Source organism: Cupressus sempervirens, chromosome 5, assembly GCF_028749045.1.
Source record: "Cupressus sempervirens isolate cs-2001-9-10 chromosome 5, ASM2874904v1, whole genome shotgun sequence".
NCBI classification, from domain to species: Eukaryota; Viridiplantae; Streptophyta; class Pinopsida; order Cupressales; family Cupressaceae; genus Cupressus; species Cupressus sempervirens.
This window is the reverse complement of record NC_143122.1, coordinates 1,029,526,245-1,029,598,333: the sequence shown is the minus strand read 5'-3', so window position 1 is coordinate 1,029,598,333 and position 72,089 is coordinate 1,029,526,245. Positions and strand designations below refer to the sequence as shown.

General features: G+C 36.4%; 1 pseudogene; it reads left to right on the top strand.

The window, feature by feature from the left end:
- The first annotated feature begins 46,553 nt into the window (after positions 1-46,553).
- Positions 46,554-70,001, top strand: LOC149559446 (folylpolyglutamate synthase pseudogene; annotated as a pseudogene).
- Positions 70,002-72,089: the final 2,088 nt, after the last annotated feature.

Sequence of the window (72,089 nt, the reverse complement as noted above, 5' to 3'; positions counted from 1 at the left end):
TCAAAATTGTTGTCACCTTGCCAAAGGTTTTCCATTCCTACCATCTTCCAAATCCACCATCCTTACCGAGGTTATCCCTCTGACAGAGCTTTGTCTAGGGTAATCTAGCTTTGTCGCTTGTTATCCCTCATCACCTTGAGCTAAAGGTTGGGATCCACAAGTGGTCAATCTCGTGTTATTCCTAAAGGATCATCAATATATCCTTAAAGTTGACACAATCACCATCAAGCTTACACATAGGAAAACAAAACTTTCATGCTTTGGCAACATATCTTTGAAGTTAGAATCCCCAACCCAATCCTCCTTAGGTTTTTCATATAGCTTTGCCTCAACCTAGGGAATCATTTGCATAGAAAATCCTTCCCCTTTTGCATCCATCAGCATTGTTGCATCTCATCCCTAGGAACATTCTGCATTTTCATGCCACCTGTCACTTGCTTAGCCAAGAAGAAGAATGAAACAATGGAGCCCTATCATTTGGATCAAATAGCATCACTCCCCTTGAGCACTCAACCATCCTTCATCCCAGAGAAAGCTATACCATCACCTACTAACATTGAAGCTTTCATGAACCAACCAGGAAATGTAGTATTAGTGAATGCCATTATAGACAAGAACAAAGAAACAATCATGGTTAACTTTCAAAGGGACAATATAGGAGCCTTTGACTTTGGAAGACCTCCTCCCTTATCAGATCCATCTCACCCATTATTTGGGAAACTACCACCCGTAGGCTCTTATGATCCAAGTCATCCCTTGTATATACCAAAAGAAGAGCCTCAACCCACCCCATATGATCCAACAAACCCAAACATACCAACCTCCACTCAAGTTGAAATCTCCCTTCCGCAAGCCAATCCAGCCACCACCATTCCACCATTGGTCCATACCACTCCATCCCAAACCCCCTTCACCCAAAACACCTCATCATTCACTCCCTTCACTATTGTTGCTTCTGCTCTCCAACCCAACCTTCCAAATTCACCCATCTCCCAAATCAGTGCTAGCATCTTTGGCCAACCTCAACAATATATAACCGGGATGCCACCCATGGGGCCAAGTAATCAACCTTTCATCACCCCCAACTTGTTTACCTCAGCTCAGAGCACAATTCAATCATTTCCACTAGGTCCTTGGAGGTTAGTGCCATCAGCCACAAATCCACAAGCTACTGCCCTCACTCCAAAAAGCTATCAAACCCCACAAGCTACTACCAATGTTCTGCCAAGCTCTCAAGTGACCCAAGCTCCTGCCACCAAGCTATCAAACCCCATTAGTTCCATTTCCAAGCTTTCAATTCCCACCACCTCCACCACCAACTAATCCATTACCTCCTATTACTAACTATTTTTCTTTGCCACTTCTAGGAGGAAATCCACCACCACCAACCACCAATTACTTGGCCTCTTTTGCCATGCAGATACCTTCTCAAATGGGGGCACAACCCACATATATTGGTCAAACTCCTCAAATCTAGAGTCAAGTTCCACAAGCTCCCCGATCCTTTCCCCAAGCTTCACAACCATCTTATACCTTACCTCCAAAAAGAAATCCATTTATCCCACAACTAGCTTATGTTCCTCAATCCCAACCTCAAATCCAATATCAGCAGCAAGCCTCACAACACATGTAGCAATATGTGCGACCTCCACCTTAGCCACCCATAATCCACCATTCAGTTTCCCAAGCCATGTACAATGCCTACCAGCCCATACCTCAAAGCCATCCATATTCCATTGGCCCATCTAGTACATACCTACCTTAGGGCACTCCTACATTGGGGGCACCCTAGCCATCACCCATTAATTCAGAATGGGAAGTCATGAAGACAACTTTGAAGCACATCCAGGAGGGAAATGATCCAAAAACCTTCAAGTTTGAGAATGTGTGTCCTTACCCATTTGATAGAGACATTACAATGACACCATTTCCCAAACACTTTGAGATACCCAAGTTTGACAAATTCAGAGGAAAAGGAGACCCTGTCACACATAGCAAAGAATTTTACATGCACTGCCAAGAAGTGGCATATGGTGACGTCTTCCTCTTTTGTCTCTTTCCCAAAAGCTTGGCCGGACTAGCTCTTGAATGGTTTTATAGAATCCCATATGGCACAATTAAAAACTTTGTTGAATTTTTTGAGGCATTTGTAGCCCAATATGCCCATCTTGTCGAAACAGAACTATTAGTTGTTGATCTTGTTGACACTAAGCAAAAAGGTGGAGAAAGCCTTCCCAAATATCTGCAAAGATGGCAAACCCTTACCACCTGCATATCTTGCACCTTGCCAAAGAACCATTTGGTGAAAATGTTTATTGATAATGCGCATCCTAGCTTGGCTCACCACATGACCATGAATTGTTTGCAGACCTACAACAATATCAAAGAAAAAGGAATGATCCTTGAGCAAGGACTCATTAAAGATGGTGTGGTCAAGATTTACAAGGAGGTCAACCAAAATCAATCACATTCAAATGATAAGTTTAGGTATTGGAACAAAAACAAGCACATTACAATAGATGGGGCCACTGACACCAAACATGTGAATATTGTTGGTCATTCCCAAAATCAGTCCAACCCACCTTATCAACCAAACAATCAACAAGCTATCAACAACCAATAGAAAAATCACTAAAGCTATCAAAGCCACAATCCAAGACCCAACTTTCAAGTGTCTAGCAATCAAGCTAATGCCATCAATGTAGCTAGAGGACAAAAGCCTAAGTTCCAACCTACACCTAGAAACTATACACCCCTTGGTGAGCCATTAGATGTAATTTTTGAGAAATTAACTAAGGAAAACCTCATCAAATTTCCTCCTACCCAGCAAATTGACCCAGGCCAATCCAAAGCTACATGGTACAAAGACAATGAGTACTGCAAATTTCATAGGGTAAAAGATCACACCACCCTCAGATGCATGAAACTGAAAGATTATGTGCAAGACCTCATTGATTGGAAAGAAATCACCGTTGGTTCCCAAACCTCTCCCAATGCAAGCTTACAGATCTATCAAAATGCTTTTCCTCCTCACAACAACCAAAATCCTAGAAAAGAACCTATCCAAAACAACAACAACAATACCAACAACCGCCAACCAAACCAACAGCATGGGAAGAACAATGACCACACTTCATCCTACGTAGATTATGGTAGCCTTATCAGTTGTATATCTAAAAAAGAGCCTTCTGTCAATCTTATCAATATCCAAGGCCCGAACAATGAGTGTACAGTCACCACTTGAAGAGCACGATTGAACATCACAGCCCCATTAGTTCCATTAGCACTATCAACCCCAGCAGTATCATTAGCTCTGTCCAAAAGCCAATACAATATCTTGGAACACCTTTGGAACATGCTAGCCCAAATCTCCATTTTAGACCTCCTTCCCACTAGTCCTGTGTACAAGAACATCCTTGATAGTGCTCTCATAGAATCTCGTATCACTTCAGATATCAACGCTACTAATTTTTGTAATCTTGTTGGACACCTTTCATCCTCATGTGCCCTATCATTCAAACCCACTGACATACCCGTGGTCGAGCCAGATCACACCCTTCCACTTTGCATAGCCATCATGGTATCCAATTTTGCTGTAAAAAGAGTAATGATAGATAATGGATTAGCCTTGAATATTTGTACCCTAAAATTCATAAAAAAAAGATGGGTATACTGAGGTAGATATCATCAGTGAGGTTATCACCATCAAAGCTTATGACAACTTGGAAAGAACCATAGAAGGAACTATTTTGCTGCCAGTCATCCAAGAAACACGCTGCCATGTTATTGATCTAAACCTACCATTCAACATTCTCCTTAGTCACCCATGGATTCATGCCATGAAAGCCATTCCATCCACTTACCATCAGTGCATCAAATTTTCGCATCAAGGCACTGAGGTAACCATCCATGCCAATCTAGAACCCTTTTCTTACTGCAATGTAGTTGAAGCTTCATATGCAAACTATTGCCTTGGAATTGATATCGGCATAGCCATTGCTAGCTCATCCCACACTTATAATGACCTAGAAACCATTGTCGCCTCCACCCTATCCACCGTGAAGATCAATAACAAAGGCTGTGGAGAGTATAGTCTGTTAGATGCATTTGTTGTCAGGGCACTCCCACTTGATCCACATGCCCATGGATGACTAACATATCACAAAGCTAAGGAGATTCCACCTCCTTGATAAAAATAGTTTGGCCCAACGACCTTTGTATCCTCAAAAATCCCTCTTCATGAGGAGCTCAATTCAGATATCAATAATTGGTTACATAAGGATGCACCTCCAAGAAATCAAGCACACCTTGATCACTTTAGCCAGAAGTATCCCCAAGAACATAAGCTCATCACTGATAAATGGAACTATCAAGGTGGTGGTCTAGGACTAAATGAAATAGGCATGCAGTGCCCCATTGAAGCACACAAGTGGGAAACAAAGTCAGGTCTTGGCTTTGGCATACCCACAACTCGGGGCACCAATACGAATGGTCATGCTTTTTTGAACATTCACCGTGACCTTGTCAAAATCGAAGACATTCTTGAGGAAATTGAAAAGAGAGCCTACGATGATATCCCAGACCAAATCTTCCTCGGAGACTTTTTTCTCCAAGAACTATCCATCCATTTCATTGACCTACCACTCGCCCATCCACAACTCATAGATTGGGACCAACCAAGCATCATACACATTGATGAGTTCACATCAGAGGAAGCACTTCTGAGATTCATGGGAGTTGAAACACCTCACAAGAAAACAAAGCCAGACTCAGCATATATCTACAAGTTGGATCCAAAAGCATATTTTGGAGAAAATCCCCAATCTAGTTTTGATACACCCAAAATTGGAACTAAGATGAATCTGAGACTAGCTAAGGTAGAGAAGAGAGTCCCTCAAAAGGAAAATCTAGAGTCAGAAGTAGAACATGAGGATTTAGCATTGCCTCCTCAAGATAATCGACCAGAGGTATCTTCTATTCTAATTGAGGATACTAGAGAAGTCAACATCAGTTCTTCAGAGATCCCTAGACTTGTTCACATTGCTGCATCCCTGTCACAAGACCAAGCTAACCTCCCCTTTGAGGTCTTAAGAGAGAGAATTGGCTGATTTGAATGGTCATATCAAGACATGCCAGGACTTGATCCAAAGCTTGTAGTTCATCATCTTGTAGTTGATCCAAAGATCAAGCCCGTTAGACAAAAGCTTAGAAAAATGCACCCCAAGGTGGCATTACTAGTCAAAGCTAAATTAGAAAGAATGTTAGCTGCTAAGGTTAGCTAACCTATCGACTACTCAGAGTGGATCTCCAACATGGTCCCCATCACTAAGCCTTCCAGTGACAACAAAATCTACACTAATTTCAGAGATATTAACAAAGCTTGTCCAAAAGATGATTTGCCCTTACCCAACATAGATATGATTGTATACCTTATAGCTGGACATGAAATTATGTCTCGCATGGATGGATTTTTTGGGTATAATCAAATCAAGATTATAGAAGAGGATCCCTTGGGGAACCTTTTGCTACAACATGATGCCTTTTGGCCTAAAGAATGCTGGGGCTACCTATCAAAGAGCTATGACAACCATTTTCCATAATCTTATTCATAGCATTTTGGACGATTATGTGGATGATATCTTGGTTAAATCTCACACCTTCATGGATCATCTTGTTGACCTAGAGAAAGTCTTTGATAAGTTAGCCAAATATCATCTCATGCTGAATTCCAAGAAGTGTGTCTTTGGGGTCACATCTGGCAAGCTTCTAGGCTTTATAGTTTCTAAAAGAGGTATAGAGATTGACCTCAAGAAGGTCAAGACTATCTCAGACATCCCTCCTCCCAAGACACTGCGATAGCTTCACACTCTTCAAGGAAAGCTTCAATCTATTCGACACTTCATCTCCCAATTGGCAAATAAGTGTACACCATTTGCACATTTACTGAAGAAGGATGAAAACTTCAAGTGGGATCCTTTATGTCAATGAAACTTCAATCATCTCAAGTAGTATCTCATCAATCCCCCTATCTTGGTTCCACTAGTTCCTGGTCATCCCTTGATCTTGTACATATCAGCAATGCCTACTACTCTAGGGGCACTTCTAGCATAGCTCAATGACTACGGTAGAGAAAGAGCCATCTACTACATCAGTAGAACCCTAGTTGGTTATGAACTCAATTATACTCCTATGGAAAAAGCTTGTTTGGCAGTTGTTTTCTCAACTCAAAAGCTTCGCCACTACATGCTAAGTCATACCATCCAACTAGTCTCCAAGATCGACCCTCTCAAGTATATGCTCTCTAGAACAACACTTACAGGCCATTTGGCCAAATGGGTTATGTTCCTTAGCGAATTTGACATCTAGTATGTGGACAAAAAGGAAATCAAAGGACAAGCTATAGTAGATCACCTAGTTGATGTGCCTCTAGTAGATACATATCCTTTCATCATAGAATTTTTAGATGAGCATATCTATCTAATTGAAGAAGAGCCCCCATGGAAACTTTATTTTGATGGCTCATATACATCTCATGGATCAGGGGCAAGAATATTGTTGGTCACACCTTGAGGAGATTACATTGTAGAAGCCTTCAAGCTACAATTCCCTAGCACCAACAATATAGTTGAATATGAGGCTCTCGTAGCAGGATTAAAGATAGCTGCAGAATGGAACATCACTAAGTTACAAATATTTGGCAATTCTCAACTCATCATCAAACAAGCCCTAAATGAATATCAAACCAAAGATGAGAAGCTATTACCCTACAAAGAGCTAGTTGATTAGCTAACCCATTATTTCACAAAGCATCAATTTACACAAGTGCCTCAAATGCAGAACAAAGAAGAAGACACTATGGCTACTATCGGCTCACTCTTGGAAATTCCCCAAGTAGCTACACAGTATGAGTTTTTAGTTGAGCAGCTCCTCACACCCACCTATGTGAATGAGGATTCAAACCATGTTTGTATCTTGGTTGGTCCCCAATCCCCTTGGTACCATGAGATTCACGCTTACCTTAACGATGGTATCATACCCCCTCACCTCACACGAACCCAATGCCAAAACCTCATCCAAAAATGATCCCGCTATGTTATCATAGAAAATACCCTATATCGTCAAGGTTATCATGATACTCTATCTTAATTTTTAGATGAAAATGAGGGTGTGATGGTCTTAAAAGAATCGTGATGGTCTTAAAAGAAGTACACTCCAGACTTTGTAGTGCCCACACGAGTGGTATTTTCCTAGCATGACAAATCCCTAGAGCAGGCTACTATTGGCCTGCCATTGAAGAAGACTCCTATGACTTTGTTAGAAAGTGTCTCCCATGTCAGCAGTACGCAAATCTCATGCATGCTCTAACACAAGATCTATAGCCTATTGCACCACCTTGGCCTTTCACTTGTTGGGGCCTTGATCTAGTTGGAACTATCACACCTCTCTCATCTGATGGACATAAATGGATAGTAACAGCTATAGACTATTTCACTAAGTGGGCGAAAGTAGTCCTGCTAGTCTCAGCTACAGGAGTTCAGGTTTCCAAGTTCATCTTGTACCACATTGTTTGCCGCTTTGGCATCCCATCCACCATCTTCATCGACCACAGAGGTAACTTTGAAAATCTCAACATGGAAGAACTATGCACTTCCCTCTGCATCCATCACCACTTTTCTAGCCCATATTTCCCACAAGGTAACGGCCAAGCAAAGGTAACTAACAAAACCCTCCTCAAAATCCTAAAGAAAGTTGTCAATGATTCTGGCCGTGATTGACACCTACAAATAAATCTAGCCCTATGGGCCTATCGAACCTCCTTTCATACATCCATAGGAACAACTCCATACTCCCTAGTTTATGATGCTAAAGTTGTACTACCTATAGAGGTTGAACTTCCCTCCTTGCGCATATCTTTGCGAGGGCAAATATCAGATGAAGAATACAGACTAGCTCGGCTCACCCAACTAGATCTCTTGGATGAGAAGTGACAACAAGCCTATGATCATCTCACGGTCTATCAAACTTGTCTCAAAAGGAATTTCAAAAAGAAGGTACTTCCATGACACTTTCAGCTGGGGGACATGGTCCTCAACGAAAACATGAAAGTCCAAGCCGATTGAGAAAAGAAAGGCAAGTTTGAACCTACATGGCTTGATCCTTATGTTGTCACTTCTTCCTTTGGCTTTGGAGCTTATCAGCTATCTACACTGGAAGGAGAACTCTTGAATGATCCTACTAACATCATTCATCTCAAGAAGTTCTATGCTTGAAGATCCTTGGTATACCCAGCTTTTGAAAAATACAAAAAAATAGTAAAGAGAAATAAGCGTCCAATGGTAAAAACTAGGCAATTCAAGCGCCTTGGATAGGTACCTTGGTGAAAACCTGGTAATTCAGGCACCTTGTGTACTAAGACTAATCCTTTCTCTATCACTACCCTATCCCTCATCCATCCACTCACAATCTAATAAAACACCTACTTGTTCCCTTGGTGTCCCGACCAAATATCCAAAATCTAGTGGAGCTTGTAAATACCTCGTGTACAGCTTGTAAATCTTGTACCTTAGCTTGTAAATCATGTAACAAAGCTTGTAACATACCTTGTAAATCTTGTATCATAGTTTTTATATCCAAATCTTGTCTAAAACTTGTACCATATTCCATCTTGTAAATACTCTTGTATCCTAGTTTGTACCCTATCACATGCACACACAAATCCTACTTCACTTAAGCTTTTCAAAAAACCCTCAAAATTATCCAACTATCCATCTATTAAACATTGCAAACATCCAACATACTCTAAAACATTTCCATCTCACCAACCCAAAACATGAACAACCTTCTACATTTGTACCATATCTTGGTCTGTCAGCTTGTACATCCTCTTTAGCATAGTACCATTGAATCTATCTAGCTTTCATGTCAGTTCATCCTTGATCAACATCTTGCACACATCACACAACTCTTGGTTAGCTATTCCAATGCATCCTTTAGCTAGATCTCCTATCACCAGAGTGTCATCCTTCGTAGTTTAGCTTTCCAAGTGCATCACTAATCCAAACCCATCAGCTTAGGTGCTCTCTGATAGATCCTTGTAGGATATAGCTTTCCTCATGTCTGATCTTGGTCCATTAGTACCTCATCCCACCCATCTCATTGGCAAACAATTCTCTTTTGGATTTTTTCTTTCTTTTGATTTGGAATCTTCCCTTTTGGGTCTTGAAGTATCTTTTCCAAATAATCTTTTTCTTCCCTCCTGAAGGTCGCCACAATCTTCCATATCATGGTATACTGCGAATGGGGCAATCTAGGTGTAAGGTCTTGATCAAGTCTTTTGTTTGTTTTTCTTTTCTGCTTGTGGGTTACCCAGTGTCAGTTCCATGTTGCTCCCTCTGGGAATCATGTGTGATGCTGGGGCAATCCTTACATTTTTGTTTTGAGTTAGTCTGTCAGTTCTTTGGATAGTTGGTGACATGGCCTTGATGTTCTTGGTAACCTTGGCAATTAACCAATAGTCCTATAGCAAATCTAGTGCTCAACTATATGGTAGTACTTCTCTTTTAAGTATCCCCCCACTCAAAAGGCTTCAATGGATTCCCTTCATCTCCGTTATCCCCCATCCATATCCAACATATGTCTCTCCTACCCCAGCTTATGCATTCTTTTACATCAATACATCAAGACTTTTACATCAATACATTCTTTCAATGGGTCCACTTTTTTTTTACATCTTCAAAGGCTATCACTTTAGTGATTGGATCTTCTACTATTCTAAATTGTCGATATATGTAGCTATCAGGTTTACCAATGATGTGTTAGGCTTTGATTCCTACAAATCTACCTCAACTCTATCATTTCCACTTGCATCATCATGTACTATCAAGGTGATAGTTATACCTAGTTTTATTTTTGTAAAATTATCCATCTGGCTTGCAATACTTTCCATTTGAGATGGTTTCCCTTCTTTTCCATCTTCTTTCCTTTGATCTATCAAAGCTACATCAATGATTTATATTTCATCTTGATCCATCTTATCACTATCACTTTCAACTTCTTCCCACTGCTCATCAAAAGTAATATCTGCCATCCACTTGTTAAAAAGTGTGTCATCTGGCTAGTTAAATTGCAAAATATCATTTTTCTTCTTGATCACATATTGAGCCTCTTTATCAATATTAACAAAGTCTGGTTCTAAAGAATCAAAGAATAATTGGACCTGCACCAATTCTTCTATTGTGGTTGCCCACCATGCATGTCATGTTTCATTAATGACATTATTCATTCTTAAACAAAATAAATCATCTAATTCTTTGCCCCATTCATATTTATTCTTTAATTTATTCTTCTTATCTAAAGCAAGTGGGAATAAATAAAATTTCTTACTTTTGTACTTATCCAAGTAGCTAACAATTCTTCTTTATAACTCAACTCTCTTATCATCAAATTATGGAAGATCTTTAGCAAGATCATAAGTTATTTCAATGTGTTCATGTGAAGATCTTATAACAGAATAACACAACAATGTAACCTCTTTGCTTCTCTTGCTCCACTTATTGACAATGGGTTTCAAAGACTCATCACTTGCTTTTATTTCCTCCCATATATTTATTACCTTTTACAATTGATCATAGAATAATGGCCATTCAATTTTGTCAACCAAATACATGAGAGCCTTTCTCATATTATCTTCATACTACACATTCAACTCTACATGTAATGCCCATAGTTTACTTTTCTCTTCTTCAAAATCTTTAGCTGTATAGTACTGTGGCCTTTGTGGTGAATTGTGAATCTCAATAAGGGGAGTGGATTTAAAAGGCTCTAATGGTGGGCGAGGGTATGTGATCTTTGGTTTCGAAGACTATCCTCTCATTTTATTTTCAAGTTCAATTCTTTTTTGAACTTCTTTATTATAAGGCTCCAAAACTTTCTCATACTTAGCCTGTAACTCCAACCTTTCCTTCTCATCTCATTATGTAGTGGCCAAAGCTAAGTGAGATGTACCAACATTTAAATGTACAACTTCCATAGGGGTAGTATCCACCACTCTCATTACAATTATATTTCCCATTAGTCGAGTGTCATCTGACTGTGATGAGATAGTCTTGGATCCTTTCCTTAAAGACCAAATGACTAAGGTAGCCTTGTGTTCACTGAAGGTGGCACCTTTTATGTCTTTCTTATTTTGGTCCTGCATGTTTAATTTATTAGAAATAAAATTGAAAACTAGAGCATCTATTATATCTCAATTGGGTAGTGTTATAATATTAGATGCTTTAATCATTGATCTCCCCTCTTTAGGGGTTATATTTTGAAATTTTTGCATCATTTATTCTTTTATTTGATTTTGCATGGCTATCTCCTCCATTTATGGATGCTTTGTTCTTAACTAATTACTTTTCCCTCATATTTTCCAATATTTGCTCTCTATACAAATTCGTAGAAGGCTCTTATTCTAACAAAACTATCATTAGAGAAAAATTCATGACCAGCTTGTTCAATTATAGGATCTAGCTCTTTTCCTCTATATTATGCTACTATCAATTCAAGGCTTGGCATTGGAGGTTCTTGAGGATTTCCCTCTTCTAGTTCTGCATGAGTAATAAATACTCCCCCTTAGGACCCCATCTATTCAACTTTCTCTCCAATGAGTTGCTCCTCTCCAATCTGTAAAGGGGACTAGGTAGGCGAATCTTCCTCAATGTGAGGACCTTGTTCTTTCACTATTTTTTGCCTCTTGGGGAAGGGCTCATCAGGTCTCTCTTCCAAGACAACACTAGTCAATTCTATTATTTGATTTCCTTTGTCCATAGCGGTCTTCTTATATCTTGGTCTTTTTTGGACAATTAATTATCCTGCTCTTGTAGACACCTAAAATCCGTTAGAAAATAAAGTATTTTTATTTTTTGAAAAGTCCCTGATGACATCATCATTAATAAATTAATTAATTATTTTATTTATTTATTTATTTTTGTACCATTAAATCCCTTTATCTTAATTAAAAATATTTAATTAAGAAATCCCTCACAAAAATGTTTAAATCTTATTTAAACATTATTTCCTTATTTATTAATTATTTAATTAATAAATTGACCAAAAATCTCAAAATAAATAATTTATTTATTTTTTGCCCAAAACTTGGCCAATTTCCTTAAGACCACTAACCCCTTCCAAAATATTCTAATCCTTATTTAATTTTAATTAAAGGCTAATCCCATCATTTCCTTACCCTAATCCCAACTCAAAATATTTAATTAAGATTAAATATTAATCTTGATATTTATTAAAAATGTTTTAATGAATATCTCCTTAACCCAAACCTTTAAGATAAATAAACTTTATTTATCCTCATCCTAGGAAGTTCTAGACTCTTCTATAAGGTCTTCATCCTCATCCTAAGCCTATCTCTAATCCTTCATTTAGCCTAATCCACCCCATCCACCCATACTAACCAAGCTTAGCCACTAACTCACCCACCCTCATTAAATGCCATCCACTTTCCCATCTCCAACATCGCTAATCTAATCCTACCCTTAATCATTTGCACAATCCTAAACAAGCTTAAGACTTTCCTAAGCCAAGCCAAAGTCTTCCCTCAAAATATCCCAACCACCAAGGCATAAATGCTCTTACAAAGCTATAAGAGACTCTTACAAACCCATTCATTTCTCTTAGAAGCCATTGTGAAGGGTCTTTATGAAGATATTATCCCTTGATCCTCCTTTGTTGACTCATCCTTGCCCTTTCGTCCATCCTCTCACCCTATGACATGTGTCACTCCCTGATTGGCTATAAGGAAGCACAATCCATGTGCTCTCCTCTCATGAAATTGGAGCCCTCCATGAGCTTTTCCCCATCCTTGCATCTTAGGCCTCAAACACTCAAGCCCTTAGCCTATAAATTGAATCCCCTCCCAAGCAATTTTAACACAATCCTTAAGCTAAAGTTACCATGCCATTTTGAGAACAAACTCCATAGCTTTTGCATACATCCACACCCAAATTCCAAGAATCCATTGAAGCTAGCTTGAGTACCTTGAGCATACATCCTAAATCTATCAAATAGACTCATCCCCAAAACAAGAAAGGCCTCATTGAGAGAACCTCTATATGGTTCATATTCTCAATTGAGGGCTTGTCTTAGTCTCCCTTATATGTTATAGTAGTTTAATGTGTAAATGCTTTTGTTTTCATTAAATTAGTGTTTTTAGCATATTAGATTAGTGTATATAGCTCCAACATTGGGAGTGAATGCCAACCTTCTCATAACCTCCCTAGCTTTATCAAGATAGGCATTAATGAAGAATTGTTTCTTCTCATTCATTGTTTCCATTATCTCAAGAAAAGTTATCATGAGTTTATTTATTTTATTTGCCTCTATTTTTGCATTATCAAAAGGCTCATAATCCTTGTCAAAACAATGAATAAATTGAAAACTCTTGAAAAAAACCCTCCATTTCTCCTTTTTGGTCTCTTGTTCCTGCAAAGAGAACTCATTCCTTATTATATCCTTAGGGTAATAAGGATCATTTTTTATGGAACCAATTTTAGCTCTGAATCTAAAAACTAAATCATAGAATCCCTCAGTATCAAAAAAATGATGAGATACAACCATCTTATACTGGTCTAGTAATTTGTATAAAAAAAACCAACCACCCTTTGTGACTACAAAACGGCAGATTATAGTACAAGTTGGGAAAATTGAGCCTCTTTTTCCTTTTATCAAATAGTTTTCCTCCAATGCTCCTAGCTGCCACAATATCTTAGTCATCCCCACTTTTAAAGGCACCTAGTTGGGCAATACATGAGGGGTCCCTTTGAAACCATAAAATCTAAATGCAGTTGAAATAGAGTATGGTATAATATCTCCCCAGTTATGTGATACTTTTAGAATAGTAGGATTATCCATGGGCCTGATAAAATTTACTAGTGCCTTAGGAACTTTGGGATTGTCACTTAATAAGAGGTATCTTAACCTTGAGGAAAAGTATGTATCAAACCTAACAAAACTAGCATTCTCTATATCCTTTTTGAGAACCATTTTTTGAAAAGACAAAGCCCTATTTGAGAAGTTTTGGCATCCCTAACCCAGTTCCCCTTATCAGACCATCCATCAACAATTTTGAGTCTAGGGTTCAGAGTGGTTAATTTCTTCACTTGAGTATATTCATTTGTGGACTCAGGCAACAATTCAAGGAGGTCATCATTTATGTTTCTAGACAAATAATCAACCTAAGTAGAGAAAACTTTCTTTGGAGGTATGGTGATTAAAATTTTAGAATACTAGAAAGCTTAATATATAATGGACTGAGAAACTTACTTTCTCTTCACTGTCCTATAATTGTAATTCTATGACACACCGTTATTACTTCAATTTCTTCACATTTTAGTCACCAAGCACAAATTCTCAATAACTCTAAGATCTTTGGAAGCTTGAATATTTGTTTGTATATGAAGGAAAAAGAAAGATTTCTACAAAATACTATGTTCTTGGTTCACACAAGGAGCTTTCAATCTTCATAAATGAGCTATAAGGAGAATACAGTGGCACCACCTTCTATTTTTAAAAATACGCTATTGATTTCAAAAAATTTGACAATCTAGGAATAAAAACAAAAGCTGGCTCATTTTCTACTTGCCAAGCTAGAAGTCAATACAATAAAATTTCTTCATTTAAGCCTTTCTTTTACTATAGACAACTTGGACCAGACCCACTAGCACTTATGGACATGTGTCACCTTCTCACTATGTTGCCATGCATAAATAGTGAGCAATTTCCATATGTGACATAACGACTACTTTTGATTCATTATAATTTGACGATGTGCATTTAATCACTCTTTTAACATGACTATTTTGGGTCCCTCCATCTCTTCCTCTAGTTTTCATGTCACATGGAATAAACATCATGCATCTCTTGATGGCAACTTGGTGACAGTCATTGATGAAACTTTGATCTAATAGTCCCAAGTCTTCATCATTCTTGTTCTTGAGTGCTTTTCCATGTCATATTTGATGTGGCAACACTTTGACATGCTGGAAAACCATATATAATATTTTAATCCTTTTTATAACATGATAAAATTAAGGTTCACCGTGTCTTGTCTTTTCTAGTAAGGTACTATGTTTCTATCGATATAAAACATTGGTTTTCTAGTGGTGACATAGAAATCACCACATTCTTTAAAAAATCTAGCACAAGAAAATTACACATGTTCTTAATTATTGCCAATGCATCACAATGATTATGTGTTGAGTAAATAACTTTTGGGACCCATCGTTGAATATAACTATTGATACATTCCATCTTTTTGGGTAAGGTACTATGTTTCTACTAGTAGGATTCCTTGACTTTTTGGTCGTGACATAGCCACCTCCTTAATGCATTAAGAAATTTTAGTGCCAAGAAATATTGCATGTTTTTGCCACTATTACTGCAATCAATGCTTCTGACAATGCATCACAAGCATATAACCTCATAAAAAAATAGAAAAACCTTATGGAACCTATCCATTTGTTAGTCTCATGCTTTTTTATTTTCACGAAAAGGTGCTATGTCATTATCGGTAGGATTCATCCATTTTTTGGTCATGACATAGTGAAGACCGGTGACAGAAAATAGAGTGCCTTCAAACTTGTCCATTTCTCTGATACTGACATTTCTAACATCAGTTTGACCATCAAGAACTTTAAAATAATTACAAACTAGCACCCACTTTCTATTTCCCATCATCATCTTTATGTTTCGTGATGGTTGCCATGTCGCATATGATAAAAAACTTGCAACTTCACTATGTGACATGATGACCACCGTATATCTAGAAGAGACTTGACGGTAGGAAATTTTTTGGGAAGAGGAGACTAAAAAGAAAGAATTTTAAAAAGGTCTCTTGAAAGAATATTCCACTTTCAAATTTGATTCACAAGCTAAAACCTTTTTGAAACTAGAAACATATGACCTAACAAGTCTACTTGAGGCACAAAAATTAAAAGGGTTTCACCTATTTTTGTTTAAATGATATTTTGCACAAACCAAACCCTATACTATAGGAAAACAAACTTATTTGATTTTTTATTTGCAAAAAATTAGACCGCCATGACCTTTTGTAATTCCAATACCCCTTCAGTTTAGCTTTTAAGAGATGGTTGGAATCTTCAACTAGAAATATTGTGAAGTGCATAGAAGCTGCATATTGAAGAGAAGAACAAGCATCATTACATCCATATTAAGCTCCTTTGTCCCATTTTGTGAGATCCTCCTTCTTGACTTATTGTTAATGTCATATGTGGTGACTACATGTGTAATCTTAAGAAATAGCATGATGTCAAATTTTGAAAACTCAGCAATGGATGAGAGGGGTTAAATGTGGATCAGGGGGATTTATTGAAGTGTCTTCTTATACCAACTACAAAGAAAGAGGATGCCACTATGTAGCTAGTGTAGAGGCTTTCTTATACTAACTATGTTTTGATCACCTTGCATTTATTCATCATTAGGAAAGGGGATCTAAACTTTTTTCAAGCTGTACATTTGGAGAAGATTTTGGTGAGTTAGATGTTGATGCAAAATAAAGATGATGGTGGGGGGCTTTTGAAAAACCAATTAGAAGCTCCATGACATGAAGGAGAAGTTTTGCGTGAGAGAGGGAGGTGTCAAACAACTTTAAAATATGCAATTGACTGTCTCTATTATTGGAGTAGGTAGATTCAGTAGAGCAATCTAGATGAAGAGCTACAGCCCACAATAGGAGGGTGCATTGTAAGAAGCATTAGAGGTAGAGCTCTTGTAAAGCGAGTAGATCATGGCAGGAAAAAGCCTCCAATTCCATCAATGCCACATAGAGCCATTATTTGGAATCCACTTTGAGGTAGCATGAAGAAATCCATTGTATATCTGATGTCAATGATCACACTTCTCCATTACCTTTAGTGTAAAGACCAATACATGTTGATTCTTCAAGAGAAGCCCCTAGATCTCACATGAATTAACACCATTGGGAACCATTTTATTTCAATACAGTTAATCTCGCATCGCTTAGATGAGTAAAAAATCTCTTGTTTATAATCTTCAATACTCAATACTTGACTTGTCTTAAATGATAATTTCTTTTGGAAGCCCAAGCCTCATGCAAGGGGCCCCACCATAGACTACTGACATAATTTTGATAGGTAGTGAAAAGTGAAAACTAGAGTCAAAAAGATGATGTTAGAAAATGGATAGATGTTGCCAAGGCATGTCTTCACACTAATAACTATGCAGTTAGCAAAAATAGTCCTAAACATTTGAAAATTATCATTTTGTGGTTTTATAGTTGTTAATTGTGGTTGAGGCTTAGAGGTTCTAACAATGCACAATTGTTTTACTCACTAGTTTTCCTGGGTTAAGGTGTAACCCTGGGTTAAGACCATGATGGAGTGAGAAAATGCACATGGCGAGACAGAATGAGTCAAAAAATGAGGAGCTACCATGTGGTAGTCAACTTGGAGGGTTGACCCAAATGGAAAAAGGGCAAAAAAATTTAAATTAATATTTTCTCATTTTATTTCTAAAATTTGAATGCTCAAAGCCTATGATTGAAAAATATGGAAAATTTAAGCATTAAAACTTTTTCTATAGTTTTCAACTATAGAGATCTTTAAATTTTTCATTTTAATGCTTTGAACTTGCAATGGGGGCCTGATTTTCAAACACATGCTAGAGGGACAATTTTTGTCAAAAATATGTAGTGTAGTATACTGTTGGAACTAATGACTTTTACAAATCTACATTTAGAATTTACATAGGTATTTAGTGGTACATTCTATAGGAAGATTTGTGTTCTAGGTCATTCTCATAAAAATGGGTAGAATTCATTATTGAACATCAAAATTAGTTGGAAGGCGGACACAAAAGTTTGTTGAAGCCAGAATTTGGAGAAAATGATTATTAAAGCTCTATCTTGCCTCTAGAAGTCATTTAATGACTATTTTTTCCCTTGCTTTGATTTCAGATCTGGCATTAAAATTTGTTACACTTTTAAATCATTCTAAAGATATTTTCAAAGCTTTCCCTAGCAGCAATGAAAAGATATGATGTGCAATTACAAAGAGAGAGTAGAGAGATGTTTTGCATCTACAGATGGAGATTTTCCAAGTGGACAAATGGCAGCATCTAATCTAATTTGGGATTTCTTCCTTTGTATTTAGTCTCTTCTTTCTTCTTGCTTAAGGGTTGGCAATTTTTATTGTGAAACCAATTGGTTCTAGTTTTTCTATGAGATCACATTGTTGGATCCAAAACTACAATTCCACTATCATTCTTCAACTTTTCTCTTATAATGAACAAGTAATAGAATATAGATAGTTTAGATTGGTTAGGTAGTTTTATGTTTCAATTTCATGCATCCTTTATGTATTTTCTTCAAGGAAATAAATAAAGTGCAACAAGTTAATCATCTATCTAAATTTTGTCTCTTGTTCATGCTATTTGTGATCTTCTGTGATATATGTAAAAGGTACATATTGTCCAGTTGCAATTTGTTTTAGATTGTAAATGTTGATATTGTTTGCCTATGATTCAAGGAGTCATGTAAATTCTTATTTTATCATCATAGGGTTACAGATCTCATGAATGGATAGGTCAAGTATGAGATTCATAAAGATGCAAATGTCAAATTCGCAAGGTGAATAGATAGATCAGGAAGGCCTAATGTATGAGATATATCAATGAATTTTAGGGATGTGTGTTAGGGGTTTATGGGATTGCCAAATACGTAAGGCACTAATCAGCTATAGGATCAAAGTGTTATGTTTTTCATGCCATGGTTATGTTGAAATCAACATCATTAATCAAATATCTTTTCCCTTTAATGTTGAAGGAATTAAAAAGTGTTACCCTCGCTTGACTTATCAAGTCATTAGGTCATGTTATTAGGTATCTCATATCTGAGATCTCTGTATAAGTGTTATAATATTAAGGGTTTTATCTATTTTTTAAGATTTAACTGCATGTTTTAACACTAGTACCATATAAGTGAATCTGAGGTCCACCCTCCTAGGTTTTGCAAAGCTTGAAGAAGAAGAAGGGTTTAGCCTTATAGTTGGTCTAGTGTCTAAAATAATATGTTGTAGATGTGAAGTAGCTGCCCCTAGATGTATCTTGTTCTCATCGGGGTAATTTGAAACTTTGAACATTTCAAGACACCAATGAAATGGTGATTCTGCTGGGGAGATGATGGAAAATAAACCTTGTTAAAAGGACAAGAATCTCTTGTGTGAATTGAATATTTTAGTCCTATTTTTTATAATGGTTTTTCCATTCCAAGTCACCAACAAAATGGAAATTTTTTTGGGGAGTCTATGAAGAAATTCATTGTCCAAAGTTTTGGAATCTACAATATAAATTGCATTTTTAGAATCTGTATGATAGACAAACGTTGAGAATTTGAAAAAGATTCAATACAACATGAATAATTTGTTACATTAGCAAGGCCATGAATGTTTTCCATTTCTTTTCTAAAGATTCATGTCTCCTAGTAATGTTTCATCCATTTGCAGTAGTAGCTTTGAGGTTGAATGTAAATTGTATTATTAAGAGATTTCACCTCCAATCAATTAAGCCAAATTTTTCTTTCAAAGTGTTGTTGTAAAATTAGAGTCAAGAAAAAACAAAAGGTGTGTGTTCTATTTTTGCATCTAAAAGTTTGGTTCAGATTTTTCAAGTGAAAAATTATGTATTCTTTTTCACATGTGTGAGTGGTAACTCTAAATCTCTATACCAATTGTTTCCTATTTGATTTCGTTGCAATATTTTGAAGGACTTTCAAGTTGTATGGCAAAATTTTAAGCTTTTGATAGTTTCTTGAAAGAGAAGTATAAATTCTTGATATGATTTGAGGTGTTGTTGGATCTTTGATCATAAGAAATAGAAGTGTTAAAACATAAATCAAAGAAATGATTTATTTATCCTCTTGCAAGGAGGTGACAACTCTACAAAGTTTTATCAATGGTGTGAAGGATTTTAAGTTTGTACCTATGCCAAATCAGAAAATTGATTTTGCATACATCAACACTCAAGGTATTTTCCACTTTTATGAGATTTCCTTTCCATGAAAGTAAGTTCCACAAAAGCTTCTCTGTCAAGTGGTATTTTCAGCACTAACTAGGATAATTATATGATGCATCTCAACATACTTTGTGAAAGATAAATTTAGTAGATGTGTTTACATTTTTGAGTATGTTAGGGGTTGAAATTGGTAGAAGAATTTTTATATCTACTACAAGTAATAAGTTCTGAAAGTGAATTTGGTGAATGTATTGTAGGTTTGTTAGAAATGGAAGATTTCTTTTCACCTAGTATGTAGTCCATGGATAAGAATTTTAGAATTATCTTTGCTAAAAGGTATTTTCCATTACTCTTACATCCAATTCATAGTTTCCCAAACACTCTATTGTATGATCTTAGAAAGCATTTGCCTAATTTTAGTGGGAACCATGAAAATTCAATTAGTCATCATGTTCAGATGTTTAGTGACTTGATTGATGATTTTGAGATTGCTCATGAAGACCTGCATATGAAGTTCTTTTTTCAAACTTTAAAATGTGATGCTATGGATTGGTTTTCCTTTCTATCAGCATGTTCTATTTCATCTTGGGATGAATTACATGTAGCTTTCATGAAGAAGTTCAGGGAAAGAGTAAGCATCTCTAATTCTTTTGAGAAGTTATTGAAGATCCACCTTAGGAATGATGAATTATTTCCTAAATTTAATATCAGATTTGCAAGAGTTTTAAATGCAATTCTTGAAAGTTGTAATTTGGTTAATCAAGTGTGTTTAGTTGTTTATCTAGATGCATTTGATAAAAATATGAGCTATTGATTGAGAGATAAAGAGCCCAAGATTTTGCATTAGACATTCATGATAGCTATAGAGATTGAGAACAAGATAAAGTATGGCTTAAATAAGAGTAATTTCCCTAGAAGTGTTTTCCAGAAAGATGAAGCTAAAAGGAGAAATCAATGTCATGAAAAGTGTTCAATTTCAAATCAATGTTTTGTAAGGATGAAAAAGCTGAAAGTTATGTTTCAAGTGATAAAAGGAAAAGTTGTTGATCTGATATGTTATGAAGAAGCATCATGTGAAAACAATGATGAGAGTGGTTACTGAAGTCAAGAGGAGGACAATGATAACACATTTTCATCTTGAAATGAATCTAGTGCAAATTGGAAAGAAGAAAGCAATGATAGAAGTGAATACTCCTATGCGAGTAAAGGTATGAGTTTTTTTTCTAAATCTGAAAATGAAGTTCCATCTTAGAATTATACAAATCAGCTTGAGGTTGAAAATTTTGAAAAAGAATTGTCCACACAATATGAGGGTAAGGAGATCATTTATAAGGACAAATTACCTAGTTGTGTAGATGAATGTCATAAGGATGCACACAATAGTAATCAATAGTATATAAGTGATTCTAAGATTAATGCATCAACACCTATTGATAAGTTAAAAGATTATTGGTTTTCAAGACATATGAATCATCTTAATGAAGAAAATGTAAGTAACATTGATTTATATTCCACGTAATTCATTGGTGAAGTGAATGATAGGTCTGTTAGTATGAATGTTGATGCTATGGGGGAATATTGCTGAACATTGATAGGATGTATTTAAAAATGTGTTTTTCATTGATGACAACATACTAATAAGTTTGTAAAAGACTAAAAAAGTAGCAGAGAGTGATTTTTGTATTGAGAGCATTATATTACTTATCTAGTGATGCACAATTACTAACACATACTATATTGTGTATTTGTTATAAAGGTAAGTGTGTAGAACCTAAATTGATAGTGTACAAAAGATATGGTTGATCTACAAAGAACCATATAGAAATAGAGTACTAGGAAAGTAGTTCCTATTGCATGATTGCTATAGTTCATTATACTTGTAGTGAAGGGTTGTATAGTGAACTAGAGATAGTTTATGACTGTTGATGATATTAGAGAGTATGCATGTATGAAAGTCAAATGTGTAAAAGTTTGTGTATAACTATGAGCTTAAAGCATTAATTAAATGTGTATTTCATTTAACTAATGTGTGGAAAGATGACTCAAGGATTTATTCTTAAGCATGGAATAAAGGAAAGATGTTTTCCTTATTTTACATATAGAGGAGTAGAGAAGACTTGCAAATTACTAAGTAGCAAAGCAATAAAAAAGCAAAGTGATCCACCTATGTGTGTAAGTGACCTTAAGGGTTATTGTTATTGAGTTCAGAGTTCTAGATTAGATTACATGATCTGAAGGTGAAGGAGTCCAATGTATTGGATAGAGGAAGAAGTGAAAACTTGTTACACATCTATTATTCTAATAGGAATAGTACCAAGGTCAATTGGATAGTGGGTTTGTTGATCTAATCCTGAAGCTATTTGGATAGTGGGTTTAGTTGCATTCTACAACTCCTAATATGGTTGGAATATCCTAATAGGGATTGGCAGTCTCCTAACATGGACTCTTTTTACTAAATGTTGTAATAAAATCCTAATAGGGTCCACCCTCTAACAAGGAATATTAATATTAGTACATCATTTTGTGGGCAACATTCCCATTGGGGTTTTCCCTCTAATCAAGGGTTTCCCTAGTCAACATATTTGGTGTAATTATTTATGAGCATCTCTTTATGGTTTTTTACTTTGGTTGAATGGTCAAGATTGTTTAAGAGGATAAAAAATTTAAACTATCATATAACTAATTCACCCATCCCCCCCCTCTCAGTTATATTGATGGACTATTGTTTCTAACAATTGGTATCAAAGCATCAAGTCCTTGAAGAAAATTTTTAACAACTTTGGGAGATCCATGATGGACATGTTGAGAAAGGAAATTCCAAGATTTGATGGCACAAATTATGAAAGTTGGAAGCATAAAATGAAGACTCGTCTTTTGTGCATGGGTCCAAGATATTGGCTTGTAACCAAGGCATCTAAAAATATTTCAAAAGAAGACAATCTAGAAAGTTGTATCGAGGAACAAAGAAGAGAATTTATGTGCAATATAAGGGCAAGAAAAGAAATATTGTTAGCTCTACCTAAAAGTGAGAATAGCCAGGTAAAATAACTCAAAACACTTCATGAAATTTGGAAAACCTTAGAAGCTAATTGTGAGGGTGATACACATGCAAAAAGAGTTGGATTACAAAATTTGTATTTTGCATTCCAAGATGCTAAAATGATGGAAGATGAATCTGTAAGAAGCTATATTGGTAGAATATCTGAGATTGTTGCAGGAATCACATCTCTTGGTGGAAAGAAATTTGATGATGAAGTAATATGGAAGATCTTGAAAAGTCTAACACCACCTTTCAAGACAATAACATAGATGATTTAGGTGATGATACCTTATACTACTAATTTCACCAAAGAAACATTGCTTGGTAGATTGGACGCTAAAGACTTCAATCTAGAACAATTTGGGGAATTAGCAAAAGTTGAGATAGCATTTAGTGCATTTAATATTAAACTTGGTCTAGCAAGGAACACAAAAGTGCAAAGAGACATTGCTAGTAGCAACAAGGCTATTGAGGAAAAGATCCAGGGAGGAGTGGCTCTTCTTATGGAAAGAGAAAAAGATGGTAAGAATATATTTAAATGTTGGACATGTAATGAATATGGTCATTATGCATCTAAGTGTCCTAAAAGAGAAAGGAATTATAAGGAAAGATTCAAATCTAGAAGACCTACAAATTGTTTATATGCTAATTGTAATACCCCAAAATTGGCTCATTGCCGTTATACCAATTCTAGTCTATTTCTGATAATTCCAAAGTCCTATTCTAATAGGCAATTCTCATTCTACTATTCGCTACTTGACTTAATTGTCAGATGTAGAAAAAACCCTAATTTGCATTCATCATATTTCTTATTTAATTCCTATAGTACGAACTCATATTAGTTGCATTAAACCTACTTGATTAATATTTAATTTAATTATTAAGTATTTATACTTTAATTAAATTAAATTATATCCTAAGGCTAATATACTATGGAATTAAATTTATTTAATTTAATAAATACGCCTATCTTAATTAATTAAATTTAATTATTTAATTAAATGAGAAAGGTATTTCTAATTAATTAAAAGAAATTATTTAATTAAATAGAGTACTTACTTCTAAATAATTAAACAAAGTTATTTAATTAAATGGGAAGACATTCCTAATTAATTAAATAAAGTTATTTAATTAAACAAAAGTGTCTCTAATTAATTAAAGATTATTTAATTAAATAGAAAAAGTAATTATGAGAGCATATTTCATTTTATTAAATTAAATATCTCAACAAAATCTCTCTTCAGTTCAAAAAAGGGGAATTTCCAGTTCACTATTGATCAAAAATGAGTTAACACAGTTAACTCCTTTTTCTACTCAAATTAAAATAGTTAACTCCTTATTTATCTCAAATTAAGTCTGTTAACTCCCTTTAACTTAGGGATCTCCCTTTATGACTGAAACTCATCTTCAATCCTGACCGTTGATCGAATCGATCTCAACCGTTGATGGATTCCAGGAAACTCTATTTAAGAGACCCTCATCTCTTCATTTGGGGGAGGATGAATTTATTTGCTATCAAATTGCTGTTGAAATTCATGCTCATATTTACTTCCATTTCTTGCACACATTCTCATTTTTAGTTTAATCTCATTTTAGTTTAATCATGCATATGCTTAATCTAGTTTGCTTCATTTGTTCTTAGATTACATTGCATCTTTCATTTTCTTAGATTAATCTGTATACTCATTCTTAGCTTAATTCCATTGTCAAATCCTTCGTTCTTAGAGGGTCTAGTTTCCTACACCTCGATTCTGAGGATATTAATAGACAAAATCCCTTTAGATAGAAGGCAACAGGTCGCTTTGCAGGGCAAATTTCGGATGTACAATTCAATGTTCATTCTGTGATGAATCCGCAAATAAGGACCGTGTTAAGTGTGTGTGTTAGTATAGGCCGCATCTTCATGCATACATTTCTGGCACCCACCGTGGGGCTTAGAAAATCAATTTTTCTGGCCTCTTTTTGTATTTTTTTAATCATTTTTTTTTTCTCTGTCCGCACTGTTCTGTACAGGTTCGAATCTTCGCGTGAAATTGTTCATTTTTGCGCGAGGATATAGAATCTTCGCGTGAAGATTCTTTTTGCATCATGCGAGAAAGTTCTTCGGTGCATGAATCTTCGCACGAGACTTTATTTTTTTGCACGAGCTAAATTTAATCTCATGCGAGCCGGATTTGATTTCACGCGGGCCGTAAAACTTCTTCGCGCAGACTGTCAGGAATTTCGCGCGAAACTCTGCTGACAGAGGCAAATTTTTTTTGCATTGATTTGCGTATTTTTTTGATTTTTCTGTTGTCTGTTAGTAGTTTCTAGTGTTTCTGTGTTTTGTCTTGTTTTTTTTTAACAGCATAGTAGCGGTTTCAGGAATAATGGGAAAAGCATGCTAAAGTTGTCAGGAACAGGTAAGAATCTATTAAGTGCGTTGCGAGGATCACCAAGTAATCTTCATCAGCTAATAACATTTCATTTGGATCTAAAACAAACATCTTTCGTGTTGAGCTTCTGTGTTTCCTTCTGTACTTCCATTTTACAACACATGTATAAACTCATACTAGGGTGTAATCTCTGTTAGTATTCATTTAGCAGGCTTAGTCTTTAGTGATAGATCTGATTAACTATCTTGGGTTATTGGACTCGCTAATCCGCCGGCCCCTCGTTCCACCCTGTGGTTGCAAGCTTAGCGCCACGTTAAATAGGGGAGGGGTCTACAGGACATAAGCATTGAAGGGTCCACAAGGCAACCCTTTTGTGCTTTTTAGAACTCACTAATTTCTGAGTTGTGGACTCATTTTGGCTTGTATGAGGGGTTAAATGTTTCACATCTTTGGACTCACCTCACATTAGTTAAAGTGTTAAGTGTACCACCTTGGGCTTTTTGATTACTTTTAGATAGATTTTCTTTCAAGAATTAACATCTATACACACATAGTAATTAAGCCCCCATGAACACTATTCGTGGATCTTGAGGGAGTGGGTTCCTAGTGAAACTCCTCTCTAAGATGGATTCCTTATGGGTGGGGAGGATACTTTGAGCATCTCATAGATAGATGAATCTTTGACTTGTTGATTAAGGCATCCTTTCTCCAGAGAGGTTGATAGATCACAGGAAGATGATATCATAGATCTTTAAGGGATAATCTTAGTCTAGCATGTCAGATTAATCTGTTTGCTTTGATTGAGCTAAAGGTGAAAAGGTGTCAGAACCTTGAATCTGGAAGCTAAGTCCCCTTGTGGTATACTATTGTGAGTTGGTCACCTTTAGAGAGGGTTAACTGTAGCAGACAATCCCTCTACAGGGAAAACTGTAATGACGGAACCTCAAGCGGTAATAGCCATTTTCGCCATGGTAGTGACAACCACTATATAAATGTCCTTGTGGAAGAAATCTCCACGGGTGTGGTTCACTATGGGTTGTCAGATCTCCCTAGCAGCTCTTGAAGATTAAGTTCTCAGACTGTGTCAAAACCTCGGTGCGCCGGGATTGGAGGTCACCCCTATGAGCCATAAAAGTTGCAGAGTCAAACCATTATTAAATGCCTTAGAGAAGCCAACTTTTATTTTTCTAAGGAACATGTGCGATGATTGCAAAACTCTTTGAAAATGTACACAAATAGCTCTCTTATGGATTAAACACAAACTAAGTCACTTGATTGTTTGTGTGCAAGGTTGCTTTTGCCCTTGCTCATTGTTTTCGGGCGTGCTTGAAATCACTTGCTTGCTGTTCTACATGCCTGTTTATCTGCCTGGTTATTGGATCGATCAAAATTTTTGTCAAAATTAGTCGCTGTTGCGAAACTGTTCTATCCGTTCGCGTGAAATTATTTTGGTTTCGTGAGAAATCATTTTTCTCTCATGTGAAATCATTTGGATCTCGCACGAAGCCATTTTTCCCTCGTGCAAAATTAAAACTCTATTGCGCATCTTCGCGCGATACAGAAACATTCTCACGCAAAATTAAAAACTATTACTGATCTTCACGCGAGACATAAACATCTTCGCGCGGACCGTAAAATTTCTTCGCGTGACCCGTAAAGGTTTTTCGCGCGAATTTTTTTATCGGCATTTACAATCTGGGTCTGTTTTAGCTATCTGCAGCCTGCACGCTATCCTTTTTTGCGTCCATTTATCGCTCTTTGTTTGCAAACAGTCCTGTAACTGCGACACTTTGCTTAATTGAAAACTTGTGTCTTATACCTTGACTAGTCTCGTCTCATACATCTTCGTCTTAATGCTTGCCATACTTTGTGTTGCAGTGGTCATAATCTCTGGCTATTTTAGCCTTTAAATCAGACCATTTGTGCCTTAGTGAACATCATTCTTGTTACTATCTTGTCCTTTTTGAGACTCAGTCTTAGTATAGTCCTTGTCTAGGTTTTAGCTTCGTGTCCTTGCCTATGACTGTCACAACCAGAAGTGGCAACGTGTTTTATCCTAATAACATTAGATGTGGTCGTGCTAGGGGTCATAATCGTAGTAGAGGTAGCTTACCTTTTGCTACGCAATCCATATCTAGTTTGGCTAGTGAGGCATCTTCACGGTCTTCCTCACCTGTAAGGTCATCTCAAGATCAACGAACATTTCCCAATTTGCAACAAATTGGGAATCTTTTTTACCAAAAGGATACTGAGATAGGTAGGAGTCCTGCATTTTCAAACACAATGTATGACCCTTTCTCCATGAACCCTTTTCAAACACAACATACAAAAACTGAACAAGTTCCTATAGTGCCTAATCGTGAACCTGAACGAGGTAGCCATAGTTGCTATCAAGAACAACCTAGGGATGACAAGGAGAAAGAGAAAGAAAATGACACTGATGAAGAAAAAGAAGAGGTGGAAATCCTTCTTGAACACATAGCAAGATGTCGACGAGACAAAAACTTTCAGAAGGTCTTGGGAATCCTAATCAACGAAGAGAAAGAAAAGTACTTTCTCAAACTCGCCCAAGAGGGAGCTAAACTGCCCACACATTTTGATGTGGAGACCATTATCACACATGAAGAAGAAACTGAGACCACTAAACTCCAAAAAAAACTAAAAATTATGCAAGACCAATTGGCTCAGATGATGCATGAGAAAGAGAAACCTAAAAAGACATACACATTGGACACTCTTTGTTCATTTCCATTTGACAAAAGTATAAACATGCCGCCTTTCCCAAGAGGTGTAGAACTACCCAAATATGACAAGTACTTTGGTACTACTGATCCCCAAGATCACTTGCAAGAATTTGGTGTTTTATCTATGGAGTTTATACACAATCAAAAATACCTCATGCATTTATTCCCTAGAAGCCTAGGTGGTCAAGCTTTGGAGTGGTTTTCAGATTTACCTCCTGGCATCAAGACATTTGACGAAATTGCTAATTCATTTGTTCAGCAATATTCTCATAACATTCAACACCCTGTAAATATTCGAGATCTATGCAACCTTAAACAGAAGGTGGGTGAGCCTTTTCTCACTTTCCTCCAATGGTGGAAACAGCTTTATACCAAGTACTCCCGTAAAATCCCAGAAACGGAGAAGCTCGACATTTTCACCGATAACCTTTTACCTGATTTTGGGTATAGAGTCCAACTACAAGGTTCACGTACCTTTGAAGACATGATTACATAGGCTATTCGTATCAAAGAATTTATGGTCAAGAAGGGTGATCTCACTCTTCAGAGAGACTCAAAACAAGGTTCCACTTCCAACAAGGATAAAATAAAACATGTCAACAAGAATCGAGAAATTGTACATGATGGGGTTGTTGATAATGTCACACCAAAACCTGCTAAAGTAGCATTTAATCTCACGGACTGCTTCAAAGCGGCCAAAAGTGCTGAGAAGCCTCCTCCTGACAATAAAATGTCTAGGAATAAATCAAGAAACTCATGGGCAACACGACCCAAGCGAGAGTATACACCTTTAGGAGAACCTTTGGATATGGTTTACAAAACATTGCTACAACACAAGCTTATCTCACCAATGGATAACCCTCATCCCTATGATCCACAACCACGTCCACCATGGTGGAATGAGACCTCATTTTGTGAGTATCACCAAAACAAGGGTCATAAAACCATCAACTGTATAAACTTACATCATAAAGTCCAAGACATGATTAATGCTGGTGAACTTGTGGTAGATGGACATAACAAAAACTTGGACCACAAGGCGTTCAAAGAGCCTTTCCCACCTTATGAAAAAGGAGAGACTTCGAAACCTGAACCCTACAATAAGGTCAACTATATGTATTCTAATGATGACAATGTCATTCACATGGTTGAACCTGTAGATTTTGAATACTGCAACGTTATTACCATAAAGGGGAAACAAGATAACGATAAACCAAAGACACCATTTGTCTTGAGAGGCCCTACTTTCAATAACATGGATAATACGTCTTCGCAACACTGTGCTATTGTTGTTACTCGCTCTCATGTGAAATTGGTGCTCAAGGGTCCTACATCTCCTACTTCTAATCTCGAACAACACAAGGACAAAGCCCTTGCTAGTCCATCCGATAAAGGTGTAAAACACACGACGAACTTGACTGTAACTGTTGGAAATATTCAAGATATGACAAGTTACTGAGAGGGGAGGGGTGAATCAGTAACTTTTAAAATTTCAAACAATAAAACTGCATACTGATATATTCACCATTCATCCAAGTAACCTACTATAAGCATGAAACAAAATCATTTGCAACACTTGAACACACAGATTTGGTGACCCAGAAACCTTCCAAATAGAAAGTAAATTTGGGGTGGGGATGAAACCCACAAAGCTTCGTTACTGCAGTATGAAGTTGGCCGGTTAAGGCTTACAATGACCACTTTTGGTGATCTGCCCTGTTAGGAGCACAAAGGATTACTAGATCCACCTTGTTAGAGGATTTACAAACATACAATAAAGTATGCACTCTGTTAGGAGATTTACAAAAGACTGTTAAGTCTACCTTGTTAAAGGATTTACAAAAACTGATTCACCTGTTAGAATGAAATAGTGGATCTGATTACAACTGATTGCTGATAAGATCCGCTATGCTCTGATTCACCTTAATGTGATAGATAAAACTTTTCTGCTCCAAAACTTGACCTTGCTGAATACCTTCACAACTCATCACACATACTTTCACACGCATGTATTTCTTTCACACTTTCGCATTTTCATTCATTACCATTACATTTGAATGATACAATACATTGCATATATATACCATCCAAATAAATAATACATGCAAGGTCGGCCAAAACAACAAGTGCAAATCTCTATACAAAGTCGGCCCAAGGTAAAAACTTGGGTTCACTGAACTGACTCGGTGTCCTTCTGATACTCGGCATCCACTGCGTTACTCGGCATCGTCATGCACTTGGTAGAAGTGAAGGCACGGTCCATACTAAACACTTCGAGTAGTTCTGAACTCGGTAACCACTGGAGACTCGGTAGAAGAGATGTCACTCGGTGAACACTTCTATCTGAACTGTAGCTCGGTGATCAAAGGAAACACTCGATAGAACCTTGTGACTTGGTGATAGTTAGTTTCCTTGATAATCGTCTGAGCTTGGTAAAATTAATTTCCTTGATAACCTCAAGAGCTCGGTTATCACAAAGTTCTCGATCAATACTAAGTACATCTTCACTCGGTCAAAACTGATTCCTTTCTTTACCTCGAACACTCGGTAAACACTGGCTGCTTTGTTCACCTCGATCACTCGGTAAACACTGAGAACTAGGTAAAGCTTGGCTTACAAAGGAATGTCCGGTGAGAGCTCGGTAAGCATTCAGAATCCAATAAGTGTTGTAACTAATGACAAAAATGTATCATAATGCCAACAATCTCCCCCTTTGGCATTAGTGACAAAAACACTTATGAGACAAAATTTATCTGACATGCTGATGACTGATTCTGAATATACATAGCTTCGTTATATACAACTCCCCCATAGAATGTACATACAGTATTTACATGAGCTGTATATCTCTTCCTTTGTACAATTTCTCTGAAAACACTTATTCACCCATAGTATACATATCCAACAATAATCTCCCCCTTTTTGACAATAATGCCAAAGAATAAAATAATATATATACTTATATAGAAACACCAAAATGAGAGATGAACTCTGAATGTACCTGAAGAATAAGCTGGAGAGTCTTATCCCAATTCTCTTGCAAAATTTTGCAGGTGGAAAGAGCTACTTGAACTTCAGCCGAAAGTTCAATCGCATGGTCTGCAATGGAGAAGTTATTATCATGGATTAATGTCTTTGAATGTGCAATGTGCTTCTGCATTGAATCCATGATGGGAAGGATCATGTTTTGGATATCTATCAATGTAGATCGGATCCTTGCCTCTTCTCTCAATAGCTCTGCCTACTTCTCTAACTAAAATTTGATCCTGAGGTGATGAGATGAGCTTGAACTGGGGTCAAGCTTCAAGTTCTGTGCGCTCACCTTCAGATCCTCATCAATTTTATTTAGTTTCTCTCTTATTCCCTTAGTGTACTCGGTAACATCACAAAGCTTAGCAAAAAGAGATGTTACATTATTAAAAGAATTTTCCATATCTGCCAAAATTGAGGTTAATGCAACCTGATTTATTGCAGTGTTCTGGGCAATGCGCCCCAACACCTTATTACCAAATTTCTTTGTTGCACGCTCAATCAGCTTTTCTTGTCCGGAGGCATCTTCATTGAATTTATTAACTGCCTCTTCCAATTGAATCAAAATGTGTTGAGAAGTATCAACATCAACACCTATAGCCTCAGTAATTATGTTCCGGGCATCCTCAATTATCCTGTATTCCTTATCCCTTTCCGATCTTAACTGCATCCGAGTAGCCTTTTTCTCAATAAGTTGACTAGCATACCTCATTTCTTCAATGGTAGCATTATCAAAGTCAATCTTTGGAATTACTATCTCTGTGTCCAAGTCAATGTCTTTAGGAATTTCCTTTCCGGTGATCATAAGTCTTAATGGTTGCTTTTGTTTGACTTCTGAGATGATTGGTTTGACCTTTGGAATAGACACAACAGTAGAGACAGAAGGACTAGCTGTAAAAATTGAGATGCTTGAGGGTTGAGTGCCAATAGGAGTATGTACAGGGTCAAAAATTTGAGTACTGGCCAAAAATGGTGATACACTCGGTAATATAGTATCTAAGCTCACTGTGCCTGAAGTAGATGGCGACAAAATTGTAGAACAAATTGGAGTAGTCAAAATTGGAGAACTCACAGCAATACCAACTGATGATGATGGAGTCGAGGAGGCCAACTCGGTAGATGAAGAGGGGTGCAGCTCGGTAGATGAAGAGGGATGCAGCTCGGTAGATGAAGTGGTAGTCACTTCCACTGATGATACCTGGAGCTAAGATATGACAGGTGTAGATGGTAAATCTAGTGTAGATGAACCTGCTGAAGCTGACTCCAACCTTGATGATGTCACAGGTTTAGCTGGGGAGTGAGGAAGGGATGCAATAACTGCTGTTGCAATTTTTACCGGATCATCCTCCTTATCTTCCTCTTCAGCTTCTTCCTCTTTGTCTTCTTCCTCTTTCTCTTCCATCATTGCATGCAACTCTCCTGGTGTAACTGTGATGGATGGAGCGCTATCTGATTCATCACTGCTGCTGCTGCTGTCATCATCCTTTATTTCTACTGGGTCTACACTGGGCTTATGTAGATGATAGATGTTTTTCCACATGTTTGTAGCATCATTTACAACATGCTCTATATCTTTGATCAAAATCAAAAAAGTGTGGAATCTGATCATCATTTTACCTTCATAGGTTTTCAATTCAGATTTTACCTCTACTCTAGTGAGACTAGGCCGAAGATTCTTCAGGGATTGCTCATATATATCTTTTACCATCTTGGTGGCTAACTCCCATCTTGACTATACTCTCTCCAGTAGTTCTTTAGAGATATGAGGAGCAATCTGGTCCAGGGAGTATTTCCATTTTCCCATTTTGTTAAGTACCAGTTCCTCAATCTGCATTTTCTCTGCATCAGTCCTTGTCTCAAATTTCAATGCCTTGAAATTTGTGATGCCAGCTCCTTCTTCCAATGATTTGAGCCTTTGCTCAAATGTAGGTGAAGGCTTGACCAATACAGGTTCCTGAATACCTTTTCTTGTCCTCCGAGTAAATACTGCAGTAGGCTACTTCTTGGGCTTGGTAATGATTACTTTGCCTTTCTTCTTTGTCGGTTGCTCTTCTTCTAATTCTTCTTCTCCTTCTTCTTCTTCTTCACTTTCTTTATCTTCACCTTTTCCCTCAGTGAGCATAAGAGGACCTATTGTAGTTTTTAGTTTGGCCACTTTCCTCTTACCTTTGCTGATGGCCAGTGGAATTTTGATTTCCAGTTCAATTCTGGCCTTTGCTTCATCATAAGTACCAAAAATCCATTGCCTTGGGTCTACTGGCTCATTTACTAGTGCTTCAATGATATCCCTTGTTTCATCAATATTTACCTCATATGGAAGAGGTTTCACCCATGCAACTTGAGGTCTAACTGCCTGTATGTACACCTTGTCATAGTCAACCATAAAACATACGTCATCTTTATATTCTTCAACAAGCCTAGGAGGAATTCTGAATCGGTTATTCATCCTCTCCTTAAAGTCTTCAAAATAGTTATCCATGATACTATCAAAATTTTCTCCCATCTCTGCTATAAACTCTTTAATCTGATACAAAATTGGGACATCTTTTCTCCATTCTACGGTTCCCTTTGATGGAAAGAATTTTTGTACATAAAATAGTAAACATATTAACAGAGATCCAAATTTATAGGGGTTATTCTTTTATGTCCTTATACTATCCATGTTCTTGTTTAACTGCTTCAACATTACTTCTGACAGATCAAACTCAAGATTCTTCTTTACAATTTTCAGGGCCAAATCCACAGCTTCACACGGTACACTATTTAACCTGCTGGAACTATATAACTTATATGCAATAATATGTATGCCAAATCTTAGTTTCGGATCTATTACAGTGTTAACCTTCAAACCTCTACCATCCCACTCAGCTAGGGTTTGCCTCTGTAACTCATCCTGTCCTAGGGTTTTGGTGGTTTTGGCTTTGCTGAGCATCGGGAGACCCGTGATTTTGTGAATCATCTTCTTGGTTATCAAAATGGGTTGTTCCAACCACAAATGACCATTATGCACTCGACTCAAGATATACCTAATCCATTTGGTTTGGAAGTTTCTAGGCATATGCGCGATGTGAGTCAAACCTTTAGTTTCCAAATGCTTATGCTCAATTTTGAGAGAACCATTTACACATAACTCCGCTAGGGCATTATCCATGTCCAATGTCCCCTTGAATAGCACACTTAAAATGAGTGTGAATGTCGTTCACAAGGAGTACCTTGGGTGGAATCTGTGATTGAGCTCCATTGGGATTGAGCGATTCAGCGATGGCAGGAACGAGCTTGAACGTAGGTGCCTTCCATTCTATTCCCTTCACAAGCATTTTGGAACCCTTCTTCGCCTTGCTACTGCTGGTGCTTGCGGATGCCATTGCTGCTCGGTGAGTGAAAAGGTTTTGTAAGAATACTTCACTGGAAAATCTCTTCAAATCACTTGAACTCGCTTGAAAGCCCTTTTTTTTCTGTGTAAATCTCGAATTCGCGATAAAAAATGAGGTTGAAATCTGCCCTTTTGATGAAAAATTTTCCATTAATGTTTAGTACAGAGGTAGCTGCAATCGACAGACTCTCATCCACTAGCTCGGCTGCAACTCAGTGACCAAAAGAAAATAGGTTAAACCAACCTTAACTCGGTAAGAGAAGGATCAACCATGCTCGGTAAGTGCAACTTGGTGAAAGAAGCCTTATTGCACCTGACTGAGCTCGGTAAGGTCATGTACTGACCATGATCCTGATGTATCTGAAATACTGATTTGATCATATTTTCATTCTAGGACTGCTTAGGATATTGCTTTGTAGATATAGTCCTGGTCTTATCCTGATGAGTCTTAATTGGAAATGGTAGAGTCACTCACTTCTTGAGTGATCATTCCATCACTTGAATTATCTGGCTCGGTAGACTTAGGAATCCATTGTTGCTTCATTTGCTTCCGAATATTGTCTACTTTGATTTTCTTCTCATCCTCGACTTTCTTTATGTTCATGCAGTTTTTAGATATATGACCAAGTTCTGTACATGTATAACATCTTACAGTGGTATCCCTTTTTCTTAGGTGATGCCTTGCACAGTTTATGCTAGTATGACCATATTCTCCACAATAATGACATCTGCACCAAGTGTTGTAGTCCCAACCAAATATTGCTTTGACAAGTTGTTCAGCTGGATTAAATGATTTGGATTTGCATTGTGATGCCTTATGACCTTGCTTTTGGCATTTGTGACATTTACCTTCAAATTTCGGTTTCTCTTTGCATTCATTGGCTTTGTGTCCATGCTAATTGCAATTGTAGCACTTTCCATTAAATTTGCCTTTTCCATTGTGGCTACAAGTAGGTCTTTGATTCTTTTGAGTACCCTGTTTGGAGGATTCACCTTCTTCCTTGTATCCAAGGCCTGCTTTACCATTTTGTTTATGAAAGTTTTCTTCATTTTGCAGATTCAATTGATCCATGTCCTTTTGAGATTTTACCATTCTCTCATTGACTTGTTTTTCAGAGATTAGATCACTTTGTAAGCTTGCATTGATTTTCCTTTCAGTAATTAAGTCATTTCTCAAATTCTCATTCTCAGATCTTAGATTCATAATTTCTTCATTTGCATTAGATAATTGAGTTACAAGATTTTCAAGCTGAGAGGATTGATTATTCCTTACCTCTAAGTCTTCAGCTACCTTGTTCCTTTGCTCCAAGATTTCACATAGCCTGATAGACTGGATTTCTTGTTCCCTTTTGAGCTTTCTTACTTCTTCCTGCAGAGATCCATTCTTTTATAAAAGTTCTTTGATTGCTTTGTCAGCTTCATCTGAACTACTTGATGGTGAGAGATCTTCAATCTTTTCTTCAACATACTGATGGTCATTCATTTTCCTTGCAAGTTCTTTTCTTCTTTTCAAGGATTGTGAAAGATGCTCTTTTGCTTCATTGAGTTGAGCCATGACCATTTTCAAATCTAGCTTTTCATTCTCAATAGTTTTGTCAAGTCTGAATATCTCCATTGTCCTTGATCTTTGCTCAAGATGTGAAACTTTTATCTTGAGAACCTTATTGCTCTGATACCAATTGTTGGAAATATTCAAGATATGACAAGTTACTGAGAGGGGAGGGGTGAATCAGTAACTTTTAAAATTTCAAACAATAAAACTGCATACTGATATATTCACCATTCATCCAAGTAACCTATTGTAAGCATGAAAAAAAATCATTTGCAACACTTGAACACACAGATTTGGTGACCCAGAAACCTTCCAAATAGAAAGTAAAACTGGGGTGGGGATGAAACCCACAAAGCTTCGTTACTGCAATATGAAGTTGGCCAGTTAAGGTTTACAATGACCACTTCTGGTGATCTACCCTGTTAGGAGCACAAAGGATTGCTAGATCCACCTTGTTAGAGGATTTACAAACATACAATAAAGTATGCACTCTGTTAGGAGATTTACAAAAGACTGTTAAGTCTACCTTGTTAAAAGATTTACAAAAACTGATTCACCTGTTAGAATGAAATAGTGGATCTGATTACAACTGATTGCTGATAAGATCCTCTATGCTTTGATTCACCTTGATGTGATAGATAAAACTTTTCTGCTCCAAAACTTGACCTTGCTGAATACCTTCACAACTCAACGCACATACTTTCGCACGCATGTATTTCTTTCACACTTTCACATTTTCATTCATTACCATTACATTTGAATGATACAATACATTGCATATATATACCATCCAAATAAATAATACATGCAAGGTTGGCCAAAACAACAAGTGAAAATCTCTATACAAAGTTGGCCCAAGGTAAAAACTCGGGTTCACTGAACTGACTCAGTGTCCTTCTGATACTCGGTGTCCACTGCGTTACTCGGCATCGTCATGCACTCGGTAGAAGTGAAGGCACGATCCATACTAAACACTTCGAGTAGTTCTGAACTCAGTAACCACTGGAGACTCGGTAGAAGAGATGTCACTCGATGAACACTTCTATCTAAACTGTAGCTCGGTGATCAAAGGAAACACTTGATAGAACCTTGTGACTCGGTGATAGTTAGTTTCCTTGATAACCGTCTGAGCTCGGTAAAATTAATTTCCTTGATAACCTCAGGAGCTCGATTATCATGAAGTTCTCAGTCAATAATAAGTACATCTTCACTCGATCAAAATTGATTCCTTTCTTTACCTCGAATACTTGGTAAACACTGGCTGCTTTGTTCACCTCGATCACTCAGTAAACACTGAGAACTAGGTAAAGCTTGGCTTACAAAGGAATGCCCGGTGAGAGCTCAATAAGCATTTAGAATCCAATAAGTGTTGTAACTAATGACAAAAATGTATCATAAAGTTATAGTGTTCTAGATCAATTGAAATGAACCAATGCTCACATTTCTATATTTTTTGCTGCTTAAAATCTCGCTTGCTCATAAGCAAATTTTGGACAGAGCCCTCACTGAGACAAATGTTCCTTAGGATCTTGATCTTGAATGATTTCAATCCATGGTAGGTCACCTTACCTCACCTCATCTTATGATCTTCTCTGAGGAGGATGACAACTCACTGAATCACCCACACAATCAGCCTCTATACATTGAGGTTATGATCCACCAAACATGTGTTTGTCAGGTACTCATTGACAATGGCGCTGGCCTAAATATTGTTTCTGCAACTCTACTTAGACAATTGAGTTATTTTGAGGACTCTATCGATCCTCGACAAAAGATCACTATTAAAGCATACGATGAAGTAGAACGAAAGTCACTAGGTCTTGTGACTTTACCAATTCATGTTGGTCCTGTTGAAAGGGATGTCACCTGTTAGGTGCTCGACATTCCCTTAGCCTACAACATTCTATTAGGATGGCCATGGATACATGAGATGCGTGCTGTACCATCCACATACCACCATTGCATTAAATTCCCATTTCATGGCTCTGAAGTTACTATTCCAGCAACTACTAGCTACACTTGCAATATGCTCAAAGCTGCTGAATCTTTCATCCCTGCTAACTGTGAGTCTAATGATTGTCACAACAATAAGCTGAAACAAATTGAGCAGTCATTTAAATTGAAAGAAACTGGTATGGGAGAGTATCACATGGAACCAGTGTTATCATTAACATCAATTCCAGAATCCCCTCGACATTTTGGGAGACCCTCACTAGCAAAGAAGCCATTCGTATTGACACCTCATTCCAAGTTTAATGGTTCTTTTGTCAAAGCTATAGTTCCCTTAGAAGATGAAAGCAAAAATAGAGCCATTGCTGCATGGCTTTACAAAGAAGAGTCTCCAGTAGACCTAACAGAACAAGTTTGAGAAATCACTCCTAAGAAGTATGGACCTGGTGTTAAGCTTATGAAGCATTTTGGCTACAAGGGAACTAGCCCTATTGGGTGCAATAACAATGGTTTAATAGATCCTATCAAAGCAACAGCTCGAAGCAATAGTGACACAACTGGCCTAGGGTTCAAGAAGGTCCCTTTCCATTTGGGATCCAATAAATTCATACCTGTACCTGAGAGTTCATCTGAAAATGAGTCACAATCTGAATCAAGTACTCAAAATGAAGAATTTGATGATGAGGATTCTTACCCTCATCCTATTCCTTATGATCTTGCTAAATTCTTTTCTGAGCCAGATGACTTTGTTGCACGTGTTAGCACTCTGGATGATACTAGTGATTCTTCTGAGGACAATACTAAGCAACTCAAATATCATTCAGAAAAGGGAGAATCTAGTTAGTCATGTCATGTTGAGTATTTGTGTAAGAATCTAGAGGCTGAAGGAGAGTATGTCCCTATCACTGTTGCGGAGTTCTATAGTCTCTCACCATGTAGCACCGATTCTCATGAATATGAATTTGACAATCTTTCAGAAGTGACTACTGATAAAGACATTGACCAAGTGCATGTCTATGAAAATCAAATCGAAGTGAGTGAAATGTCTAGGGATAGGTCACAAGGGTCTGGTCCAACTAGTGTCTTAGATTCATCAATTACTAATGTTCGTACTCTGAGATGTTTGAATACACCTATGGGTGAGGTCGCCGTTGTAGACACCTAAATTTGATTACACTACTTTGGTAATCTAATTTAGCCATCTCTAAAGGCATCATTAATTAAATTCTTATTTAATTAATCCTTTGTCATCCCCTAGTTGATTAATTTAATTAATCATCTATAGTCCTAATTGATAAATCAAATAATATATTATTTATCAATTAAATCCTTTTCTCCTATCTAATTCCAAAAATCCCCATTTATTAAATAAATCTATTTGATAAATGAAATCCTCAAATTCAAAAAAACCCTAACCTATCTCTAATCCTCCATTTAGCCTAATCCACCCCATCCACCCATACTAACCAAGCTTAGCCACTAACTCACCCACCCTCATTAATGCCATCCACTTGCACATCTCTAACATCCCTAATCTAATCCTAAACCCAAGCCTAATCCACCCCCTAATGTTTTCACATTCCTTAAACAAGTTTAAGACTTTCCTAATCCAAACCAAAGTCTCCCCTCAAAAAAACCCAACCACTAAGTCATGAGTGCTCTTACAAAACATAAAGACTCTTACAAGCCCACTCATGACTCTTACACCCATCTTCCACACTCTTCCCTCTTCCACACTCATTCCTCTTACATCCCTCTTACATACTCAACCCCACTCATCATGCCCTTAACCAACCCTTAACCCTACCCTCTCACACTCATCCTCCTTGTGACAAGTGTCACCTTCCCATTGGTGCTAAACAAGCACAATCCATGTGCTCCCCTTTGAGTGCATATTAGCCCTCCTTAAGCCTTCATCCATCCTTGCATATAAGCCCTCCATCCCTCTACCCCTTAGCCTATAAATTGAATCCCATCCCAAGCCATTTCATCAACAATCTTTGAGCTAAAGTTACCATGCTATTTTGAAAACCAAAGCCATCAACCATAGCCTTATAATGCCAAATTGAGAGCTCACAAAGCTACCAATTTGCCATTACCCATCTCCATTGAAGCAACTTTTGAGCATCTTGAGCATACATCCACAGCAAAAAGGACACATCTACAGAATCAAGAAAGCATGGAGTGTTTTCTCTCGTGAGGTTTGCACTTCTTATTTTCTTTCTTAGTCTAAGCATATATGTGAATTTAGTTTTTGGTTTGTGAATGTTTACTTTATTTGTTAATGTTCTTTGCATACTGATTCTGGTTCTACAGCCATAGGTCTCGAATTGTTGGTCCACGCATTTTAAAACTATACTATGAACGCAATTGAACTAGCCACTACTCTCTCACTTGCACATCCTGAGCTTATAGACTGGAACCCCAATGCATCTAACGAAGTCCCCATGTTCTAGAATGACTATACTCTTGCCTGTTACCTAAACGCTATGGAACCTATAATGTCTTCCACCAATGAGCAGAGCATCAACATGACTGAGGCTGACATCAAATATCTTAGTCACATAATTAAAAAGAAAAATTGCAAGAGGTCCGATGGTGAAAACCACATGGTGGCAGTGTCAGATCCAAAAATAGTAAAAACAAAAGACATATCCAAGGGTGAAAACCTCTCAGAGGCACCTGCAGATGAGATATTTGATGTCCTTCCCAGTCACTTTTAGGAGAGATCATCAGTGTTAATAGAGCCAACACAGCCGATTAACCTAGGCACAGAAGAACATCCTCATGTGATACATTTGGCTAAGTCATTGTCAACTGAAGAAAAGGAACAATTCATTGCCTTTTTCAAGGGAAAGAAAATAAATTTTCCCTGGACATATTCTGACATGCCAGGATTGGATCCTGATCTTATTATGCACCACTTGTCCATAATTCCAGGCATAAAACTAGTTAAACAGAAGCTCTGCAAAATGCATCCTCATTTTGCATTGCTAGTCAAAGCTGAATTGGAGAAACTTCTGAAGGCTGGTTTCATTCGTGCAATTGATTATGCTGAATGGATATCCAATATTGTCCCTATGTCCAAGCATGATAAGTCTATGAGACTTTGTATAGATTTTCGTGATCTTAACTTGGCATGTCCTAAAGATGACTTCCCACTCCCTAATATTGATATGATTGTGGACATGATAGCTGGTTATGAAATGTACTCACTTATGGATGGTTTTTCTAGATACAATCAGATAAAAATTGCACCAAAAGATCAAAAGAAAATAGCCTTCACATGTGCATGGGGAACCTTTTGTTGGAATGTAATGCCATTTGGTTTAAAGAATGCTGGAGCTACATATCAGCGAGCTGTTACTACAATCTTCCATGAAATGATGCATAGAACTATAGAGGACTATGTTGATGATACTTTGGTCAAAAGTGCTAAATGCAATACCCATTTGCATGATTTGGGACCAATCCTAGATCGTATGGAAAAGTTTAGTCTTTGGCTCAATCCTAAGAAGTGTGCATTTGGTGTCACATCAGGAAAACTATTAGGATATATTGTTTCTGCAAAGGGAATTGAAGTAGATCCCGAAAAAGTACAAGAAATAATGGACATGCCACCACCTCGAAACATCAGTCAGATGAGAGGACTACAAGGAAGGCTTCAATCTATTCGTAGATTTATTTCACAATTGGTGGATAAATCACAACCCTTCACAAAGACTTTACATAAGGGTGTGAAATTCAATTAGAGCTAGGATTGTGAGCAAAGCTTAACACGGATTAAACACTATCTTGTCAATCCACCAATCTTGATGCCTCCTATGCATGGGAAACCTTTGCTTTTATACATTTCAGCTACTGAAACATCTTTGGGAATCCTGTTGGCTCAGGAAGACAATGATAACAAAGAAAGAGCTATTGATTACTTGAGCCAAACATTGGTCTCTTATGAGAAAAACTATAGTATTATTGAGAAATCTTGCTTGGCAGTTGTCTTTGCTTCCCAAAAATTGAGACACTACATGCTTGCCCACACTACACAGCTTGTGGCTAAAATAGATCCCTTAAAGTATTTACTCAGTAAGGCAGCTCTCACAGGAAGATTGGCTAAATGGGTCATGATACTAAGTGAGTTCAACATCAAATATGTTGAACGCAAAGCTATAAAGGGACAGGCAATTGCAGACCAGCTAGCTGAGGCACCCATACCGAGTCTCCTACCAATAAACATTGATTTTCCAGATGAGTCAATTCTAACACTCACTCACCATACATGGGTTATGTTCTTCGATGGATCCTTCACACAACAAGGATCAGGTGCTGGATTGCTTTTCATCACACCACAGAAATAATCATTGCCCAAAGCATACAAGATTTTGTTTCCTTGTACAAACAACATTGTTGAATATGAAGCTTTGATCAATGGTATGAAAATTGCAGCTGAATGGAGAGTAGATCAATTGGATATCTTCGATAACTCCCAGCTTGTCATCAACCAAGTAAATGATGTGTATCAAACAAAGGATAAAAAACTAATTCCTTATAAGCACATGGTTGATGACTTGACAAAATATTTTGCACACATCACCTTCCAATAGGTTCCACGTGCAGATAATAAAGCGCCTAATGCCATGGCCAATCTGGCTTCCCTTCTACAAATGCCAGAAAATCATCTCCGACACAAGTTCTTGGTGGAAGCATTACACTACCCAGCCTATGACACACCTGATTCCAAGATGATCTGTTCTATTATAGGACAAGAATCATCCCGCTACCATCACATCTATTCCTACCTTCATAATCAAACCATTCTGGAAGGTCTGACCCAGAATGAGAAACGTTACCTAATCCATAATGCTTTACATTATGTCATTATTGCTGACGATCTATATAGGAGAGGTCTTGATGGAACACTCCTTAGGTGTTTAGAACCCAACGAGTCCAAATGTGCACTAATTGACGTTCACAAAGGCATTTGTGGATCTCATTCCAATGGCCTAAGACTAGCTCTTAAACTCCTTCGTGCTAGATACTATTGGCCTAAAATGGAGCAAGAAGCTATTAAATATGCTAGGTCCTGTAAACAGTGTCAACTACATGGGAATCTCATTCACGCTCCAGCTAGAGAGTTGATTCCCTTTACTTCAACATGGCCATTTCAACAATGGGCCTTTGACTTGGTAGGACAGATTCACCCAACCTCTTCTAATGGACATAAGTTCATTATCACCGCTATAGATTATTTCACGAAATGGGTAGAGGCAGTCCCTCTCACGATTGCTGATGGAAAAACTGTAGCACTTTTTATCACAAACTACATCATCTGTATATATGGTACACCATCCTCAATCATTACTAATAATGGAGGACAATTCAAAAATAAAGACCTTAAGGAACTGTGCAAGAAATTTGAAATTACACAACATTGGTCTTCTATTTATTACCCCCAGGGTAATGGGCAAGCTGAGGCATCAAATAAGGCAATTCTCAAAATTCTTCATCGCACAATCAGTAAGTCAGGGTGAGATTGGCATCTCCAGATCAATCCAGCCCTGTGGGCATATAGAAAAAGCATTAGAACTCCAACGGGCACAACTCCTTTTGTGTTGGTATATGGGGCAGATGCTGTGCTCCCGATAGAGATTGAGATTCCTACCTTGAGAATCTCTATGAAAGGCCTTATCACAGATGATGACTGTAGGATAGCCCAGCTTCAAGAACTTGTGTTGCTGGATGAACGACGACAAGTGGCCTGTGATCATCTATGAGCATATCAACAAAGAATGGCGCGAAGCTACAATAGTAGGATTTGACCACGTGACTTCCAGCTGGGTGATCTTGTCCTAAGAGAGAATCCTAAGAATCAACAACAACGAATGAAAAAGGGAAAGTTTGAACCAAACTGGCTAGGTCCTTACATCATTACTGCAGTATATGGATCTAGTGCCTATCAACTTTCTACAACTAAAGGAGAAGTGCTTAAAGAGCCTATGAACACTCTCCACCTGAAGCGGTTTTTCAGTTGATTCAATCTTAGCAAGCTCTCTGTACATATCTAAATGTCCTGAAATAAATCCTAAAAATTAGAAAAAGTCCTTAAAAAAAAAAAAAAAAAAAATCCAATAAGGTGAAAACCTGGTAAACAAGCACCTCTTGTTAGTCACTTTCATGCTTTTTCTTTCCTGCTTGTCCTACTCATGTATCCATGGACTGAGTTTTGTCATAGGTCGAGTGCATTCCCCTCCAGTGTCACTCTTTTCGAGAGTTTCCTCATAGAATCTCCTTCGTGACAGTCACCAGTTGTTCTGACTGCATCTGCCTACTATCACCAGTGTCACTCTTTTCGAGATTTTCCTCATAGAATCTCCTTCGTGACAGTCACGAGTTGTTCTGACTGCGTCTGCCTACTGTCACCAGTGTCACTCTTTTCAAGATTTTCCTCATAGAATCTCCTTCGTGATAGTCACCAGTTGTTCTGACTACGTCTGCCTACTGTCACCAGTGTCACTCTTTTTGAGATGTTCCTCATAGAATCTCCTTCGTGGCAGTCACCAGTTGTTTTGACTGCGTCGGCCTACTGTTGTCACCCTACTGAAGAGATTTCTTTCTTACATATTCTGGACATGGACACTTGACATCATCCCGAAAACATTAATCTCAATGATATACTTGTTTGTATCTTCTGAGCATTTTCTCTTATTGCTTTGTTTTTCTTTATCATATCTCCTCAAGCAACATCGATGATGTCATCTTCGAATAGAGAAGTAATGACTGGGGGCATGATCTTTTCATATGTTTTCTGTTTGCGGATTAGTTCCAATACGTTGATACATTCCTATAAGAGGGGTGTCCACTATAAGAACCTCCATTCTGTATTGGATGGCCGTGTGTACCTCGACTCCTTTTATACAGATATGTCAATGATATTGGTTCTTCTCCTTGTTTGTTGGAGTGAACTCTTCATGCTATAGTACATACCGATACTCGTCCTATTAAGTGAATGTATGGGTCACTGCGAGTATATTTAGCACACTTTTGTCTTAGGTTACGGATGCAAGGGTCGTTGCGAACAGCATGAATATTGAATACTTTGCATAAGAGGAATCTCCCATGTGTTTGGTGTGCCTGTCATACAAGCAACATTCAGGTCATCCTAGCATTCATGCTTTGATGCTTATGTTAACTTGTTACATTAAAAGGGACAAATGTTCTGGTCATTCTGGCTTCTTGTGCCTCGAATGCTTACATTTAACCCTAACATTCCAATAACGTATGTTACATTCATATTTTCATGATTGCAATGTCAGTGGAAGTTGTGTAACATACGAGCTTTGTTTTATATCCAATGATGATAAAACATCGAGGCTTGGTGACCAGACCTAAGGCTGCATTTATCATAGTTTTGCATACTTCATTGGTATTAGCATGCAATTTGATGATAATCCTATTCATACTCCACATGCATCAGATTCCTCCATGGTTGCACAAGCGTTTGGTTCATCGATTCTCATTCCTAGATGGAATACTTGTGATTGTCAAATAAAAAATGCACAAAACTATGTCAGATGTCAGTTCATACATATACGTTCTATCTAAACATACATCTCATGAACATCAAAGCAAAACAAAATAGACAATGACATGTACACAGGAATACTCGGCTCAAAATCTCGTATATGTATATATCAAAGAATGGGTTAGTACAAATAAAATGGGCGCTACTCGAGCGCAATTGATCAAAAATGATACATTTGGTGCTGGCACACCAATCGATACATAGCCAGAGATCAAAATAAAAGTCAAGCATAGAGCATCTAACTCTGTCCCAAACCCTCACCTCCAAGAGGAGCAGGAGGGACAGGGGCAACAGGTGGTGGAGGCGGTGGTGGCATATCTGGCCTGACAGGAGGTCGTGCACCTCCAGACTCTTGTGCGTACTGAGAGAATCGCTGCACCTGCAATGTCTCATCAGGTACTGCACTAGTGTATGCAACATAATAATATGCAGCTCAAGCAGACTGGAAGCAGATCTTATCCTATGCCAACTCTAGCCTCCGCTCTGCAGCCTCCGCGCACTCTCTCTAGCGATTTGTCTCTCTCTGTCTCTCTACTAGCTGCGCATCCCTGACTGCTACTGCAATCTGCAACTCTCCCAACTGTCGGTAGGCTGCACAAAATCACTCTCGATACTGCCATACCATGTCCTGTACTCCACCTACAGGCTAATCCAGCATATCCTCATCGACCATCTCTGGTGCATGCTGTGGTGGAGGTGCCTACTGCGGTGGAGGTGCCTTCCGCTCTAGGACCTCCTACTAAAGAACCTGCTCCTCTGTCCTCTGCCTCCTCCGCCGACTGTGTCCTGTTCCACTACCCCCAGTACCTGGGTCTGTTCCCATCTGCCGTGGGGGAATAGGCATCTGCTGTACCTAGTTTTGGACCTATGGTGGCACCTGTGGCTATGCCTGCTGCTGTTGTGATCCCTGTCCCTGGCCCTGTACCTACCCTGCCATCCCTAATGGATCTATGAAGCGTGGGAATGGATGGCTCATCAAAAATGCCTAATATGTAGGTGTCATCCCAGTATCTACTACCTCTGGCAGGTAGTCCCACTGAACTGCAACCAAACTATGAATATCTATCATGGATCGTCCTGGATCCATCCATGGAGGTCATCCCCGCTCTATATCCTTCTGTACCCTAGCATAGGTATAGTACTCAACCACAATGTCCTATGGTCTACCATACTGTCACCACACTCGAGAGATGACAAATCTCTCTATAACAGATGTCATCCTTCCTGCCAGCGGTCGAGAACTAAACATCCAGGGCAGCTCTCTCGGGGCATCATCCCAATCCTTTGTCTCTCTCCAGGGTTGCCATATAACGGACACCAGGTCATCGAGATGTGCCCACCAATGCTCAGTCTTACCCAGGTGAGCTTAGGTAATATGCCCTCGATATCTACAAATGTAGGGCTCCATGGGCTCCTGAGAATCCCCAAAAATTGGTCTACATACAAGGAGATGCTCCCAGGCCCAGATCTGTAATACATAAACACCTACTTCCATGGTCTTCTTCTTGTGGAAGATGACCTCATGCATCTCATGAAAAACATGGGCCAACATACACTGACCCCACCCAAAGATCTCAGGTGCCTCAACCATCCTACAGAGCATGACACCCCCATCCACACTCCAACCCATGCTATCCCCTGTCAGGACATAGGAAGCAGCTTAAGAAAATACCCAACATAGATGCCAACCTGCGTGTAGGTCCATAAGTATGCATCAGATCATCCCAGTTGATGGCCCTGCCCCTCGGTAGCTCTCTCTCAAAAATAATAGATAGTGCCTCTGTCCCTAATCGAGGCACTGCATCATATACAACCCGGGCACCGTGAAAGGGAATCCTCAAGATTGTCCATATGTCCTCTGGTGTGATAGTCATCTCACCCATTGGCAAATGAAATGTGTTCATCTCCGAATGGAAATGCTCTACCAATGCAGTCAGTAAATCGTAATTCACCATCACGGCTGGAATCTGGCATAGTAAAGACAAACCCAATCGAGCAATGTGTGCCCGATCTGCGTCATCCAAACTCTGTAATAACTCTCCATAAGGCGGATAATGAGATCTAAATGATACGTCTCTGAATACCTCTTGCACGCAAAACAAGAAAAATGATAAACAAACAATTAGTATCAAGACAAATCGAAGCATCAAAACAAAATACAATGCGATTTCTAAATGCAAAAATTACAAAAATGGCACAGAATTTTGCACGAGATTGCTAAAATCTCGCGCGAATACATATGGTTTTGCGCAAAATAGTTCTCTCCTCATGCAAAGAAACTCTCCTTCGTGTGAAAATAGATCTCCTCGCACGAAGATAGATCATCTCGCGTGAGAAAAGAGGTTCTCACGCGAAACAAGATTTGCCACGCGCGAAGAATCTACATCTTTGCACAAAGCCAAAATTGCCTCACGCGAAGATATTCTGACCGCGCGCGAAGAAACAGCACATCCTGTTTCTTCGCACGAAGAAAGAATATCTTCATGCAAGAAGAGATCGGTCTCGCGCGAAGAAAGAATTGTACATCCTAAAACATGCTAAAAATGTGCATAAATGATCTTGAAAAATGTGTAATCAAAAGTACGAAGATGGGAGATCGATGACTCACCGGTGGTTCATAGTTTGCTGGCTAGCTATGTCGTCTAGAGTGCTCAAAATGATGATATCTCAAGTTCACTGCCATGTCTATATCAGAGCTCAAAATCACTAAAAGACAAAAGCACAAATGAATTGAAAATGACCCTTCAAGCCATTATATAGGTGTTGACCAAATTTTTAAAAGTGCTCGGATTTGCGCAAAAATCACACCCTTGGCTAATTGGACCATTTTGGATCCATTTTCAGGATCAAATTCGAGATTTGACACACCCAAAAGCCTTAAAAATGCATTTTAAAATTTTAGGGACCAATGTGATCGAACGCTTGTACAGTCAATCTTTCTGATACTTTATAATTCTTGGAATCTTTTCAACTTTACATTCTCCATATTTTCAAAATTTATTTTGAAAATAGTCAACTGAAGTCAACTTTACTGCTTCAAATCATATTTCTGGTGTGTCATCTTTTGATTTTTCTCCTGAGGGGGCATGATGATTACATCATCAAATACTTATTGCTCAGGGCATTTAGTTCCCATCTTATGTCCTAGTCACTTGGGGCATCTCGTCACTTGGGGCATCTCATCACTTGGGGCTTTTTGTTCCCTTGTATCTGACATTGCTGCCATCTATCTTATCTTTTCATCAATTGATCAACCTTATAAAAACTCTTCTTAGAGTTCAATGGATAGGTATTGGGACAGTCTAAACCTTGACTCTTGAGGATCAAACCTCGTTCTGGGGATGATTCTATGACTCTAATGAGACCTTGTTATCTTTTATCAATTTCGGGTATCTAGGTGTTCTATCTGGATCCTTGAAGGTTAAGCTTTGTTCTAGAGATAACTTTCTAAATGCTATTAATTTTGGGTATCTAGGTGTTCTATCTAGATCCTTGAAGGTTAAGCTTCATTCTGGAGATAACTTTCTAAATGCTATTAATTTCGGGTATCTAGGTGTTTTATCTGGATCCTTGAAGGTTAAGCTTCATCTTGGAGATAATCTTCTAAATACTATCAATTTCAGGTATCTAGGTGTTCTATCTGGATCCTTAAAGGTTAAACTTCGTTATGAAGAAACTTTTTAAATACTTATCAATTTTAGGTATCTAGACATTCTGTCTAGATCCTTAAAGATTACGCTTCGTTCTGAAGATAGTCTTTTAAATGCTATCGATCTTAGGAATCTAAGTGCTCTGCTTGAATTCCTTAGGATTAAGCTCTGCTCTAGAGAAGGTCCTTAAAAAGCTTATCAATTGGTCTCTGTGTCATCACTTTCAGAACCAATCTCATGTTCACATCATGCTTTCTGATTATCTTTGAATTGAATGTGTTGCTCGCACATTCATTCAAAGAGGGGCAAAATGTAATACCCCAAAATTGGCTCATTGCCGTTATACCAATTCTAGTCTATTTCTGATAATTCCAAAGTCCTATTCTAATAGGCAATTCTCATTCTGCTATTCGCTACTTGACTTAATTGTCAGATGTAGAAAAAACCCTAATCCGCATTCATCATATTTCTTATTTAATTCCTATAGTACGTACTCATATTAGTTGCATTAAACCTACTTGATTAATAGTTAATTTAATTATTAAGTATTTATACTTTAATTAAATTAAATTATATCCTAAGGCTAATATACTATGGAATTAAATTTATTTAATTTAATAAATACGCCTATCTTAATTAATTAAATGTAATTATTTAATTAAATGAGAAAAGTATTTCTAATTAATTAAAAGAAATTATTTAATTAAATAGAGTACTTACTTCTAAATAATTAAACAAAGTTATTTAATTAAATGGGAAGACATTCCTAATTAATTAAATAAAGTTATTTAATTAAACAAAAGTGTCTCTAATTAATTAAAGATTATTTAATTAAATAGACAAAGTAATTATGAGAGCATATTTCATTTTATTAAATTAAATATCTCAACAAAATCTCTCTTCAGTTCAAAAAAGGGGAATTTCCAGTTCACTATTGATAAAAAATGAGTTAACACAGTTAACTCCTTTTTCTACTCAAATTAAAACAGTTAACTCCTTATTTATCTCAAATTAAGTCTGTTAACTCCCTTTAACTTAGGGATCTCCCTTTATGACTGAAACTCATCTTCAATCCTGACCGTTGATCTGAATCGATCTCAACCATTGATGGATTCCAGGAAACTCTATTTAAGAGACCCTCATCTCTTCATTTGGGGGAGGATGAATTAATTTGCTATCGAATTGCTATTGAAATTCATGCTCATATTTACTTCCATTTCTTGCACACATTCTCATTTTTAGTTTAATCTCATTTTAGTTTAATCATGCATATGCTTAATCTAGTTTTCTTCATTTGTTCTTAGATTACATTGCATCTTTCATTTTATTAGATTAATCTGTATACTCATTCTTAGCTTAATTCCATTGTCAAATCCTTCATTCTTAGAGGGTCTGGTTGCCTACACCTCGATTCTGAGGATATTAACAGGCAAAATCCCTTTAGATAGAAGGCAATAGGTCGCTTTGCAGGGAAAATTTTGGATGTACAATTCAATGTTCATTCCGCGATGAATCCACAAATAAGGACCGTGTTGAAGTTTGTGTGTTAGTATAGGCCACATTTTCACGCATACACTAGTGAAGAAGAAGAAGAAGAATCTGATCAAAACAAAAGTTAAGATGATTTAGGATTCATAGCTATAAAGGAGGATGATCTTGATAGAGAAATCCAAGAAGAAAGCATGCTGATTTCACAAGTTGAAAGGAAAGATTGTTTCATTGATAGTGGTTGTCCAGATCACATGACTCTTAATATGAGCAAATTTGTCATATTCAGAAGTCATGATGGAGGAATTCTTAGAGTAGGGAATAGTATAGCCTATCACATTACAAGAATTGGATCTATGACACTTGATGGTAAAACAAATATTGATGCTATTTATTTTGTTGATAGACTAAAACATAACTTGTTAAGTGTTAGACAACTTATGGACAAAGGTTGCCAGTTACAATTTGGTATATGACACATGCATCATCAAGGGTAAGGAAGGAAAATTGCTTGGGACTGGCACAAGAACTAGAGGTAATGTATTTTAGTTAAACACAATTGAAATTACATGTTTAGTAGCTAAAGTTAACAATAGTTGGTTATGGCACAGAAGATTTTGTCACATAAACTTTGATAACATTGTGAAAGCTAGTAATACTCTTGCTATGAGAATCACTAAGCCAACTAACATTATTTGTAAGTAATGTATCTTGGCTAAGTAAAAGAAAGTTTGATTTCCTAGCAAGCAATTTGGTACTACACAAAAGCTAGAATTGGTTCATACAAATTTGAGTGGTCCTACAAGAGCAAGAGGATTCCATGGGGAGAGGTATTTTTTATGATTTTTGTTGATGATTTTAGCAGAATGTGTTGGTTGTGGATTGGTTTTGACAATTCAGTGTCAATACACTTAAGAAATTTTCTTAGTTAATGCCGAGTATAATATAGATGCCAAGTCACAATATGTACTGAGCCAAAAATTCAATAACTGTTGATTCATTTAGATGTTGAGAAAACAATAATGTCAATTCCTTCAACTATTGAGTGACTAATAGATGTCGAACCAGTATATGTGCTAAGTAAACTATAGGTGCCGAGCAAGACAAAATTTCTATATGTGTCAAGCATTAGTAATTGGTAAGTGTCGAGGAACACAAAATAATCATAAGAGTTTGTGCCCTCACAAACCAAGATGTAAACCATTTTTTGGCCAACATATGATGAACCTCAAAGGATTAAAAGATAATATTGAATCTATTTGATTCCCTATAAAATCAAGATGCAACCAATTAGAAAAATGGAAAGAATTGAGCAAGAAAGATGGATGAATCTCAATCATAGATTCATACCTAACCCTAACACATGAAAGCTTTTTAAGGACTTTGAAACCCCATAATTCAATGAATGCATGAGAGAGTATGCAAGAAGAGAATGCATGGAAGGGGAGAATGCTAGTGAATTTTGAAGGAAGTGAAAGGGGTAAAAAGACATAGAAGAAGGATAGAATTGTAGTATCACTTAATAGAATAGAGTATCAACATTTCAAACAAAATCATATCAGACCAATGAGGATTAGATCAGAATGGACTAAAAATTGATCTAAAATTAGTAATTGAGGATTGTATGTTAGTAGGTCAACACATTCTAATGTACTTTCTAGCCATTGTATTAGGAGAATGTAAATCCTATGAAGACAGATTTTTTCAATAACCATTTTGTAAATCCTTTAATAGGGTGACATTCCAAGTGAATATTTTGTAAATCCTTTAGATAGGTAGACCATTAATAGGGTGTTGGATCCTTTAATAGGGTAGGCCTCTCATAGGGTAGACCATTGATGATGGTCAAACTTTGTAACCTTGACAAGTTACATATTGCTATAGTGATGAGTTGTAGGTGTCATCCCCAGCCTAGTTTTACCTTCTCATTTTGGAGGGTTTTTGGGAGATCAAATATTGTATTGTATAGTTTCATGCATGCCTTTACTTTCATATTAATTAGAAATTTTCATGCATGTATTGATTTCAGTTAAAAAATTTATAGCCTAAAGTTTGGTACTTCTAAATTCACCCCCTTCCCCTGTCAGAAATATTCTTCCCACTTGTAAATTCCAACAATTGGTATTAGAGCCAAGTTCTTACAAGGAGAAGCCTTATGGCTTGAAGAAAAGATCTAGCAATGGAAGTCTACAAGCTTGAAATGACTATAGAAAATTAAGAGATTGAAATACATATTATTCTACATTCTCTAGAAGAAGCTAGGGAAGAATTGAGGAAATCCCTAAAGAGAAGAAAAGAAATTTCCATAGTTGAGAATGATACATAGTACAAAGAGATTGACACCACAAAAGTGTTTGCCAATAGAGATTCTAAGGAGTTTGATGAAGTAATTGTAGACCTAATAGAGAAAAATAGAACTCAAGAAGAAGAGATTAGAACTCTCAAGATTGAACAAGAATCACAAGCCATGATGCTTTTTGAAGTGACTAAATAGAAGAATAGAGATATTGAAGATAAATCCATGATAGAAGATGGCAAGATAAACCTTTCCAATAGGCTAGAGGAAAAGTTAGTTGATCTTGCAATAGTTTCCAACATGCAGCTAGACACCCTAAACCAAATGATGAATGCCCATCAAAAGTTGAATGTCAAGGACAGTGAAATCTCCACACTAAAAATGCAAAATGAACAATTAAAAAATAACATAAGAAGAGAAAAATAAATTGTAGAAAGATTCAACAAACCTAATGAATCCATCAAGTACTTTGAACAGCTACTAAAGTTAGCAAGATCTAGAAATAACACTTTGGGACTAGGATACACTAGCATCAAAGAAGGAGAGTCATCTAAGACTATAGAGGAAAGAAACAACATAGGCAAGAACACAAAACCAACTTGTCATTTTTGTGGTAAAAAGGGACATACCTCTAATGTGTGTAGGAGAAAGAACACCAATTAGAATGCCAAACCTAAAAACATGGGTCACTATCACAAGTGCAATAAGCAAGGTCATCAGACACATAACTGCAGGACTAGAACCATCGGGATACCAAGATTTGAAGGTCACTGGTACAATTGCAAGAAGTGTGGACATAGAACCTTTGAATTCAAATCCAAGCCTATGTGGACACCAAACCAACTAGCAAAGATAAATAGTCATGGACATCACTACAATTGGGACTAAAACACTAGGTAGAGTTGTCAGTACTGTCAAGAATATGGACACTTTCCTAAGAACTGGATAAGAGCACACTTTAGTGGCAACTAAAATAGGTGCTTGAGTCAAACCACTTGTTTCAACTACCAAAAGACTAGATACATTAGCAAGTATTTCCCAACTATGTCAAAGGCACCCAACTCTAAGTTCAACAAAGGAAAAGGAAAAGTTGATATTGGACACATCAGAGGAGAAATGAATAGAACATGGAAAATAAAAGTTGAAAGCAACACATCTAATGGAGGGATCACTTCAACTAAAAGATCAAGTGGTCACACTTCATCAAACTAAGAAAAAGAAGGTATGTGGGACTAATATTTAAATATTTTATCATACATCAGTTCCAAGACTAAATCAACACTAAAAAGGATAGATCAGCATGAATAAAGATGCAAAGTGAAATCTTCAAATTTTTTACATTGTTGTCAAATAAGGAAAGATGCCTTCAGATGTCGAGTAAAATTCTAAGTATATAAAAAGTTGTCTTCCAAAGTCAGTAGAAGCTAAGTTAGTAGTGGATGCCAAGTAAATGGAAATTCCTATTGAAGCTAAGTAAGGGAAACTCCAATGTATGCCAAGTGTTGGAAAATAAATGGAAGCTGAGTGAAACAGAATTGCATAAGGAGCCGAGTGGACAATTGTATATCTACTAAGCATTAAATGCTATGAAATGAAGGGTATAAGGTCATGTTTTTTATCATTTTTCATCATCATGAACATAAAGTAATATCAAGAAGAGTGCATAAATGATTTCTAAGTAGAGATTGACACTTTTGCAAAGATTCCAATCAAGATTCAACATCATTTCATCGATTTAAGGTATTTACTCTAGTGTCGAGCTATGCAGTTATGCCATTTTCATATCTTAAAACCCTAGTTTTGAGAAATGTTATCTAGCTCTAGGAAATCCTAGGACAAGGAGTTGTTTGAGGTTCAATTGTTCAGTAATGAAGTTAAATAGCTAAATTTTAGACCAATTCCCGAAGTTGCATACAAAAATGACCCTATTGGAGCTTTATCCATTATTCCACCTAAAGTTGTGATGGTGCAAGATGTTAGAAGGTGTTATAACTATAAAATAAGTGCAATTGGTAACATGGAGATTCGGGAAGCATATGATAGATTTTGTGAGAATGGGGTTTTGAAAGAAGAGTTTTAGATTATTGAGAGGAAGGGCTTAACCCATGCCCTATATTTCCCTATAGTTTTTAAGATTGAATGGATAAGAATTTTCCTAAGTAGAATCCATGATGGAGGCCTATGGTTGGAAGATGGACCCATTAAACTATCTAAAAGAATGATACATAGAGTAATTGGGTATCCAACCCTAAAATGGCCAAAGACCCTAAGTATTGATTCTAAAAAGCCATAGAGAAGAACACTGGGCCAAAGTGGAACAAGAGAGGGATGACTATTGATACCATCAAAGATCCTCTTGTAGAATTTTCTATTAGGGTCATATCTCATTAATTCTACTAGTCAAGTTGACTCAACAGTGTACCTTATATTACGGTTGACGTAAGATACAAAATTGTTAAGAAGGATCATACTTATGATCTACCTGAACTACAACTACAATAGATTATGGAAAATTTGGGATAAATAAGGAGGTCGAAGGGTGCCCAATGCAAATTTGGAGCAATTTTGATATGCATATTATTTTATGTTAAGAATGAATTCCCCTCTTTTGGAAAGGTATGATGGAAAAAAAAAGCTCAATAGCAGTCCAGGTGAATGAATATATAGAGTAGATGGGGGCAAATTTTGAAACTATAGTGATCAGCTACTTTAAAGACTTTAAAAAGTCAATGAAACAGAGACTCTGGATACCTGTCTCTCTTGTTGAACATCATATTAATGACATTTGTTTCTTGGTTGACATTGATTTCATATACATCCAAGTAGAAGTAGCAAGGGTGAGATGGCTAAGGCCACTTGGATATGAAATCAATATTAATGAGGCATTAGCAGTAATCATAGAATTGCTAGCAGAAGATATTGATAAAAGTGCAAAACCTTTTGGCACTTTTGATGTTGTGAAGTCCAAAGTTGAAATGCAATTGAAAACAAATTCAACCTTGAAGAAGAAGGATAGATTGGTGAAAAAGCTTAAGGCTAGATTTGGTGAAGGCACAACAAAAGGTGAGGAGGAAGATGAAGATGAAGAAGAGTAGGATCAAGAGCTGCTTGCATTGACCCAAGGAATGGGAAAATATGCAAAAGAGGTAGAAGGTGTTGAGGAGGAAGAGAAAACCAAGGAAGCACCTACCAAGCCTCAGCCAAAGAAAAGAAAAGCCTCCACCAAACCAGCTGCAAAGCCCAAAAAGATAGCTAATCCAAGCCCAGAAAAGCCTACCACAAGGGCTAGTACAAGAGATACATCAAAGGAGGCTAAGGAGCATGAAAAGAAGAAGGCTACTGAGCAAGTAGGTCTAGACAAGAAGAAGCTAAGAAGAAAATATGTTGCACCCCCTAAATCAGATGAAGAAAGAATAGAATTTGATGACAATAGCCAACTCAGAGTGGTAAGTCACACCACTAAGTCTAATTTAGAAAACATATGTGATAACATTAGGGATAATGCAGACTTTTTAGGTTTAAAAAGTATTGATTTTAATAAGTTGAATAGAGAGGAACAAAACATGGTTGAAGAGTCAATCTACACCATGATGGCAAAGTTCAAGAACACTCCACTTGAACTTGACAATTTAATGACTAAGGAGTTATATTCCATTGTAGAAAATAAATGGCATTATTTCTTTAATATGGAAAAAGAAATAAGAGAGTCAACATTGGCTTGAGTAATGCCTAAATTTACTAAAGAGAAAATTAGCAAAGAAAATAAGAAACATGGGAGCAAATTTGCACCCAAATATAAAGCATTTAGTATACTACAAAATAAAATTGAAGATGTTGTCAAAAAGTCCAGTCAAATGTAGAAATTAATTTATGGCCTCGCAACTGTCAAAGAAGGAGAGGTAGATCACTTTGAGGGAAGAAACAATGAAGAAGAAGAGGAAAATGATAAGGAAGAAGAAGGAAAAAAAGATAAGGTAGATGATATAGTGGACAAGGAGACACAAAAATATGATATGGCAATTGCTGAATAATAGCAAATAGAACAAAGTGTGAAAGATGCACAATTTCCACCACTAAGTCCTCTACATGTAACTCCCACACTTGTAGATATAGTAACTATAAAATATGTTCCTAACAATTCTAGTTAGAACATTAGAGTCCATTGACTATAGAGGATCTCAAAAAAATTCTTCACTAGACTAGCCTACAAGAACAAGTGTGTAAAAATATAGTCTTGATGAGTGTGGAAGAACTAAAAAAATTTGTATCTGACTTCACAAGGAATAAGGTGAATCCACAAGAACCACCTTATCATATCCCAATAGCTATAAGTGGACAACCCTGAGAGCATGCTACACAAGATACATTAGCTAAGGTTGACTCCATAGTTATAGTCACTACAATTGTCGAGAGCCAATAAAGGATCAAACAAAACAAATGGATACCTCTATATCTATAGCACGAGAACAAGGTTCACCCCCATAGATCACAATAATTGATAAGGAAAGATCTGAAGAGGAAAAAGAAATTCCTAAAGAGAAGGGACAAGAGGCAATACAAACATTGATAAATTTTCCTACAATAGGGACTCCAACTAGAACATCTCAAAAGCCAAGCACTAAAGAAATACCACTTCAGATTAAAAACATCTTTCTAGATGCATTTAGCTTGCAGGTACCTGATGAAACCAAGCCTATTATGGAACAACTATCCAGTATAGTGGACTAGGTATAGAATGAATACCTTGAGATTAATGCAAAACTATTAAAATGGTCTAAAAAGAGGTTTCAAACAAAGGTGAATGAAAGAATATCAAGTGAAATAACACTATCACAGGTGGAGCTGGCAAAGAAGATTGAAAAGGTAAAGGCAATACATGAGAATATATTCTCATTGAACTCAAAATTGTGTGACCTATCAATTTTCACACAAGAAACCATCCAGCAGATAATGAGCTTGGAGAGGAATTTAAAGATATCAAGCATGCAACTACCCAAGGATTCAACTCAGAGTGGGAAGCATTTTCAAACTACACTTCACACTTAGAAGGAACTAGCTGTACTAACAATAGATGAGGTGATTACCAAGGCCAATTTAATACAAATTCAATCTTCCATAACCCCAGACATGGAAATCTTGCATAAAGAACTACCTATTCTGAAAAATGTGTTACAAAAAGACCCTAATCTTTCTACAGTAGAAGGCCTAGTTCATCTTGCAACAGAATCAACCATCCAACTTAAATCATTGAAAATTGCACTAGATAATTGGGATGTTTCTTTGAGGATATTAATGGAGGTAAATAAATCATTTTTGGAAAAATATTCAGTTAATGTGTAGACCCCTTTGACTTAAGTATCAAAAAGGGGGAGATAAATCTAGAGAGACAAATTTTGAGGGGGAGAAATAGAAAAACCAAAAGGAAACAATAATTTCAAGGGAGGATGTGTGAAAGGGGGAGTCAGAAAAGAGAAAATAGAGAAAGAATGGAGGGGCAAAGATAAAGATTATCAGAATTAGCATGAGACAAATTCAACATAAGAAGTTGTGGATACAACAAAGGCACATCAACTCAAGGGGAGTTCCAATTTTTGAGGTATCTTCACAAAAATTTGAAATTTTTTTGAAGATCTGTATATATGTCAAATAGATGTATGTTATACTCAAAAGGATTAGATTCATAATGTATAGTTAAGTTTTTTTGACACTCATGTCAAAGGGGGAGGTCGTTGGTCTCAGATTGGTTTTGATATTTGAGTGCCAACACACTTAAGAAATTTTCTTAGTTGATGTTGAGTATAATATAGATGCTAAGTCACAATATGTACCAAGCCAAAAATTCAATAAGTGTCAAGTCATTCAGATGCTGATCAAACAGACAATGCTGAGTCATTCAACTACCGAGTGACTAATAGATGTCAATCCAGTATATGTGCCGAGTAAACTATAGGTGCCAAGAAAGACATAATTTCTATATATGTCTAGCATCAGTAATTAGTAAGTGTCAAGTAACACAGAATCAACATAAGAGTTTGTGCCCTCATAAACAAAGATGTAAACTATTTTTGATTTGACATATGATGAATCTTGAAGGATTAAAAGATAAGATCAAATCTATTTGACTACCTATAAAATCAAAATACAACAAATCAGAAAAATGGAAAGAATTGAGTGAGAAAGATGGATGAATCTCAATTATAGATTCATTCCTAACCCTACCTTTTTAAGGAGGTCAAAACCCCATAATTCAATGAATGTATGAGAGAGCATGAGAGAAGAGAATGCATGCAAGGAGAGAATACTAGCGAAGTTTGAAGGAAGTGAAAGGGGTAAAAAGACTTAGAAGAAGGATAGCATTGCATTATCAGTTAACAGAATAGAGTATCAACACTTCAAATAGAATCATATTAGATCAATGAGGATTAGATCAGAATGTACTGAACATCAATTTGAAATCAGCAATTGAGGATTTTAATTTATCAAGTCAACACATTCTATTGTACTTTCTAGCCATTGTATTAGGAGAATGAAAATCTGATGAAGATAGGTTGGTTTAACAACCATTTTGTAAATCCTTTAATAGGGTAACATTCCAAGTGAATTTTTTGTAAATCCTTTAGATAGGTACACCATTAACAAGGTATTGGAGCCTTTAAAAGGGCATGCCTCTCACAAGGAAAACCATTTATGATGGTCAAACTTTGTAAACTTGACAAGTTACATATTGTTGTAGTGATAAGTTGTGGGTGTCATCCCCACCCCAGTTTTACCTTCTCATTTTGGAGGGTTTTTGGGTGATCAAATATTGTGCTATCTATTTTCATGCATGCCTTTACTTTCATGTTAATTAGAAATATGTCATGCATGTATTGATTTCAGTTAAAAGTTTTATAGCTTAAAGTTTGGTACTTCTGATTCACCCCCTACCCCTCTCAAAAGTATTCTTCCCACTTGTAAATCCTAATAGAATGATGTGGGTAGCTTTTCTTAAAGAAAAATTAGAAGAATTTAAGAAATTCAAGATATTCAAGAATAGAGTAGAGAATGAATTTGGAGTTAAAATCAAAAGCTTAAGACCTGATAGAGGAGGATAATTCACTTCTAAAGAATTCAATATCTACTGTGAAGAACATGGAATTATGAGACTAATATCTTCATCTCATAAACCTAAGTAGAATGGGATTTCTAAAAAAAAATAGATCAATTTTTGAAGTTACACAAGCTATGTTATTCAAGAATGATGTACCAAAGTCTTTTTGGAGAGAAGCAGTCAATACAGTAGTACACACACAAAATAGAGAAAAGATTAGAAAAGGCATAGAAAAAAAACCCTATTATGGTTTGGTTACTCAAAATCAATCAAATATTTCAGAATATTTGGAAGCAAATGCAACACCAAAAGAGATGATGATATTGGTAAGTTTGATCCAAGGAGTGACGAAGTTATGTTTCTTGGCTATTCATTAAAAATAAAGCTTATGGACATTTCAACTATAGAACAAAATGTATAGTAGAGTGCACAAATGTGAGAATAGATGAAAAGTTTGATACTAAAGAGAAGATGATGGATTATAACTCTAATAAGGATAATTATTCTAGGATGACCAATAAATGTAACGAATTATTTCTCAAGACTAACAATGACTTGCAGAATAATGTGCAAACTGAAGAAATAAGAGAAGAATAAAGCATAGTACCTGAAATAAGAGTTGAAGCAACAAAATCTACCCCAAATAAGAATATGATAAGAAATCATCATGCTGATTAGACAATAGGAAGTTAAAAAAAAGGAATAATGACAAGAAGTAGAACCATTGGAGAACTATATCTAATATCTCAAGTAGAACCAAAAAATGTAGATGAAGTATTCAAGGATGATCATTGGATGAAAGTAATGGAAGAAGAACTTCAACAAATAATAAAGAATGACATGTTGGAAGTAGTCTCTAGACCTAAGGACAAAAATATGATTGGCACAAAATGGGTATTCGGAAACAAAATGAATGAACAAGGAGAAGTAATAAGAAGAAAAGCAAGAATGTTATGCAAAGGTTATTCTCAACAATAAAGAATTGAATATGAGGAAACATATGCACCTATAGAAAGAATGGAAGTAATCAGAATGTTCTTAAAATATGTAACAAATAAAAAATTCAAGGTAAATTAGATGGATTTTAAGTCAACATTCTTAAATGGAGAACTTGAAGAAGAAGTTTATATTGAGCAAACAGAAGGTTTTCCTTTGACAGAAGAGAAGGATATGGTTTATAGATTAAAGAAATCCTTGTATGGATTAAAGCAAGCACCTAGAACCTGGTATGCAAGGTTAGATAAATACTTAGGAAAGCTTGTATTTCTAAAGGAATAATAAATAACAACTTATAGTTAAAAGAAATAGAAAATGGTTTGTTGATAATCATTGTAGTTGTTGATGATATCATTTTTGGAGGAAATGATGAAGCAAGTAACAAATTCTCAAGAGATATGAAGAATGAATTTGAGATGACCATGATAGGAGAAATGAAATTTTTCTTAGGATTGAAAATTGTTCAAGACAAAGGAGAAATCTTTATTTCTCAAACCAAGTATTTGAAAAATTTGCTGAAAAGATTTGGACTAGAAAATTGTAAACCTATTGGAACTTCTATGGTAACTAGTCACAAGTTATCAAGCAAGGATGAGACACCTACTGTTGAACAAAAGAAGTACAAATCTATGATTAGGGGATTAAAGTATTCAACTCATAGTAGACCTGCTATAGAAAATGTAGTTGGAATTGTGGCAAGATTTTAGGTTGATCCTTAAGAATATCACTACGCAATAGTAAAAAGTATATTTAGATATCTGAAAGGGACATCTGATTATGGCATTTGGTATGACAAAAGTAATGATTTTACCCTTTGCACTTATATTGGTGCTAATAGGACTAGAGATACACATGATAGAAAAAGCATCAGTGGAGGAACATTCTTTGTTGGTGGAAGATTGGTTTCTTGGCTAAGCAAGAATCAAGATTGTACTTCACAAAGTACTATAGAGGCAGAATATGTTGCAACAACAAACAATTATAATCAAGTTATATGGATGAAGCAGATGATGAAGGATATTAAAATTAAATTCAAAGAACCTATTATTATTTATTGTGATATTACAAGTACGGTTAACATGTCTAAGAATCCTATTTTGCATTCTAAGATTAAGCACATTGGTATAAAGTATCATGTGTTGAGAGAGAAAGTTTTAGAGAAAGAAATTAGACTCAAATTAATTGACACTAATGAATAGATTACAAATATTTTCATGAAGGCCCTACCAAAGGAAAAATCTGAGTACCTAAGAGGTATGCTTAGGGTTATGCCTTGCCTAATTCAAAATAGAAGATGCAAAAGTGCATCTATCTAGGGATCATAGCACCATTGATAGATTGGACTAAATGCTGATGCTTCCTCAATGGAGGAGTATTTGTGATGAACAAAGTCAACACAAGACTCTTGGTAGTTGGTAATTGGTATACAATAGTGTCTTTAGACACTTAATTTGTTTATGGATTTATATACAAAGTTGTAAAGAAAAAAATTGACTTATGGTCATGTTGATAAATTATGAGATGTTCAAGAAAATTAAACCATTTGTGTGCTATCTTTGATATTGATGTCAATGGGGGAGAAGTATGGCATGGAAAAAATTGTACTATGGAGAAGAAGTATTGTAATAAAGGATTTGTATGAAGCAAGATTTGATTGAGGAAGAGGATTTAAAAAGACTTTTTGGTATTGTTGGAACTAGATGTTTTTCATCTATGTTGCCATCAATGCCAAAGGGGGAAATTGTTAGCATGAATGCTGATGCTATGGGGGAGCATTGTAGAATGTTCATATGATGTATTTATAACTATTTTTTTCATTGATGACAACATAGTAATAAGTTTTTAAAAGATTGACAGAGTAGCAGACTATGATTTTTGTATTGAGAACATTATATTGCTTATCTGATGATGTGCAATTACTAGTGCATACTACATTGTATATTTGTTAAAAAGGTAAGTGTGCAAAACCTGAATTGACAGTGTAAGAAAGATATGGTTGATCCATAGAGAACCATATGGAAACAAAGTATTAGAAAAGCAGTTCCTATTGCATGATTGATTCATTTCATTACAATTGTAGTGAAGGGTTGTGTAGTGAACTGGAGATAGTTTATTGACCATTGATGACTTTAGAGAGTGCACATGTACAGAAGTCACACATGTAAAAGTTTGTGTATAACTATGAGTTGACAACATTAATTAAATGTATATTTCATTTAATTAACATGTGGAAAGCCAAGTCAAGGATTTATTATTAAGCATGGTATAAAGGAAAGATGTCTTCCTTGTTTTACATATAGAGAAGTAGAGAAGACATGTGAATTACTAAAAAAAGAAAAATGATACAAAAGTAGAGTGATCTACCTATGTGTGTAGGTGACCTTAAGGGTTATTGTTACTAAGTTCAGAGTGTTAGTGCTCAAAATTGCATTCCCGTTTTGAGTGTCCATTGCAAATTTTGAGTCATTGTGAACCCCTATGAATGCTTTTCATGCTTGAGTAACCAACTGATGTATTCATGCCTAAGTGGTGTCTTATGTTTCTAACACCCTTCATTCAGCCTGTGCATGTGTTTTGTAATGATCAACTGGCATTTTGAGCCATTCTACGAAGTCCCATTTTGAGTAGTCTTTAGTTCTACATTTTTTGCAAGTGTCAAACAACAACAAAGGGCCTAGTTTGCCTTTGAATATATTTTACCTGGCTAAGATTATGAATCACCACTTTGAGGATATTTAAGATGCATATCAAGGATCCTATGTTCCAATTTTCAAGTCATTTTGACATATTTTGACTAGGTTTGGAATGTCTCAAAATTGGTTAGTTGCCTCTATTATAAACCTGCATATTGTTCATAATTTTGGGTAGCCCTGTTTGACAAGTTATAACTTTTGACTAGTTGAACCAAATGAGAAATTTCCTTTTGTATCATATTCTAGGGGTTAGAGACTTGCTATGTTCTTGATTTCGGCTTATGAAAAATCCATTTGATCAATTTTCAAATGTGATTTCGTTTGTAATTTATAAAGTTTCAATGGTAATAAAAAATGCAGATTAATCCATAGCCCTATTCAAGATGTTATAACTTTAAATCTATGATATCCTGGATTGAATGGTTTGTTCCCCTACTTTCTACTCTAAAAATACTACAAGTATGCCATTTTTCAAGTCTTTATGAATCCATCTGCACACTTTCCTAGGGTCTTTCAATTTGCAAAAAACACTTTTCTATTGATGTTCACTATCCTAAAAATCCAAATAGCCAACTTTAGACTATTTCCAAATGTGTCTTGTGATTTTTCATGAGCCCAAATTATAGAATTATATTCCCCTCATGGAAAAGAACAAATTCCCTAGTTTTCATCACCTCAAACATCTATTTGCCCAGTTTTCAAAGCTAAAAGTAAACACATTTTCTAGTTTTCTAACATGTTTATTTGTAGGTGAATTTAAGTAAGCAACTTTGAAGGTCAATATCTTTTGACCTTGATGTCATCATATGATGAGATTTGGTAGGCTTGTTGAGTATGTTAGAGAGAACATAAGTCCAAAGTTTCAGAGCCCAATCTGGTGTTTAAATTAGTTTTTAAAGCTAGGCAACAGGCCTCCTGACACAGAGTTCACAATGGTGTAGAAATGATTTAAATTTGCAAGACTTCTGGAGCACCTACTTGGGCTTAGAAATCAACATCTTTATAATTTTTTTTCAATTGGGTTAGTATCACAATGGATTTTTCTAGTAAGAGTGACAAGGATATAAGTGAACATGAGATTGAAGAAAATGAAGAAAAATCATATGCAGGTCTAGTGCAGGGAAATCATAACATAAAGAACATGGATGGGACTTTGAGATGCCTATTCTATGGAGGGAATAAAAAATAGGATTACAGATACAGTGACCTACTTCAACATGCAAGTGGCATGGGTGTTGGAGAAAGGGATGTTGTAACTATTGGGTGCCATAAAGCACTTGAGAAGTTCCTGAAAAATAAGCTCACAACTTCTGCCAAGCCACAAAAATAAAGGATTTTACATTTTAGAGTAGGAAGCTCCACTCAGACTAACTGATGAAGAAATCATTGTTTGGCCTTGGATGGGCATTATTGTGAATATCTATAGGATATTTAAAGAGGGAAAGCTACAATGGAGGATTTTGATAATTGGTGTGAGGAACTCATGGAATTTGAGTTTGATGAGAAATGTAATTTTGATGTGGTTGATGCAATAATTAATATGGAGAGACTTGGAGTAGTATCTTGGGTTTCAAAAAAACATGGATACTTACCAAAATCTTATCACTCAGTTGATGTATAATAAATAGCTTGACAGTGGCAAAGGAACACTTCTCCATCTCTGTGATGATGTCATTCAACAAGAAGTGAAGGAGGTGCTTATATCTTTTTACATTTTAATGGAGTAAAGGAAAGACTACATAAAACTTCGACCACCACAACACAAAAAATAACAGCAATCTGGCCAGATTTGATGGTTTTAAAAAAACATTAAAGTTTTGTTTCAAATGTGAGCCCTACATTTTGAGGAGGAGCTAGAAACAACATACAAGGAGTTTCCCATGCAATTTGCAAGCAGCTCACATAGGAGGCTCCACATCCATAATTGATGTAGATGAAATAGCCCAACCATAGTCTAATGGAGTCCACACCATGAAAGAAGAACAACCCTAAATTTTGAAATGGAGATCGGGGTACCATCAAAGAGGCTCCATGTTGAAGGGGAAGGATGCTAATGTAGGGAAATGCAATAGTCCCTCCTTTTTCATGTATCTTCTTCCTTTTTATACACATGGGCTATCTCATGGCATTTTTGCTTGATATCCAGGGAGTCCAAATAGAAATATCCTCTTGAAGAATGTATGCGAGCAATGATGACAGTATGAGCAAGGTTTTTCTTTCCAGAGGAATGTAAAAGTTTTTAATCCCATATTCATTATGGGAAAGATCTTTTCATAATTTAAAATTTTTAAGCACAAAATCCTTGCTTGTTGATTAAGACATCTTCTTGAAGACAAGCCATTGCTCATGTGTGGAGGGGGGCCCTAGCCAAGGGGGTGAGGTTAGCAATTATTTTGATCGGCTAGATGTTAGGTAGAATTCCCACATGGAAACTTGGCCTATGGTTAGGAGGCATATCCCAAAGGGCTCTGATGTTATGATTATGTCATGAAATTGGAGAGGCTCAATTTGAGGTATGCGATGCTATGACTGGCGTAAGGTCGAGAAACTTGAAAATGAGGTGTGTGATATCATGATAAGCCCAAGATGTCGAGAGATCAGAAGGAACAATTTGGAGATATATGATATTATTAAAATGAAATGATCATGAGTTTTAGAATGGCAAAAATGAAGGCTAAGATGCTAAGATTGAGGATTTATTAAATAATTAATTAAAACGCTTATCATTGTCTTTTCGTATGATTGGGTATTCTTAGGATGTGAGATACGATGTTATGATTTCATTGTAATATCATAGAATCATAATATTCAAAATTTCATATGGGAAAGATGCATGCAGGGCCCGCCCAAATGGTGACTGATGAATTAGGAGTGGACATTTGGCATCCACAAATTGGAGGGAGAAGGTAAAGTGAATATCAAATCAAAATATCAAAGTGGTTCAATGCATGATTTTCAATTGATGGAAGGATTTAAATAAAATCAAATGTTATATAGTTTATACTATATGATATTAAAAAAAATTCATTTTAAATCCTCTGTTCACAGTCCAAGAGCCATAATTTTGAATAAGTCTCAAGGTCACACATTTTGTTCAAAATGTACAGTTTAGTATACCGTTGGAACTGAGAAGAAGTGAATTTTCCATTTTTGTAGTCAGATTTGTGCAAGTGTGAACCAAAAGAAGCTATAGGAAGATTTTTGTTTCTGGGGGCTTCTTAGTGAAAAGTGAAGATTTATTGTTGCAAATGAAATTGCAATTAGATATAGTCTAATTTTCATCAATAACTTTATGGGTGATCTAATGGTTTTAAATGCATTTGGTTGCAAATGATGTTTTTTCTCAGTAAAATAGATGAACTTTATGGAAAAAAGCAGATGTGACCAGTTAAATCAAATTTTGAGCCTCTAGCTTAGATTTGATTTGTACCTAATATTTTCTTCATGAGATATTTTGCTAATTGTTTAAATGAGATATACCAGTTATTTTGTTGCATCATTTATACTTTTTGATTGCAAGCAGATGAGGAAGTTCAATTTTAGCAACTTCAGATTGAAGATATTTTTAGTGGGACACATATCAAATTTAGCTTCCAATACTTGAAAATATTCACATCACAATTTGACTAGCTATGGAAATCATCTCCTACTTATCAATTGATGAGCTTAAGGGGCTTTCTAATGAATGGTTCATAAGGCACAACACTTGGTGAAGGTTTTGCAAATGGGGTTGCAAGCTTTGGGTTTAACTGTGGAGGAAACTCCGTAGTTAAGCGCGCTCAGGCTGGAGTAGTATTGGGATGGGTGACCTCTCGGGAAGTCCCGGTGCTTCACCCCTGTGAGCATCACCTAGATCCAATGAGTGCTAAGTGTTCCATTTATTCTCATGAGAGATGGATTCATGTTGAATCACTACTCATGAAACATGGGTCATCGAGTTTGACTCAAAATCACACAGTTAAATCCTGATATTCACATCACAATACTATTGTATTTATTTTGAAGCATTATTATATTACATAGTCATTCTTTATGTATTTTCTGAGTTTTGATATATAGACGATGTATTGGTTTCAATGAAATTAATGCAAGAGTTTCATTTTCCTTAGTTTCATTCTGATTCTTATCTCCTTCTTCTATGTTAGTACATATATGGACCCAAAATTTTAAACTTGCAATTTTAGGTCTTGAACCTTTTTGAACTACTTCAAACTTGGCTCAAAGTGGTTCGAAGTGGTTTGATAGTTTGAAGTGGTTTAGTGCTTTGAAGTGGTTCAACATGTTGATTTAGAGAGGTTTACAACCCCATCTCAGCTCATAATCTACATCCAAATTCTATCAATTCTGTAGTTCCAAGGGTTCATTTTGCATTTCAAGAAAAATTAGTGATTCTATGTAACACCATAGGTATGTGTAGAAAATGATGCCTAGAATGCACAAGACTATGGTGGGAATCTCAGGTTCAATGACTCATACCTCAATCTAGAGACTTCCTTGCTCCAGGCTTGAGTTCCCAATGCATAATTTTCCAATACAAGCCCATGGCATGTCACAAAATTATGGACTAGAATTGAATGAAGAAGAGAGGAATGGTGATCATGTTGAATCTTGTAGATAGATTGAGATATATCTTTAAATATGAACTCAAGGATATGTGAGAGTTATTCACATCTGTCACTACAAAATAATGATGGCAGATTAATTTAAGATAATTTGTCTGGCCCAATACCTTATGGAGCATGCAGGAACAGTCTATGGGATGGATTGAAAAAGCTTATTGGTGACTAGTTATGTTTTTGATATGCATATAACCCATGCCAATGTTGGAATTGCTAAGGAAAATGTGCATGTGTTTAAAGATATACATGATTCATTTGTCCAAGTATCAATAGTGCATTATGTGTTGGTTCAAACACCCTCGATGATGAGTAAGAAATCTGCAAAAGTTTGTTACTAAATAATCCCCACTTGACTTGGAATCTTGAATTCATGTGCAATGAATGGATTTTATTTGAGTGCAGCTACTTAAGATAGCTAGAAATGTGAGGTGTATCAGGTGCTTTGTCAATTCTACATGAAGGTTAATGGTTTTTAATAGTAAGCTCTCTTGATTGGTAAGAAAAATCGAAGATTAGTATATTTCAAAATTGAACTCTATGTCTCCTCTTGCATTGTTGGTAGATTTTTTTATGTACACTAATTTCTATGCACTCTCATAGACATACAAAAAATTGGAAAACTTGACCCTCATGTTTGGAGTGCTAAAAACACATAGTTTGACAGGATGCTTGAGCCATGAAAAAGCATCATTTATTGATATTATACATTTTGAAGTAGGCATTGGAGAAATAGATTGAATTGTTGTAAATATTTTGTTCAAATTATCATCGGCATTGAGGTGGAAAGAATGGGTATTTTGGGTAACTCTATTTGTAATAGAGACTCAAGAATTACACCACAAATGTAACAATCACATGGGGTCTCTTGCCAGAGAAAATGTAGAAAGGCACATGGCTCAATGTTATTCATGCTGCTGGAACTAAAGGAAAGGGATTGACATGAACATTTATGGAAAGCATCTTATGAGCATGTGGCTATCGTATAGGGCTTTTTACATCTCCTCATATAATTGATATTTGTGAAAGATTTCAGCTAAATGGATCAGAAGTAGATCAAAAAAAAAATTTGAAGCACTTTGGTGGTGCTAGCACTGCTTAAAGAATAATTGTATAAAGGATGTGCCCATGCCCAATTATTTCTAGTTATTCACTCTTGTGGCCATCAAAATATTTTCAATTGAGAAGGTTGATGTTGCAATTTTGGAAGTAGGACTGGGAGGAATGTTTGATGCCACAAATGTGGTGAAGTCACCTATTGTTTGTGGGATAGCTTCACTAGGATTTGATCACATGGATATTTTAGGGAATACTTTCACAAATTGCTGATGAGAAAACAACAATTTTTAAGTATGGAGTCCTAGCCATCACTGTACCTCAACTGGAAGAGGCAGTTTAAGTTCTCAAGGATAAAGCCTCTGAATTATTGATTTCTCTCCAAGTAGCACTACCATTGAGGATTTCAATTCTAGTGGTTTTAACCTAGGATCACCTTGGGATCATCAATATATAAATGTAGATAGATGTTGGACATTTTCTAGAGCCCTTCATTAAAGGGCTCACAATGATCACTTTTCCAGGTCATGGATCCCAACATAAGATGCTCCAATCAACATGGTATGGAAGATGCTAAGAACATTGATTCTAGTGAATTAATTTTCTATTTGGATGGAGCACATAGTCCACAAAGCATGGAAGCATGTGCCATTTGGTTTTCACATGCTATAAAGGAACAGTCAATTACCCAAGTTAAGGGAGTGCCCAATTTAATCCAAAAAATGACAACCAACACCTATCATCAAATTTTGAGTAACAGAACTACAACAATAGAAAGTATAGGAACACTACAAAGTAGATCCTAATATTTAATTATATGGCTGAAAGGGACCCACAACTACTACTTCCTCATCTTGTTGATACATGTATACAAGGCAAGTTATTAATTGGCAAAACCATTACATAGTAGCATAAAATTGTTTGAGAGGTGCAATTGGGTCATCACATGACACTTATCTCTTATTAAATTTCATTTTCCTTTTCAAATGTATGAAGATGCCACCCATCAGCATGCATATATTATAGGGGCCTCATATTAGCAAAGATATACGACAATGTTTATAATGATATAAACAGATGGGAAAAGGGGAAGTCTTAAAATTTTTCAAGATTCAGTTAGGGAAATTGAAAAATTTTCATGAGAAATGAGAAGATAATAAAGAGGTCAACAAAAGAGAAAGGGGGGTCCCAGTTTTCTTTTCTGGGCTGGAGACTTTGAGCTACAGAATAGAGAATTTTATCTCAAGTTTTATTTGGTATTTGCTGAGGGAGAAAGGGTAGAGTTTTGCTTATTTTTCTGATCTATGTGTTGGAAAAGAGGGGATATTTTGATTTTGAATGTAATACAGGGAAGTAAATTTATGTTTCCTTTTTAGATAGTGATTTTGATGCATAATGTAATGATATCTTTGTTGTATCTTCAATTTTAGAGAAGGGAGACTCGAGAGACAATTGCTTACCAAAACTTTGAACTTGGGCAATTTTATTTCCACTGATCATTATCTTTGTATAACTTTTAGTTTTCTCTAAATGCATTCAATATCATGGTTTTTTGAATATATTTGATTTCAAAGTGTCTTTGAAGCTCTAATTCTTCACTTTCTCAGACTTTCTTTCTCTTTGTAATGCAACATGCAAATGGACTTTGTGTCATATGTTACTTATTTTCTTGTAGTCATTTAGTTTTTATGGATCTACTTCATGTTTACTAGTAGATTTTTGTAATCCTTTTGTGCTTTTTGGTTAAAAGCATCCATATTTAATTCATTGTAAATCATATATAGGGAGCTATACCTAGATAAATTTAGAGTGTGCTTACACTCTTCAATAGTGAATTGACCCAACTATTAGTGCTGATTAGTCTTCTTATTTGGGCATTTAGAGTGATTTTGTATGTATTTCTTCAGAGGACAATCTATTCACTAACATTCTGTTATCTATAGTGTTTTGTGTTTAAGAACTAAGAGCTTAAACTCAATTGCAATCCTTTAATGTTGTATGTCAGGATAAATTTGCTATTGGAACAAAGGTCCAAGTAAGTGCCTGTTTATAGTGACAAGATTGTGCGTTACACTAGGAGGATATTACCATAAGTATGAGAATTTTTATGAAGATTGATGTTTGTTTGCAAGTCAAATAGATAGATCAGATGTATGAATATATGAGTATACTTTAGGCATCCATCTATATGTGAAGGTTTACTTGATGCCCAATGGATAAGGGACTGGTCAGCTTGGAGGTTACATGTTCTTTGTTGTTGCATACCTAGGTTATGCTGAGATCCAAACTTTAATTGAATATCAATTTCCCATTTTATGTTTTGAAGAGCTCGAAGTATCGATCATGGCTGATTTTTTGTAACTTTCTTTGGTTGTAATTAGCTACTACAATCAAGAAGTTTATCAACAAATTAGAGAAGAGTATTGCCATTTATACTATAGGGGATAGTCTTGCATAGAAGAATATCAAGTTAATAAGCTAAATCCCTTAGGTTTGCCTGCCTTGGCTTAACAGAACC